Genomic DNA, 60,948 nt, shown 5'->3' with positions numbered 1-60,948 from the left:
CTTTTCCTTAAAACCCATGTTTACTGAATGAAATGGGCACAGTAAAGAAACCCAAGTAGCCAGTCTATGGATGAAAAGGGAAATGGTTTATTCCGAAGCAGAGAAGCTGGAGGTGGGGTATATATATATATCTCTGGGGTTGTAGGGGACCGGTTACCTGGGAGAAAGGGAGGCAGTGAGTTTGGTGGGTAGGGACTGTGGTTGGGCAACTGAGTCCTGTCTCCCAGGTGACCTCTCTGAGCTGCCTTGCTGGTGTCACTGTTCTGTGTCACTTTCCTTCCTTGAATTATTTCTTTTGACAAATATTTGCAGAGCAGCAACCCTGTGGAAGAAACAGTGGGTGCTGAGCCTGGGAGCCACAGAGACAACATGCTCCAGCCTTGCGATGCTCATAGACTGGAGTGGGAAATGGAGAAATAAACAGATGATCACATCCTCCCTTGGCTGAAGAAAGGACAGAACAAGGGCATTTCAGCCTTGCTTCCCAAAAATCAGCCTTCTGCATCTCCACTGGAGCTGAACCAGCATACTTGTTTAGAGACGGGGTGATTGCCAGGAGCTATCTACCGAGCAAGAGCAAGCCAAGCCTACAGCCTCCATTCTTGCTCTTTTCCTCCTTAACCATGTCTCCCTTTTGCCTCTCTCTGCTCTTTGGATTTCTTTTTTTTTTTTTTTTTCTCCTTGCTTTTCTCCTACTTCCCTACAGGCCTCCACAGGACCTTCCCCAAGCAGTTTCTCCAGACCACATGCCTCGGGAAACCCTGGCCCAGATTTGGGAAACTCAAGAGGTATTTTGACCTACGACGTTGGTATTTCCTGTTGTCCACCACTTCAATTGTGAAGTGGACATATCTCAGGATGTTTCCCTCTTCAAGTTCAGCTGTCTGAGGAGGATGCTGAGATCGGGGTAAATCCAGAGAGATCAGTGTAGGTGCAGTGCCAGAGGCTAGGGAAAGCAGGCCTGTGGGCAAGGGAGTGCTGTCTGGAGCAGGTCCATGTAGATGGCCATATTCTCTTCAGGTCAACGAATGTCCTGAAGACACTGTCTGGTTCCAGGAACAAGTCTAGGAAGCAAGAATCTCCAAGAGAAGATTTTGCTCAAAAGAGCTTTCTTGCTTCTTTCCCAGTAACTCCATTATCTTCTCCCACCCCTTCCTAAGATACTTAAAGTCTGTCAGTTTCAGATTTCAGTTACTTCTGGGACTGGGAGTAATGTTATTTCATGCTCTTAATGTGTTTGGAGGCAGCTAAGCCAGATGGCTGTCTCCCTTTCTGGCTCTGCTCTTGACCCAGAGCAAGGTCTTCATTCTGCCTTTGCTACCTTGCTGCCCCTTGCTTTCCCCATCTGCTCCCTCTTAAAGCTGCCCAGCAGCCACTTATTGGGTTCTCCCCTGGGCAAAGCTCTCTAAGGTCTACAGTCGAGATGGGACAAACAGAAGGAAGATATGCTCAGTGCTTTTTGGACACTTGTAATCCATGGAGGGAACACATGTAAATGGAGCTTTGTGCCACTTTGGAAGTGATGTTGTTTTTTTTTAAAAGTCATGAGAGAGATGGCTCGGTGGTTAACAGCTCTTGTAGGGAATTCTCAGCACCCACCTAGAGGCTCACAACTGTCTGTAACTCCAGTTCCAGGGGTCTAATGCCCTCTTCTGGCCTCCGTGTACACTGCATGTATGTAGTACATAAACACACCGGCAGGCAAAACACTCATATACACATAACCATTTCTTCAAAAAAGTTTGGGGTTTTTTGTTTGTTTGTTTGTTTGTTTGTTTGTTTTAAGTTCTGAAAAGCTATGCCTTCTACATGGGATGCCTTTATTTCTCTTCCTTGGACTCAGAGGAGTCCAAATTGATCCTTTAAGGAAAGAGGAGGCTTGGGAGATAAGGCAGATTTTTGTTGTGAAGAAAGACGCCTTCAGTCCAAAGATTTTCACAGTAGAAAGCTTATTATGGGGGCCAAGGTGGGCCTGGTGCTATGCCTGGCCTTAGGATCAACAGTTACATGGTGTGATGACATCAGCAGGGGTGATGTTGACTTCTAAAGGATTCCTCTGTATAACTTACTGCCTCTTCTTCAAGAAAGTAACCAAGAACTTGCCAAGAGTAGCAACAGCACATGCATCCCTCGACAGATCCCATTACCAATTGACTGTTCTTGGGTAGAAACTTCAGGGACTCTGGGGGGTGAGGAAAAGAGGTTGGGGTACATAGGGTGAATAGTTGGTGTGGAAGCAGTATTTCTGAATAGGCTGCCATAGTGCTTTGCATATAGTATTTGAATGAAATTCTAAATAGGGAACATTTAGCATTGACATTTCACCTTTTCAGTCAGGTCTAGTATAGTTTACAAAGTCATCCTAGGCAAAATGAAGTCTCTATTAATTGAAGTCTCTATAAGCAAGACCCATACACAGACTAGAAAACTCTCTTTCCATTTAAGTAGAGAACCAGTCAGTTCCATTTAGGCATACTCAGGAAAAGCCAAAGAAAGAATGCATTGCACTTAAGCCTAGAAAGGCAAACTATTCCCCCAGCACATATAGTGGATAGGTAGGGGGACTTCAGAAAAGGATGGGGCTGTGAAAGGGCTAGACTAGTGAGGTTCAGGCTCTAGAAGCAGAATGAGAAGGCTGGTGTGCTTGGTTATGAATCCTCAGGTCCAACAGAAGGAACAGAAGGCTGCTAGTGATCAAATATTGGGAGGAGAGGAGTTAAGGAGAAGCTCAGTCAGAGACCCCACTGTTTGGGAGGAGGCTCTGGGAGTCTTCACTGTTTCCTTCACCCACTCAAGGGGATGCTTTTGGGATAAGGGCCTGTACAGGGAGATCATCAGAGAGTCTATTACAAATAGAAGTTTGCAAGAAGTTGCGCATGAAACTATCAGAGCCCAACAGCACTCTGTGTATTTTACCATCTTCCCCAGTCTCGTCCACCCCAATGCAAGACGACAGCTTTAGAAGAGACTTATTTTAAGGGCCATTCCTCTTTTATTAAAGTGTGCTTGGCCATTATACAAACAACACACATGGAAACTACAATCTCCTACACAGAATAAATTATGAAATAGAAAATGCTGTCCTGCCAACGGGGCCTCCATGGCTAAGTGCCTGGAGGCTCACGAGGTGTCGGCAGATGCTGAGAGTCCGTGATACATCTGTGAGATGTTTAGTGTCAAATGTCTTCCCCGAAACCCAAACTCCCTCACAAAACTCACAAGCAACACAGATGCCATACGGCAGCACAGACAGGAGATGGCGGGTTAAGCAACACTCAAAGTCGACCCGCTTGCCTTCCCATAGCTTTAGTGGGAAGGGGGGGTTCTGGAGCTCACTCTTTACCAACTCCACGGCTCCCCTGGAATTGCAGGTGTGCCCCAGCAGTGGGAAGAGGTGGTGAGGACCTTGGTTTTGTCCTCCGGGACTGGCAGGGTGAGCACATTTTCAAAGCTCACTCTGCCCCCCTTTAGCTTTCTCCTAAATCTTGCCTGCCACTTCCAGAAGAATGAATAGGGATATGTCCCAGGGAAACCCATCAACAACAGCTGTGTATGCAAATTCTCCACCAGTCACTCTCCAGCATTATGTTGCTGGGCTAGTCATCTCTCTTCTCCAAGCCCCATGGCCCCTAGCTGCAGGAATAATTTAAAGGGTTATCGTTAGGAACTACTAAAATTTGCTATTTGCCAAGTACCAAGCCAGTCTTAGGTGAACCTGTTCACAGCCTGTTTTCTTCCTTCCTTTCCTTTCCTTTCCCTTTTTACTTTTAGCAGGGTCTCTCTACATAGCCCTGCTTGTCTTGGAACTCACTCTGTAAATCAAGCTGGCCTCAAACTCACAGAAATTCACCTGCCTCTGCCTCCCCGAGTGCTGGGATTAAACACCATGCCTGGCCCTCCCCATCTTTTCTATTTCCCCATTTTGTTTCTAGGTTTCCATATCTTTGGTGGTCACCTAATCTCAATAGCACTAAAACTACTTCTTGACCAGTAAATCTCCCAACACAGACTGCTGCTATGTGTTCAAGTGTGCCACTGGGGGAGAGCAAGGGACAGGTACAACTGAGCCCAGGAAAGCAACCTGAGAAGCCTCCTGTGGGCTAGGGAACTGTGTTGGAGATCACGGTGAGGGAGGTTCTGTGATGGTGGGTGGACAAGAAGTGGGGTAGGAAATACTGAACTGACTTGAACTGGAAGAAGCTGGCAGCCTGAAACAGTGCTACTTACAGCCTTCATCAGGAAGCAAGTCAGCCCTTCTATGAGCTGGAGGGATAACAGTGTAGGCTTATGTACCTGGCAGGTCTGTTCACTGAAAGGTTAGTTTGCTGGGTCACAGTGGTTCTGCAGAAATCTCCCAACCTTCTCCCCATCTTACTGTCCAGCTAGCCACATCACCACTTGGCATACCTCCAAAGTTTCATAGACTACAGGCTGAGCTGAATGGACAACTCCATCTGCTTACTTAGCACCTTCAATTTAAGGAGTTCTACAGTTCCTCACCAGAGCTCCTCACAGTAACGCTGAGGTAGTAACAGGATGTGCAATGCCCTTCTGTTCATAGGTCAAGACATCTTCAAAGTAAGAATGAACACAGTAGAAACAGAGTAGACGCTGGTCAAGACATGCTGCTGGGCTGGTCCTCAAAGACAGAGCTCTGGCTCTCCTCCCTGTTTCTGTGTGAGCCAGACTGACCTCTGTGGCCAGCCCCATCTCGCTGCCTTTCACACTAGTGTGGGCTTCAAGTCATCTTTGAAGTTCACAACAGGCTTAGAGCGGGCCCACAGCTTTTCCCAGGAGACTAGTTCTGATGCTTGCTCAAGGTCACTGTCTGATGTGTCACTCTCACTGGAGTCGGAAGAGGTCTGGAAGCAGATTTCACAGTAGGGCCGGTGGCAGCGGCAGTAAAATTCATCTGAGCTACTGGACTCACTATCAAGGTTGCAGCACCCAGAAGACAAGGAAGGACAGCCAGGGGACACTAGGGGTCGAGCCTGACGCTGCTTGGGCAGTCCTGGTGAAGAGGGTAGGCATGGGGCAGTGAGACTTTGTGCCCGGGCAGAAGCAGGAGGTTGGCAAGGAACGCTTACATCGCATCCTCTGGACCCCTGAGGCTCTGTGTGGCATGGTTTGTTACCCTCCAGGGTACTCCGTCTCCGGTGAGGATCTGCGAGTGGTGATGGTTTTACAGAAGAGGACCTTGGTACCTTGGACCTTGCATTTTGGTGGTCCAGCTTGGAGCTGTCCTGGCTCTGCACAGCCAGCCCACTTTGCACACCAGAAACAGTCCTGTTTGCCGGATGCCCCATATTGAGGGCCACAGAGGCAGTGAGGTGGGAGCGAGCCCGCTGGGCTGCCCGTCTTCTCCTCACCACATATGGGCTGAAACCCAGTTTAGACGGGGACAGCTTCTGGGGACTGCGGGAAGTGGTGCTCTTCCAAAGCTGCTGGGAACAAGGTAGTGGGGAAAGGGGAGCCTCGGGGCCCAGGTCCAGCTCTTGAAGGACTTCCTGAAGCTTCTCTCTGACCACTGAACTGACGCGGGGTGGCCTCTCTGGGAGTTCCTCTGAGTTCTGCTTGGGCCTTTGGGGTTCACCGCCCATTCCATCTGGCATGAAACTCTGGCTGGTGGCCACGGGTCCCTGGTCTCCTCTTTCTGAACCCTCACATTGTTCAGTATGTGGCTCTCGGCTGCAACCCATGTCCAAATGATCAAAAAACTGTTTCAAAGTCACATTGTCCTTTTGGTCAGGGGAGGGACTGGTGTCCCTTCGAGATGCCCCAGGGCTTTGCATGTGCTGGGAGGTCACTGAGGCGCATAGGGGGTCCTGGGCAGCTGCATCGATAACATTCTCAGAAGCAGCAGGGTGTTCTGAAGGTCCTTGAACTGCCAGCACATGCGCAGAGGCTGCAGCTGGGTCAGCCCACTCGGAAGACATCAGCTTCACTAGCTTCTCCTTGGCGTTATTGACTTGTTCTTGCAGGCTCTCGATTACCGCGTTTTTCTGGGGAATAAAAGCAAGACCATCAATGAAAGATGCTTCTAAAGAAAGGCCTTCCATGGTGGGATATGTGCTGGAGATCCTGCTCGGATCCAGGTTCTTCCAATATACTGGTCAGTGACCTTAAGCTTGGATGGAGGTGGGACTTAAAGTGGGTGAAATAATGCATGCAAATTTTTAGCACAGTGGTGCCCAGGAAAGGCTGTAAGAACTATTGTCCCTATGGGCTCCCTTTCCGGCCCTAGACTATGTGCTGCTGCTGTCTGTGAGGATGAAGAGGGCCTCACCTCAAGGCTTGCTGGTAGCTGCACCATTATCTCATTTTCTCCAGCCCCAAGAGAATCAGGTTACTCTGTAGGACACCAGACAGAATAGTGTTTGGGATTGTTCCACTCTGGTTTCTTACACCCGTGGAAACCACAAATGAATCTGAAGCATATCTCTAGAGATGATAAACGAGAAGACAAATGTTATGTCTCTTATGAAACAGCCTGGAGAATGGGAAGAATGAGGAAATAGGTGGGAATTCCTGGGACAACCATTCATACGGGAGCTAAGAGAGCCAATGAGAATCTCAAGTTGCTTTCAACACTTCCTTGGAAGTGGCAGGGTCTCCTGGTGTGATAGGCCTAAGTGTCTAACTGCCTGTTAATAGCTCTTAAAGTAGCCAGAAATGTTACAGTGAGTTCCATTAATTTCCATTAATTAATATGTGATAAAATAAGAAAAGAATGATTTGCTTGGAGGTGGGACTTACTTGACTAAGTAGCTCTAGAGTGCAGCCCAGAAGATGAAGGAGGGTAGGGCAGTTCCGCCATCAAGATACTGTCCTCCTGTGCAGATGTTAGTGCATAAACAGGCTGTGCCCAGAGGGCAGACAGGTGACAGCTGCAAAAGTGTGCCCATCCTAACTGCAAGCTGTGAGGCAGGAAGTAGATATGGGTGTGAGCTGGTGGTGGGTGTCTGGGCATGCCCGCACTCTTGCCTTAGTGGAGTGCAGCAGTAAGCCATCTAGCTCAGGCTGTTTTAGCTCAAGAGAGTTCTATGCTCAAGACAGAGGGGCATTGAAGAGTCTCAGGAACTTGATGGTCTGGGGTGGATGAAGTGTGGGGAAGACAGTATGGCAAGTACTGGGTGCCAGCAAGATCTGGCTGGATAACACAGTGTTGCCCTCGTGGCTGCCTTCCTTTTCAGGAGCCAAGGACCAGTGCTGGGACATCCCTTTATCATGCTCTAGAAACAAAAGAATGGACTCTGTCTTACAAAAATAGGCAACCCAGTCTGCCCATGGACAGAGCCTAGGCTTGCCTATCAAATTACATGGAAAAGTTGTTCAGAAATGATTCTTTTGGGTTTTGAGACAGGGTATCTCAGCTGGCCTAAAACTCGCTATGTATCCCAAGCTGGCCTCAGATTCATGGCAGTCCCTCTGCTTTGATATCCCAAACATAAAGATTAGGGGTATGTGCCACCACTCTCGGTCAGCAATGACCACTTAAGGGGCCAGTGCATTGAGTAAACCCTTCCAATAAGCTCCCAGTGGTCCTGTAAGCCGCCTGTCCCTGGGCAAAACCAGGAGGTGGCATTTACTGGTGCTGGCTCTCCTGGCTTCCTGATTGATGGTGTTGTCAGCTTTCTTGCCACCAGAAGAGGGGCCACGCCCAGTGAGAGGCTGGGGAAACAGGCAGAAGGGACTTTCAGGGGAGTTCCCACCTGCCAGGCCTCCCTCCTCCTTCTGAAGAGTGGTGAGTCTGGCTGTGGTTGGTGAGCAGAGACCACCTATAACAGAGCCCATGAGTGACAGAGCTCCTTGTGCTATATGGGAGGTGTCAGATGTCTCTAAGGACCTCACAATGTAACCATGGTGGCTGCTCAATAGGGACTTGGTCCCCTTCTCCCTCCCACAGCATCTCGTTCCTTAAACCCACCCCACATGTCCTCATACCAGCCTCAGCACGCAGGAAGAAGCCATAGCTGATGACCACACTCTAGGGGTAAGACAGGACTTCTGTTTCCTTGTGCCTTGTCTACAAATGGCTTTGAGTATGGGAAACTCCTAAGAACCTCCAGATGGGAAGAAGGCCCTCCTCCAAGCTAACCAAATGTCTGAAGCTGGCTCACTACAGATTTAGAAACATCAGTGTAAACAGTCAATTTCCCTTCTTCCACAAAAGGAAGCAAATCTCCGTTCTCACCATGGCTCTGTGTTAATTAGAGGCATGATGTGAGGTCCTGCCACAGTGAGTTCCAAAATCTGACCTCATTTTAAAAATCATTAGTTTGGTCCATGGCAGGGAGCAAAATGTCAAAGGTATACGGAAGAGGGCATGGGCCCTAGGAATGCACATATCACTTCTCTACTACCAGGAAGAAAAGGGAGGGTCGTCAGCATAAGCATAAAGGGGACGGTCTGTCCGCTGCTCTCAGGCACACTGGTACTAGACAAGTGGCTAGAGGTCATGGATGAGAAGGGCTGGTTGTGATGGTGCATGCCTGTAACCCTAGTACTTGAGGAACTGAGGCAATATTGAAAATTAATTGAAAACAATTAAAAGCACAAGATGCAAATGAGAAGCTGGGCTGTCAGATAATGGGAACGGCAAAGCAGGTGCAGTGAGCTCACCCTGGCTGGACAGGCGCTGTCTGATGTAAGGAAGGAGTAGGGCTGGCACCCAGGTTGCAGAGCAAACCATCCTGGCCTCCAGGTCTCCAGGACTGGCTGCTGGCTCTCAGGCTTGCACTACAGAAGATGCTTAAGCACAACCACCGAAACAGAGGCAGCTTTTGGCTACTTATGTACTTGAGCTTGCTAAGGGCTCTTGCCCTGTAGACTCAAGGTTTCTTTTGGAAAGAGCACATTCAGCCACTGCGTGGGAAACAGGATAGTATGGCAGAAGTACAATAAGCTACTCGAGAAATTACCATAAGGCTAAAGAGTCCGTTCCAGTCCATTTGGCTGTTCCAGTGTTGGTAGATTGTAAATGAAAACCATCCTGCTGAGTCTAGCCAAGTCTCAGGCACTCTGTTTATCAGGCAAAAACATTTCTCTAAAGACTTTACAGAGCACCAGGGCCAGGGTTCCTGCCCTACCAGGTGGAGAGAAATCTGGCTGTGAAATAATGCCCAGAATGTTTAATAAATAGTAAAGAAAGGGAGAGGTCTCTCTTATGGATAAAGAAGACCCGGGGGGGGTATATTGTGGGAGGCCAGAGAAGCAGGGCCCAGAGGTGCCGGCCAGGCTTGGCCCTTCATCTGGGTGTGTCTTAGGTTCTTCCCACATTGTCCTCTCATAGGGTTGTTCATGTTCAGGACACAGTCCCTTTATCAAAAACAAGTTTGGTTTCCCTAATAGCACAAACTCAGGGGTGTGTGTGTGTGTGTGTGTGTGTGTGTATACGCGCATGTGCAGGAGTGCATATGTATGTAATTTGATTTAATCTGTGTCAAAATACTTACTAATCCATTTACCAGGGCCCTGTGCTGTCTTCTCATGGAGCATAGTCCTCAGGTTTTTCAAGCCCACATTATGCTTGTCTGGGAGAAGGGCTGATTCTGGTTTAAATGCAGAATAAAGAAGGGCTGGGGCACCCAAGCTGCCTTGATGCTTTGGTGACATTCAGAGACCCTTGTTCACCGCCACCCACACCTGTAGACACATCTGAGAATGCTGGGCACTGAGAAGGCTGAGGTGTCGCAGAGAGGCCCCATCAGGCCCAGGACACAATGGTGTGGCTGTATGTAAAGAGTGTTCACGGGGTCCTAATGTCTCCCAGAGCTCAGGGTCTTTCCTACGTTGTTCCCTCAGCATGGATTTTTTGTTTTTAATTCTTCCCCTGGCCATTTGTTCTCTATCACTAGTCCTCATTCAGAGTCTTTCCTGACTAATCATCTGGGTTCCTTTTCCTCCTTTCCCAACCCATTATTCTCATTTATTATTCTGATTGTTTCTTTCATGATTATCATCACAATTTCAGATTTTTCCTTTTTGGTTCTGGAGCTAGAGTCTCATGGAGCCCAGACTGACCTTGAACTCCCTATGCAATCTGAGGATGACCTTGAACTTCTGATTTTCTTGCCTTCACTACCTGAATGCCACCACACCCCGTTTAGTAGACATGGGATGAAAGCCAGGCCTTTGTGTGTGCTAGACAAGCATTCATCTCCAGGCTCTCCTATCACGGTTTATGATTAAATGTTTACTTAACCAATATCCATGTGTTCCACTTGACTGTGAACTCCATAAGGTCAGGAACCAAGTTTGTCCTGTTCATCAACACCTGTCTGTTACATGAGAGAGATGGGTGAGGGTCACTGGGGTGATGCTGTTGAGGAAAGTAGAGGAATGATTGGGGCAGAGGATGTTGGCAGTGAGAACATGTGGGGCCATGAGAACATGAGGGGCCCTGAGGGCATGCTGGGCCATGAGGGCATGTGGGGTTGCTCCCACAAGGCTAGGGCTCCTCACAGGGAGGCTGCTGGGCAACGTGGAGCTTACTTCTGTGAGGAGCCTCTCCATGCAGCTCTTCTCATCCCTCAAGTGGCAGTTTGGGTCCTCATCGAGCTGGCTATGGAAGCTTTTGCTAGGGGTGCTGAAATATTTGGCCATGCGTCTGACTGTTTGGTTTTCTCCTTCAAATGCCTTCCATTGCTTCAGCTGTTAGTCAAAAGAACACATGTTATTTATTTAATTACACACCCAGAAATACTTCCCTTGCTCTTCCTCATAAATACCAAGGAACGACAGACATTGTTACCAATACACATATGCACAAGCTATTTACTCCTTACACTGTCATTTGCTCTGAAGTGTTCATAGGCAGTCATGACAGAAAACATGTAGAATGCTAAGGTTTCATCCTTTAAAAATGCCCAAGAATAAGACAGGACATGATACAGAACAGCCTCTCTGTGTCAAAGCATCACAGGAAATTGATGCAAAGACATGTCTCAAACAGGGTTCTAAAACTCTTTTTTGGGGAGCTTTTTAAACAGGAACGTGCCTATGAAGCTGTCTAATTGTATGTAGTTATTCCCTGTCATCTTTCAGTTGCTGAGGAGCAATGTGTTTCCAGTTATTGAGAGCCCAGTTCCTTGTTGGAGGCATTCTAACCCAAATTAATGACCAAAGAGCAAATTAAAACCAACAGCTCTCAATAACAACAGAATGTCAGGTCTGACACATGACCATATTTTCTAACAGGGAAAGTGAGGGTGACTTTTCCAAGGTTGCACATTACTTTCGACAGATATAATCAGAACTATCACACTTTGGATTCTCATGTAACTGATGAAGAGACAGAATGTTGGGGGTACCAAAACTGTCCATCCGGGAGCAATCGGTAGATGCATAGGCTGGCCAACTTTCATAGTAACAGAAGTACCTAGAACATTCTTAGACAGGAGTCTGCTGGAGCCATATCCACACAGCTGTCAAGGACTGGCTCAATATAGGCATAAGGCCACAGTCTTGGGTTCATCTCCCCTAAGCTGGTGGAGCCCAAGACACCCTTTGCCCAAAGCCCTCCAATCCTTTTAGTTCCTTCTTTCTAAAGGTCCTGGTCCTCAAGACTTGACTCTTTCTTTATGTTTTCTGAAATATCTATAATGAAGCCTCAAGGATCAAGGTACTTCCTCCAAAGAACCTTCATTTTTTTTTTCTAGCCTCTGGATGATGTGGATGCTATAGAATGTGTTATGGCTCCTCACATCTCTTGTCTCTGAGTCCTTGGAACTGGTTAACTGTTATCTAAGATGGCAAATGGATTTTTTTTTTTTTTTTGGCTTTTTCAAGACAGGGTTTTTCTCTGAAGCTTTGGAGGTTGTCCTGGAACTCACTCTGTAGACCAGGCTGGCCTCAGACTCACAGAGATCTGCCTGCCTCTGCCTCCTGAGTCCTGGGATTAAAGGTGTATGTATGCCGCCACCATCACCAGTCGGCAAATGGAATTTTGTGATGGTAATGTTAAGGTTTGGGGATGGAAGGGTTATTCTGAATTATTGTCATTACAAGAGTTTTTATCAGAGAGGAGGAGAGCCAGAGAAGACAATGAGGGTAAAGAGAGAGGAGGGATGGCCATGAATGTGCCCCTCTGCTGGGTCAGAAAGGGGAGGGAAACATGAGCTAAAGAAGGCAGGGGCCTTCTAGAAGCTGGAAAACCCAAGAAATTTTTTCTCCCCTTTTCTGAATAAGAATAAATGCAAATCTACAAATAGTTGATTCCAGTCAAAAGACTCATTTCAGATATCTGCCCCACAGAATGGCAAGACTGTGGTGGTTTGAAAGAAAATGGTCCCAAAGGGAGCGGCTTGATTAGAAAGTATGACCTTGTTTGAGGTGGGGGCAGGCTTTGAGGTCTTTTTTTCTCAAGCTTTACCCAATGTGACAGCCAGTCAACTTCCTATTGCCCGACTCATGATACAGAACTTTCAGCTCGAGCACCATGTCTACCTGCATGATGCCATGCTCCCCACCATGATGATAAAGGACTAAACCTCCTAAAGGGTAAAGGAACCATCCCAATTAAATGTTTTTTTTTTTTTTTTTTTTTTTTTTTTTTTTTTTATGAGAGTTGCTGTGGTCATGGTGTCTTTTCACAGCAATAGAAACCCTAAGATATTTGTTTGGTTTAAAGCCATTAGCAGTATTACAGCAGCCACAGGAAACTAGTACCAGTGGGAATCCTCATGGCATCAGGCCACCCCATGCTTCTAGAAGCCACAGAGCTGCCTCTCTAGCCTCTGACTTCTCATCTTATTTCCATTTCAAGAGTAGCAGAGAGGCTGGAGATATGCCTCAATGGTTAAAAGCACAGTCTGCTCTTCTAGAGGACCCTAGTTTGGTTCTTAGCTTCCACATGCTGGCTTACAATTGTCTGTAATTTCACTTCCAGAGGAATCTGGAACCCTCTTTTGGCCTCTGTGGGGACCAAGAATGCACATGCTGCAATGACATACATATAAAAAAAAACCTAATAAAATACAATTAATTTAAAAATAGCAAAAAGTGGGCTGGCAAGATGGCACAGTGGGTAAGGGTGCTTGCTGCTAAGCCTGGTGACTTGAATTCAATCCCAGGAACCCCTATAGTGAAAGGAGAGAATCAATTCCTCTTGCAGTTGTCATCTGACCTCCATCCATGCACCATGGTGTACACATGTACACATACGCACATGCATACACACAAATAAAAGTATTTCTAAATGTAATGAAGGGAGAAGAGTAAGATCTGGCTACTCCTCCTTTGGGGTTCTTCCTGCTCCTGGGAGCTCGTCCTCATTTTCTGTCTTCTCTCTGTCTCCTTGCTGCATTTGTCTCAGAACTGACATCCAATGCCCATTTGTTGTGAAGGAGCTGCAAGCTCTAGCAAAGTCTGGGGCAGCTTCCAAAGCCTTCGGCACACACATTTTAATTCCTCTTATGTCTGCTTCCCTCCGACTTAAAGAGGGGAAGGATCCTGTATGTCACTGCCTGTCCTACCAGCTAAGATGTAACCAGAGGACATCTGAATATATGAAGGATGCTTTTTCTTTACAGTTCTCTAGTCTTGTGGGCCTGAGATAAAGGGGACAAGTCCTAAGTGTGTCATGGACACGGGGCCGAAAGAGAAAATGTCCTCGGAATTTTGCCTTTCGGAATGGAATGGAAGGGTGGGGGGATGGGTCCTACTCAGGTCACAAAAGCAGGGGCTGGCTGGAGGCTGGCGATGACCTCAGCGCTTGGCATCAGATACACCCAGGCATTTCCTGACGGCTGTGTACAAGCTTCTTGGTTCCCTTGCCTACAGTCGCTTCATCCTGCTCTCCAGCGCCGCCTAGAGACCCTTCCGGGTCACTGCTGCTCTGAAGGCTCTGGCTAGCCCAGGACTCACCTCCCGGCAGCCACCATCCGATCCTCCCTTAGCTCCCCTCGGACACCTGCACACCTTCCGTATGTGCTCAGCTGTCTCACTGCCCTGGGCGAGCGCGAGCCTCACAGGGAAAGCCGTGCTTCTACCAAACATCTCTGAGCTCAGAGGCGAAATCAATTTTAGGAACAGACCTCGGTCATTTTTCTCTGATGAAAAACGACTTAGCCCCTGAAACGTTTTTAAAATACTATAAACTACAGTTTAGTCTCATATCTCGGTCAGTTCAAGAGGAAAAAAGCTCGAGAGAGAAACAGAAGATGAGAGGTAAAGAGAAAGGAAGGCCAAGAAAACCAGGAGGAAACGGGGCGAGGCAGGGGAGGGACAGGTCGCCCACCCACCACATTCCGGGACTCAATTTCAGTCTCCTCCCAACTCGCACTCCTGCACAGTTGGCAACTGAAGGTAAATTCTGGGAGACAGAAGTTAATCTGTTCATCACAGCTGTAGAGGATTCAAACGCCAGAAGAAGCAGAAATCCTGCGGCTGAGGCTGAGGACACAAGGGTAAGAATGCGGAGCAGAAACACAAACTAGGACCATCCAGGGAGCTTGTGGAGCTCTCCATTTCCAGAGGGGTGTGGCGCAAAACATAAAGCCTTTCCCTAGAGAGTTCCTTGGTGGTTAGTGTCCTCCCTCCCTCCCTCCCTTTCTCCCTCCCTTCCTGCCTCCATATCTCTCTCTCTTCCTCTCTCCCCTCCCCCTCTCCCTTTCTCCCTCTTTATTCACGATGAACTCTGCCCTATTTGTTATATTTTTTTATTTAGTCTCTTATATTTATCTGTCTTTTGCTTCCTTAGTTTGTTAGCCTAATATTTTGCAGTGTCTAAATTGCCTATTCAATGCTTTATTTCAACTTAGCATCATTTTTCATCCTTATTCAATATTTCATTATCTAAGACTAGATTCCTGACTTTGTGGTTTGCTTTTGCCGAAAACAGGCAATGTCCTTGGAATCTTGTTGACCAAGCTAAATAAATATCTTGGACCATTCTCTACCGTAGAAAAAGGCATTGTCACCAAACCTTCAGTTATGTGTTCTCCTTTGTACTTATGGGTTTTCCGTAAGAATCCTGTCACCAGGTGGTGGTGGCACAGACTTTTAGTCCCAGAACTCAGGAGGCAGAGGCAGGTGGATCTCTGTGGGATTGAGACCAGCCTGGTCTACAGAGAGAGTTCCAGGACAGCCAGGGCTACACAAAGAAACACTGTCTCTAAAACAGTTCTTGTTTAGAAACTACAAAGTCCCTCCAGCTTATGACACAAAAGCTGCACCGAGCCTTGGCCACGCATGCACACCTCCCACCCCAGCAGCCATTTGTTTATCTGGTTGAATGTTTTGTTGAGAGTTATTGATCAGGACGGAGACTAAAGTGCCTATGTGTCATGCCCTGGGTGCTCAGAGTGAACTGTAATCTTGACAGTTAACAGTAGGATGGGCCATTAGCTTCACCCCAGGAAGGGATTCAGAAGACTGGGGTGGGGGGAGGCAGGGGTGAGGGCTAGCCTCAGGGGGGAAGACAGGGAGAGCACGGAGAGGAAAAGAAAGCATCCAGTGCTAGACTATTAACGTGATGGATGAGGTCCTGCAGCTCGGATGGGCTACTAGCTCGGAAAATAATCACCTGAGCTTTTCCTCCTGGGCTTAAGAATTTCTCCACCTCTCCTCTCCTTGCCAGGATGGCTTTTCTGCTTCTACCATCCCCCTTTATTTGACTTTATTCTTAACCTCCATAAAAGGAAATACATTTTAATCTCTCTCTCTTTTGTCTGTGGTGTGTGTGTGTGTGTGTGTGTGTGTGTGTGTGTGTGTAGACAGTTTCTCTGTGTAGCACTGGTTGTTCAGGAACTCTCTCTGTAGACCAGGCTGGCCTCGAACTCACAGAGTTCCTCCTGCCTCTGCTTCCTGAGCGCTGGGATTAAAGGCATGCACCATCGACACCAGGCTCTCTCTCCACATTATGGAGAGGAGACTCCGAGTTTCCCCCAGGAAAGAAGGAAAAGGCCACCATGTAGTTGAGGGTGACCCAACTCTCCTGCTTCCGTCTCCCAGCTGCTGAGATTACAGGGGTGCACCACCACACCTGGCTAGGAAAACCATTCCACTTCTAGAAGTTCTAGGCAGAAATTTCTCTGTGAACCCCAAATTAGAAAGAGAAAGGCTTTTCTCTTTGAGGTTAGCCTGGGCTACACAGTGAGTTACAGAGCAGAGTGGGAGCGGCCAGAAGCAGGGGTGAAGCCACCTCAAGGAACAGGCCCTGCCACTGGTAGCCCTCTTTGGCCTGACTGGGGAGCAGAGCTGTCTTCTCCTAAGCACAGAGGCTTACAGAGGGGCCCGAGCCCTTCTTCTGACCACCGTAATTGCCGGGAAAGCAGAATAACCCATCATGCCTTGTGAAGAACCCCATAGAGCACTCCGAGCATACCTGGGGAAGGAACACACAGCAGTTCACGGTAGTGGTGCAAACGAAGATCCCTCCAGATGTGAATCCAAAGACTAGATTGGACCAGGAGTGCAAGTACCTGGTGAGCACGAAAATTAGCCCAGCGCTGAGTAGCAGGAGGCTGACTCCGACCATGATGGTAAAGGACTGGTTCACGGGAGGAGAGCTGACCTGGTTGGTCAGGCCAGCCAGATAAGCACCATACAGCAGCAGCAGCCCCTGCAGGGGGAGCAGGGACCAGAGGCAGAGAGAAGGGGACCACAGGTCAGAGCAGCAGGGTTGGGCACAGCGTCCTCATTGGTAATGCTGGGCTAATAATATCTGCCTAAAGATTTGCTGCGAGCTTCCACTAAGATACAACACAAGGAACCAGGAGATAAGTCATAGCTATGGGTTCTGAATGTCACTTCCTGTCTTTCACTGAGAATGAGTTTATCAGAGGCTGGCAAACAAGTCATCGAAGAACGCAACATTCTTCTGGGAGAAGGCACAGAGCCATGTGTAGGTGGATAGGAGTTCCACAGACGGGGCAGTGGGCACTAGGAAGGCAGGCGAGCCAGCTCCTGCTGGTGTATGTGTGTGTGTAGGGGGCATGCTACGTGTCAGTTATGGCTTGGCAGTGAATGAGGCTGAGTGGCACATGGGAACTGAAAGGACCTACGGTCCGCTTGTCCTGTTCTGTGCTGCAGTAGCACGCAGTACCAGAGGGAAGGGGTTATTATTTGTTTTCCCAGGGAGCTCAAAGGCACCATCTGCTTGCCAGGCTCTGCACCTGCAAGGCTGCATCTGCCTGGAAGAAGGCTGTTTTCTGTTCAACACAAAGGAACGCCGTAGGCTGCCAGTGGCTCTGTGCAGCGGGGGTTCTTGGAAGATGAAAGATGGAAAAAGGAGAGAACAAAGGCAGGCTGGGACCCCAGCAAGGATGAGGAGAGGCACAGGCATCAGGAGCTATATCTGAACTGCTTTGTCACGCTCCCCTCCTCTACCACAAGGAGCTGGGGCCCAGCTCTTTCCTTCTCTTCACAAACATAAACCTGTCCTCCCTCTACTAGGGAGAAAATAGCGCGGTCCCCAACAGTGCTGTTTTTCCCAGAGGCAGCCACACACATTCAGATTGCAAAGCTTTCATAGGCAACACTCAGTGTACACTTTATGCACACACTAGTCTTTTCTGGGCAGCTCAGAGTACTATGCTGCAAACCATTGCTGTCAAGGATATTCACCGACGGGCATCATAGGTGACCAGGCATCCCAGCACTGGTGAGGCTGAGGCAGAAGGATTGCTGTGAGGCTAGTTTGGGCCACACGGTGAGACTGACCCAAAACAACAGCAGCAATAACAACATGAGGGCAACAATAGCAAACAATAGCAGAGTGGAGGGCTTGGCTGGTAGGGAGAGGAGAGGAGAGGAGAGGAGGGGAGGGGGGAGAGCAGAGGAGAGGAGAGGAGGGGAGGAGAAGAGAGGAGGAGAGGGGAGGGGAGAGGAGGGGAGGGGAAGGGAGAAGGGGAGGGGAGAGGACAGGAGGGGAGGGGAGAGGACGGGAGGGGAGGGGAGAGGACAGGAGGGGAGGGGAGAGGACAGGAGGGGAGGGGAGAGGACGGGAGGGGAGGGGAGAGGACAGGAGGGGAGGGGAGAGGATGGGAGGGGAGGGGAGAGGACAGGAGGGGAGGGGAGAGGACAGGAGGGGAGGGGAGGGGAGAGGACGGGAGGGGAGGAAGCCATGCCCTGTTCATAACTAGAATGTGTAGCACGAAGTCAAGGACTTGGCTGGTAGGGAGAGCAGAGCCAGCCACGTGCTGTCTGTAATGGGAATGTGTAGATGCCATTGGGTGTGAGGTGAGGCCAAGAGCCAGAGGATTCGGGAGAATAAGAAAAGTTAGGCCAGGTGTCTCGTTGACTCCGAGACCACATGACCTGGCCAACTCCACCTGCAGTCATGGATCTAGAGGTGGCTTTGGAAGCTTTGGCTATACTAGAGGGGAAGGAATCCGCAAGGCAAAGGTGCTCTTAACACCTGATGTCCCAAATGGGGGTGCAGGGTCAAACCCAGTCACTGTCGGATCTTCACTGAGCAGATGGACACAAGAAGGGGCCAGTGGGGCCTGACTCCTGGGCATCCGCTACCATTGAGTAGCAGTCAACAGTTACATCATTGTTAGTTTTACCAAAGGTGAATAAAAGTAGCTCCATGATTCTGAAATGTTAAATATGATGTTAATAAAACAGTTTAATTCCACTAAAATTCTTGCTAAAAGGGATAATAGTTTGAGGGTGTCACACCGACCCTTGGTTGTCATCTACCTTTTGTCAGCAAGCATGGGGGTGGGGCTCAACCCTACTCAAGAGCTCCTTGCTGGCGGGGTCCCACATTGGGTGGGCTCAGGCAGTTTTCTGATGTCCTCCATATCCTATAGAACACTTCTGTAGTGAAGAGAAGTGTGATGGGAATGTCCAGAACGCAATGGGGGAAATGTACGAAGGCAGGGTGTGGGGAGGGGAGGGGAGGGGAAGCTCCAGGATCCCGGAACTGAGGTGACCTAAGTGCTTCAAAACTGTCCAGCGCCAGAGGAAGAACAAGAATAGTAAGACAGAAGAATCTGGAGCACTCGTTAAGGGCAGGGGTGGCTGGGAACTCTCGTGTGTGAATCCTGAGCAACTGTAAAAGGGCTGTCATCATTGTCCCTACTTGAGGGGGTTATGGCTCCCAGAGGCTAGGTGAGGTTGGGGTTCAGCAGAGTTCAGTGCCATTCTGTACCATTTAGAGGCTCGGTTCCTAACCATTTCTGGGATACAAGCAGATGATGGATGTTCTCTTCCTGGATTCTTCCTTTAAAAAAAATACTCCTAAGCCAGTTACAATGGCTCACATTATGAGTTCAAGGCCAGCCTGGCTTACACAGCCAATGAGGGCTACATAGGAAAAGCCTTAACAAACAAACAATAAACAAAATCCCTTCCCAGAACTCCCCCCACCCCCACAAGAGAAAAACAAACCCTAATACCAGAGAAACTGAATTCCCAGTCCAAATATAAAGAGTGGAGAAATGAAAGGTTCACAGCTTTGGGACTCCCATGCATGAGCCCTGAGCTCACCATTCTCTGTCACCACTACCCATGATTAATCTCATGAATCCCCTAATTCTCTTTCCAAATCTACTTTGCTGGAGACAGACAGTAACCTGTGGAGGTGTGGTACCGACCTTGCATCCCCAAACCAGAGCAATCCAGACGTCAGAGTACCTCGAAGCACAGAAGTGTGTGTTGGTCAAAGAGCAGGACACATCTCTCCCCGTCACCTGTGAGGGACACAAATGTCATAACCAAGGGCATTCAAATTCCTGGGACCACACAGCAGAGCTCTGTGAATTCTTTCGTAGCATAGAATGTTCCCTCTCAATATGGAAAAATGTAGAACAATTTAGGTTCTGTTAGAACCCGAACCAGAGTGCCTGAGCAGGAGGGAAGGGAGAAAGAGGTGGATGGCTAGAGATGCTGGGACACTTTGGCACTGACTCCAGGGCACTTGCTTTGCTGCTTCAGTGGCTCCAAACATCACCTCAGCAAAATTACAAGAGTGTTTCACATCATGGACCATTATTCGCAAACAGCTAACTCCTTATTCACTGACCTTCCAACATTGATTCCACCGTATTCTGCAGCCCCTTTACCTGAATTATTTCTCCTAATGCTACCTCCTCCTTACCCCTCTATCTGGAAAGGTGACTGACTTGTGTTTATGCAGCCTTACCCCAGAGGCACGGCTGATGCAGGTTGTGATTTGAACTGAAGTCTAATGATTACGACAACCTCAAAACTTCACCGCTATCTCCCAGTAGGGAAGGGAAGGCAACTCCCTAGACCTAGAAGTTCTCATCAGTGTCTCTGTGCAAGCAGAGAGAGAGCTGCCAGGCAGATTTCCCGTGCACCGACGTCTGGGAGGACCCCCATGAGAAGATCGGGGACACAAGGTGGCAGCGCAACCTGTGGACAAGGGACAAGGTACTCAGGGCAGCCACCGCTCCTGACTTCTTTGCAGGACAACTGCTGATGAGATAATGACCGTCACAGAAGCCAGCCCAATCAGGAATTAGATTGTCCGGAGAGAGGCCCTCACCTTCATGCTGACACCAAGGATCTGGAGACACTGGATGGGATCAGTCAGCACCCACGTCACAAGCAGGATTACATCAGCCACCACCAGGGCTGCCACCAACCCCAGCAACTGCAGGTCTTTGATAATCTGCAAGAGAGTCAAGGTCAAGATGTCACCTTGCTGGCTGGCTGTATTTAACACAGGCGCTAGAGTGTACCCTGTGCTCTGAGCTGTGGTCTACAGTGATACAGTGAGAGTGGAAGCCTCAAACGCAGCCATCGACGACATCACCGATGAGGACTGCAAGGCTGAATGCCTTCCCTGAAAGTCTGTTCAGTTATTATTATTATTGTTACCATTAAACCTTTCCATTTGTTTAACATTTTGTTTTTGTTTTCAAGACAGGGTTTCTCTGTCTAGCCTTGGCTGTCCTGGAACTCACTCTGTAGACCAGGCTGGTCTTGAACTCACAGAGATCCACCTGCCTTTACTTCCCAAGTGCTGGGATTAAAGGTGTGTGCCACTACCGCCCAGCTTGTTTAATGTTCTGATGTCCAGGGGTCTTGTAAAGGAAGTTCACTTTAATTTCTAGATGTATCTCTATGAGCACACAGAGAAATGAGGAGAGCTACTACCAGACTTTGCCATAACTCAGAGATGGGATTGAAAGATGGAGGAATTTTTCCCTCTATAATTTGACTAGTATGAAGAGAATGCTCTTCTTGTGACAATAAATCTTAAATTGATTATGACAATTTAATAGAAGATGTATAAGACTGTTTTGATATGCAGTTCTTTTTTAGTTCTTTATATACTCTAGCTTACTATCTAGTTAGCAAAGAGTTTTGCATTCTGTAGGTTTCTGCTTTGTCCAAATGATGGTGTTCTTTCTGTACAGAAGCTTTTAGCTTCATGAGTCCCATTTTCTAATTGGTGGTCCTAATGCCTGTGCTATCAATGTCCTGTTGGGAAAGCCTTTTCTGTGCCAATGAGTTCAAACCTAGTCCCACTTTCTTCCCTACCAGGTTCAGGGTATTGGGTCTTATATTGAAGCCTTTGATCCTTTTGGAGTTGAGTTTGAACAGGGTGACAGGTGCGGTGGATCCACATTCTCGACAACCACCCATGGAAAGAAGCAAGCCACTTATACTGTTCGCAAGAGCAAGACAAACTTTGCTTAATCAAATTGCTCACAGGAGAAACCACTGCTAGCAATCAGGAAAAAGATGCCCTCAGTACCAAGAAGCAAAGATCAAAATAATGTCAGACCTCATCATATAAGGCCAATGAGAAGACAGTGGGGACAGCCATCATCATATAAGTACAGAAACAAAAAGAAAATAAAGACCGGGATACAGCCAGTGGTAAGTCCACTGACAAGCATGAGCAAGGCTCTGTACTCTACCCCCAACACCACACAAGAAACAAACGGCAATGTGTCTTTTGGAAACACTGTCAAAAAAAAGATGTTTTCATCTCTATGAAGCTGAAAAGAGTTCAGCACTGAACCCTCACACTAGAACATTCTTAATCCATCAGATCAAAGGGAAATAATACCAAATGAAAATGGGGACACAAGGCCGAGTGTGGTCACACACTTCATTAATTCCTGCACTTGGGAGCCAGATCTCTGTGAGTAGATCTCTGTGAGTGGCAGGCCAGTCAGGGCTACATAGTGAGACCTCGTCTCAAACAACAAACAAACAAAAAATGTCAACTACATAGGAAAAGATGTAATTTATTTTAACTAAATACCTTTAAAATAAAATTGTTTAATAGAAGTTACGACAAGTGAGTGGGGCTGACAGCACATGAAAAAATGAAAGCAATAGCATTGGAATGGGAAGAAATGAAAGTAGACGGTGCATAGTGTCTATCCTAGGACAGCCAGAGGTCATAGTAATTTTCCTATCGTATACACAACACTCTAGAAACTGAAGGGGAAGGGATCGTTCCCAACTCATTCTTACAAGGTCAGGATTACCCCCATACCCAAACTAGATAAATAAATGTACTATTGAAAAAGAAACAAGGAGATAGCCACCAAAAGTGTAAGAGCACAAATCCAAACAAAATTGTTTATAAAGAGGAATTCTACCAGAAGTGAAAAGAGTATAATACAGCATGCCCTACTTAATTTATCCCAGGGATGCAAGTTTGTTTAGACATCCTTTCTTCATTTAACACAAAACACCCTATGAGCAGACCAAACAAGAAAACAATATTATAATTTCAATGGACATGGAAATTTGTCAGACAAAACCCAACGTCAATATTGATAAAAATTCTTAGAAACCTAAGAGGGGGAGGGGGAAGAGTTTTCCGATACTGAAAAAGAAAAACACATTCACCGGACAGTGGTGGTGCATGCCTTTAATCCCAGCACTGGGGGTGGGGTGTGGGGTTGGGGGGGGGGACAGAGGCAGATGGATCTCTTAGAGTTCAAGACCAGCCTGGTCTAGAGAGTGAGTTCCAGGACAGGCTCCAAAGCTACACAGAGAAACCCTGTCTGGAAAAACAACACAAAAAACAAACCAGATTCTATGAAACTGCAGCCAACATCCATGTTTTTGTTTGGTCTTTAAAATGTTTTCATTAGTATACATTAATTATGCTGGATGATGCAATTCATTAAGGCATTTTCATACATGTACAGAATTATTTTTGTTGTTTGTTTTGAGACAGAGTCGTTTTTTTTAAAAATTTCATTTACTTTCCAACTAAAGTCTCCCACCCCTCCTCCTGTCACCTTTGCCTCCCCTCACAGTCCACCCCCAATTCACTCCTCCCAACAGGTAAAGGCTCCTATGGGGAATAGACAAATCTGGCACATTAAGTTGGGACAGGACCAAGCCCCTCCTTCCTGAGTTAAGGCTGAGCATGCCATCCCACCATAAGGAATGGGCTCCAACAAGCCAGCTCTAGCACCAGGGAGAGGTCCTGGTCCCACTGCCAGCTCTCTGCCCACACGCAATAGATCAGGCCACCCCAATACCCAAACTAGGTAAATAAATGTAGTATAGAAACAAAAAACTACAAAACAACATCCGCTAAAATCATAAGTGCACAACCCCAAACAATTTTTATAAAGAAGAACTCTACCAAATACTAAGAGTATAACACAGCTTTACAACCGTCGAGACAGGGTCTTGCTCTGGCTGGTCTCAAACTCATCAAATTCCTGTCTCTGCTTCCCGAGTGCTAGGATTACTGGGATAGGCCACCACACTGAATTTGTGTTTAGCATGGAACGGCTGGATGCCTTCCCCATAAGTCAGGAATAATTGAAAGGGAGTGGAAAGGGCTCATTCATTAAGAGCACCTGAATTAGTATGGTGGTTCACAGGCATCTTTAACTCCAGTTCTAGGGGGATCTGATGCCCTCTTCTGGCCTCCTTGAGCACTGCATGCACACAGTGAACAAACATACATATGGTCAACACACACACACACACACACACACCACACAAAGTAACAATAATTGAAGGCTATTTTGCTCTCGACACCCCAATTTGAAGTTATACTATTGTTTTGACCAGTTCTATCAAAAAGGAGCTCTTTATTCACAGGTGACATGACATCAATACAGAGAATCTAATGGAGTTTATTAAAAAGTTGCTAGAAAATCTGCACACCCTAGAACAGCTGTAGTCCTGGCATTTTGGAAGCGGAGACAGGAGGATAACCATGAATCTGAGGCCAGCCTAGACTACATAGGTCAACCTGGGCTATATTGTGAGACCATCTTAAAAAAACAAAGCGGCTAGAACTATTAGGTAAGTTAGCAAGGTTGAAACATAAAGATCAGCTCCAACACCCACCTATGTGTCTGTATGTGAGCAAAAATCAAAGTAAAGGTATAGTTTACAAATAATAAAACATACAAAGTATAACAACGTAAAGAGTCATGAATCTGGTAAAAATACGTGAAAGATCTATACTAAGAAAAACACAATGTTGCTGAGATAAATTAATTAAAAGCCTGAATAAGTGGAGAGATGTACAGTAGTCATGAGCTAAAACCAACATTGTTAAGGAATCAATTCTCAGTAGTTTGATATTAGATTCAATACATTTTCAGTCATAATCTCGATGAGATTTTTATGCAGAGCTGGTGAGAGGCTCATCAGGTAAAACTTCTTGCCAATGAGCCTGATGACCTGAGCTGACCCCAAGGTCCCAAACGGTCAAAGCAGAGAACCATACACACGCTGTGGGAAGTGTACCCATTCTGACACACACACACACACACACACACACACACACACACATACACACACACAAATCCAGGAGAAAAAAATGTTGGCAATTTCTTATATTTAACATCCAAAGCATAATCCACAAAGAATAAACTATCATTGGATGTGGGGATACATCTGTAATTCTAGCACTTAGGAAGCAGAGGCTGGTGGATTTCTTGAATTCAAGGCCAACCTGATAACACATAGTGTGTTCCAGGCAAGATACAGCTGCCTAGTGAGACCTTGCCTCAAAAACAAAAATCAAAACAAAGTTAAAATGCACACTTAACCATATGAGCCAACCACTCTACTCTCAAGTTTTCAACAAAGAGAAATGGAAACATGTATCTATGCAGAGACATGTACACGAATGCTCAAACCATCTTTATCAGTGATAGTCCCAAACTGGAAACAATCCAAACTCCATCAATGGGTGAACAAACTACTGATGTACACAGCAGCATGGATGAGTAACTATATTCAAAATAATAAAACAAACCAGACTAAACAAGAGTACCCACTGCACAGTACATATCAGACATTCTTCCCTGAACTATGTCACCAGCAGCAAAATTTTATTTTCATTTATTTATTTATATGCTTATTTTTGAGATAGAGTTTCGTGTGTCCTCACTATGTGGCTAAGGATGACCTTTTTGTTTTTAGGAGAGATGGCTCAGTGGTTAAGAGTGCTGGCTGCTTTTTGCAGAAGGTCTGATTTGCTTCCCAGCACACACGTGGTGGCTCACAGCCATCTGTAACTCCAGTTCTGGGGGATCTGATGCCCTCTTCTTACTTTCTTGGTCACAGGCACACACACGATGCACACACATATGTGTAGGCAAAACACTCATACACATAAAATAAAATGAACATCTCTAAAATTTGTTTTTTAAGCTTTAATTTTAGTTTGAAATTATGTGCACGTGTGCACCCATGTACAGTACGCCCAACCTGGGCGCTGGGAACCCAATCCATTAACTGCTGAGCTCTGTCTCTGCCATGATCCATTTATGTGAAACTCTGGAAAGTGAAAGCTAATCTTTAATGCCTGGTGTCCTTGGGGTAGAGAGGGACAATGTGACAATGGGCAGTGGATGTTAAATATCTGGGGACCGTGGAGTCTGCTAGATCACATGTTCCATGGGTTCAGACACAGCATCACACTTTTTATTCAGGAGAAAGAACTAATACCGTCCCTCACTACCACAAATTATGCAGTTTCGTGTGTGTACAGAAATCTCAGGGGACAGCACACCTCAAGTGCAATGGGTGAGCCTCTCTCTGGGAAAACTACCTGCCTGCTCATGGTGTCTACCCTGCCAGGTAAGCATCATATCACACTTTTAGTACTGCATTTCTTGTGTGTCAATTATGCCTCAAAAAAAAAAAAAAAGCTATTTTTGAAAACGGTATCAAGAGGGATGAATTCTGTCCTTTTAGGCAACTTTCGGCATCTGTATGGTTACTCACAGCTGAACTTTTGCTAAGTATCCACTATGACTCAATAATGTTTAGTTTTTAAAATCCCATAATTTCAGAGATGTAATCTGACAAAATTATATATGAGGTCTGGGGATTCTCTTGCCGAAGAGGCCCCTGATCTGGCTCTGAGGTCTGGGCAGCTATATCAGGGAATCTGATAAAATGGAGGAGTATGGGTATAATAAATGCTGGGTGTCAGGGACACACAGGTGACCTGGCTGCTGTGTGGCTTGCACAGTCAATTCTATGTGCTGAGTCCCTTTTCTTGCTCATGGCTTTAGCTATGCCCTTCTCAGTGCAGAGAACTGCTTGCTCTAGGGAGAGGAATAATTCGACTTCTTGCTATAGCTTGTCCACAATTGTCTGTCGATGGCAGCTCCTGTCTGTGCCAAGAGCCAGTCTCTCTGGGCATCCTGTTTTCACTCCCACTGTGGGAGGTGTTGGCCAGCTCACAGGTTCTCATGGAGCCCAGGGTGCGTGTACTTAAAGCAGCCCCTGTTCAAAGATCTAGTTCTCACTCGCAGTCCTAGAAGTCTGGGGCTTTATGGAGCCATGTGACTCTAAGGATTGAAATGAGAAGCAAGAATTCCAGCCATCCTATAGTCATCCTAGAGATTTGTACTAACTCCCACAGCCCGAAGCCACCATGGAGCTCCTTCTGCAGCCAGCCCAGCATTGGGTACTGGCTGCCAACTCACCACTCTCTTGTCTGGGACCCTCTGGGTAAACACCTTGTAGAGTCGCCAGCTCTTCCCCAGGATAGGGCCAAACACAAGGGACGTCCCAATGCACAGCATGGACAGTCTCATCTGGGTGGGGGAGGGGAGGACAGAAGCAAGAGTTACAAGTGGAACCCTCATCCACCTTCAGTGTCTCAGGCCCACAGAGGACATGGGGTAGAACGTGGGCCTCGCTGAGTGCCCACAATTACATAACTACCACTCATAGGAGGAGCCAGAGCATGAAACATTATCAAAGTTCAACACAGTGTCCAAAACAAAATTTCCAAATGTCACCTACCTGAATGAGCCCCTCCATGGAATTTCCCACAAAGGCATCTTGAACCCCAAAAAGGTAAGCACTGCTGTAAGTCAGACAACTGCCCAGTAAGGTCACAATGTTCAGATTGGGGCTGGACATCTTCACAATCCTAGGCAGAAATAGGAAGAGTGACATAGCTATGACCCATTGCACCAGTGTCGAAGACATGCCAGGAGGCATGGGGTTCTTCACACACACCAGCTATTAGACATACACATTGCTTTTCTTTTCTTACTTGATGAAAAAGAGAGGAAGCAGAGGACAAAAGCAGAGGACTGAGGCAGTGTCTTTTTTAGGAGGGGGGCAAAATGAAGCCAGTGGGAAGCAGAAGACTACAGGGGAATGTGGGTTACTGAGGTTCCAGACAAACTCTAGGCACCAGCGGAGGTCCAGGGTGTGAATCAGTTGATGTAAGGCGGAATCTGGGGTGTGAATCAGTTGATGTAAGGGGAAATCTGGGGTGTGAATCAGTTGATGTAAGGGGAAATCTGGGGTGTGAATCGGTTGATTTAAGGGGAAATCTGGGGTGTGAATCGGTTGATGTAAGGAAAAATCCGGGGTGTGAATCGGTTGATCTGAGGGGAAATCCAGCTTATTCTGTGGATCACTGAGCTTCTGTAAAAATAGGATTTGAGGTCCTTTTCCATTTGCCTCTCACAATTCCTACACATAAGCCATGAGCATGATGGTGATCTCTTCATGGCATGCCTGCCAGCATCCCAGAGACGAACATCTGTTTTGTCTACTTCACCGATGGGCAACTTTGTGTCCCTGCTCTTCTGTGCATCTACTTTATTTGAACACCCTAATTTGGTCTCATTTGCACGATCCAGCATTGCATGAACCCTGATTTGAAATTCTCCCCCTTTCTGATTTAATGAAGAGGAATCCAGTCTAGTTGTTTTTGATGAAACAGGCATTCTCTAGGGTTCATGTCTCAAGCACTAGTGTAAACCCATTGTTCAAATAAATGTGCCATGGACCTAGACGGGTAGTTTTTGGTATTTTTCTTGAGAAGTTTCACTGGCGATATCTCATACAAGAAGAAAATGAATAGGAGATGATTAACCTGTTTTGTTTGGATGAGTGAACACCTGTGAATCCACTTACATGTCAATCAGCTCCAATTCAGTAGGTGAATGACTTGTCTGGGAGACCACATTTGCCACATTGGGAGTTATTCAACCACCGTGTCATTTTATTTTTTTCTATTGGACTAAATGATGAAGTCTACAAGGCTGAACATTTTCACTCATCTACAACACGCAGAATATTATATACTTCATTATAATGGCATGATTTGTGTTCCACATATGAAGAGTTAAAAGTCTAGACTAGGTGACTAGCAGTCTGCAACAAGGTGTGGGATGGGGGGGGTTAAGATTATATAACAACCTCTCTCTGCTTTTTTGTTTTTTCCTCCTCTTCTGCATTTATTGACTGGAAGTGTGAAGCACGGACTTTCTCAATTATTCTTTTCTCCAGTAGTCTCAGGTCATGTAAGTAAGCATCTGCAGAACTAATTTAATCTGCGTTGTCACTCTTGTAGGCTGATGGACTCAGATGCTTGTAACATTCACCAGCTCAACCATTGGCCTCTGAGCTAGGGGGCTTTGAGTTACCAAACTTGGAAACATGGTTCAGGATTGGGGAGGGTTGGAGCATATCCTGGCACGCTATGGCTAGGCTAGAAGGAAACTTTCCTTAAAGTTCCACAGAGCATATTTTATAAGACGCTCCATGAGCTGATGTAAAGGCTAGCACTGAGTAATTTTGTTCTGTTTACATTTATGTGTATGAGTGTTTTGCCTGTATGTGTGTCTGTGCACCAGTTGTATGTCTGTGCCTTCAGAGCACAGGAACGGGCATTAGATTCCCTGGAACTGGAGTTACAGATGATTGTGAACCATGTGGGTGCTGGGAGTTGAACCTGGGACCTCTGGAACTCCAGTGAGTAGTGCATGTCTTAATCACTGAGTCATCTCCTCAGCCCCTATTATTGAGCACCATCACACCTGAAAACACATATAGGAGTCATTCACAGCTCTGAAGTAAGATAAACAAGGTTTTCAATTCCGAGAATTTGTTGTGTTTCTCATTTAATCCACTGTTTGTGATCTGTGTTACAACAGGATTATAAACCTATGGCCCACAAGACTCCAGATTTATTATAAGATGGTGTGCTGCCACAGATATGACCTGTTTGCTATTTTGCCCATAGCCAGGTTTTGAGCTAATCATTTCTAATTGTGCACACCTCACACTAATACTAGTGTGACCTCTAAACACTTCACATCCGTGTCACCCACCACTGCATCCCACCTAGGCCTCTTTAGAGGACCATCCAGAGACATCAATGCAACCTTTCCACTTCCTAAGCTCCTCATCCTTTAACCATGATGACTTCATTTTATTTTGTCTCAGTTTCTCTGAATCCTTTGTCTCATCATTCGAATTAGTTCTTCTTTGAGGAATTTGAAGCATAAATATTCTCTTTCCCCCTCCTTGAGATAGGGTCTCACTGTGTATTCCTGACTGTTCTGGAACTTGCTATGTGTTCCAGGCTGGCATTGAACTCACAGAGATCTACCTGCCTTTGCCTCTGCCTGGGATCAAAGGTGTGTACCACCAAACCTGGCTCTCTCTCTTTTTTAGTTTTTAAATCACAGTCCATTCAGAATTTAACTCCTTGTCTTCTCCCATAAGTTGTTTCTCCACCATCCTTCTCCCTTTCAGAATGAGAACTCCATCTTCCTCTTTGCTTGGATCAAAAACCTCGGAGTCATTCCTGACTCTTGCTTACCTCCCACGTCCAATCTGTCTTGAAATCTCGTTGGTTCCATTCTTGAAATATAACCAGAACCTAGCCACTTCTCATTATTACCTCTGCTGCCACCAACTGATGGAAGTCTTCCTTGCAATAGCCTCCTAATTGTTCTCCCTGTTTCTATCCAGGAACTTCCTTCTGTTAGGGGACTACAAGCCTGTGCAGGTGAGAGCCAAAGTGTTAGCAATCACTGAAATCAGAGGGGATCATGAACTGGCTTAATGTCCATGTTTTAGACAAGGGGGACACATGCTGGGTACTAGAAGTGGCTTCCAGGTGTCTCTGTGGACTTGTACAGAGTGGCTGAGATTTCCCTGGTATCACTGCACACAAAAAGACCAGTGTTATTTTGGGGTTCTGAGTGCTGAGGTTTCTGCAGACTCTGGGTTTCGGCCACCCTAAATCCTCACTGATGAGTCTTGTTGTGTGGGTGAGCCTCTCCTGGGCTTCCCTCCCAGCATGGTGATGAGGGAACCCTGAAAATAAACTAGAGATCCTAACAGAGTATTTGTGAAGCTCTGTGCTCTCCCATCCTCGGTTTCCAGGATACCACAGCATCTGTGGGAGTATTCATTCAGATATGAATGTGCACACATATGTTCACTTGTCTCCAATGAGATCAGGCTCCTCCAAAGGTTCCTTTCCATTGGCCAAAATATTCTGGAGAATTCTCCTAGGAAATGCTTTTGTCTAACACATCTCTCAGGTCATGTGGCCAGGAGGGCCCTGAGGGCCCAGCAATGTGACCTCATTTTTATGAGCACACAGCTTCCCAATTCTCAGCTGATGTTAGTGACAGAAGTGAACAGCACACATTGCTCTCCCAGATTCAGAAAAGCTGCTGCTCTTGGACTGCCTTGCTCCTTACGCTGGGCGTGGAAGCTTGGCTTCTTTTATATCTTGAAACCCTGAATGCTGGGTGGGCCTGCCCTCTCTAAGCTTGCTTGCTTTTGAAAACAAGCTTAGGGCTAATATAGCTTCATTTTAACCTGGAGAGAGCAAACTTTCCACCCACCAACCTGTCATTTTGGACCTACAGCTACTGATGCTGTAAAGGACCTGGAAGCTCAAAGGCTATAGATTAGCCACATGGTTAGCAATGGCAAGACCTAATGAGACCCACAGTCCCTTCCAGCTCTTCTCTTTAGCCCCAGCATCTTCCTCCTGCTGCTGGTTTATCAGCAAGCTAGTCACGTGCATTTCTGCCTCACTTCCTTAGCCTGTAAGAGCAGACTGACCTGGTTTCCAGAGATGTGGATTTTACAGCCTGATCAACTGATCATCCAAATAAAAGCTTTGCTTATTAAATATAAAAGAAAACCTGCAGAATGTTCTGGCCCCAGATTCTCCTTTAGCTGATGAACTCAGTGTCCTTTGCTTTTCTTATCTTCTCATCAGTGGTCAATCTATGTCAATTAATTCTTGAATATGAACCTATCACAGCATTAAGAAAATGGAGACGGCAAAGCAAATTAGAATCTCTGCCCCCAGTTCACAAGGATACTTCCTTGAGTTTCTAACTTTTTCACTACAAAGATACATTTCTTATTCCTCTTTTTTAAATATGTGTTTTTGAGACTGGGTTTCTCTGTGTAGTTTTGAAGCCTGTCCTGGAACTCACTCCGTAGACCAGGCTGGTTCCAGACTCACAAAGATCCATCTGCCTCTGCTTTCCAAGTGCTAGTATTAAAGGTGTGCACCACCATGGCCCGGCATCTTATTTCTCTTTAAACATAGAATAAAAACTGTATTTAACACTAACAGTTTTTTTTTCTCAGTGCCTAGGGCTATTTAACTCACATATATGGAAACATATAGATTAAAAATTCAAATTACATTTACTTATGTGTGTGTTGGCACCTGTGTACCATGACATGCACATATAATTCAGAGGACAACTCACAGCAGTTGGTTTCCTCCTTCCACTGTGTGGGTCTTAGGGACCAAACTCAGAAAGTCTGGCTTGGTGGCGCAAGCCTTTACCTGCGGAGCTATCTGCACAGCCCATAGAATAGATATAGGCTGTATACACTTAATATATGAAAATGCATATAGATTTACAGTACACATATTTCATAATTCATAGCTCCACAGTACACATATTTCATAATCCATAGCTCTCCTGGGCTACAAACATAACTGAGTATCAATTCGAAACTGCATCCTTGCATTCATTTTTAAAAGCTGAAATATGGAAATTTAGATTCCCATTTCACAGCAAATGCCCATTACTTCACTCTACCGGCTCCGGTGCAGGGCAGTAGTGAACTGCATGCTGAGGATGCACAGCTAGCGAAGGGGAAGCAAAAGCCACAGGGGCGCCTTGTAAAGGAGCCCTGCTAACATTTGATACCTTTTTTAAAAAAACTAACTCCCAACTGTATATTTCCACATCTCACGTAAAACATCTTAAATGTGCTTTTAAACAGCAAGAGGGGACAATAGACGCACAGAAGAAAACCCCCTTTCCCCCAGACTCTCCGACTCAAGGGTTCCAATTCCACACTGGTTGTAATCCAGTTGCGATTTCAACTTCCGTTCTCCTTCCCACGGCAGCTGATGGAAAGGCCACCAGCGATTTCTAGCAAGACGCTTGTAGCGCTTCCAAAAACAGCTAGAGCAGACACCCTGGTTCTAAGTAGGACAAAAAACACAAGCACAATTGGCCATCTGAAGCATCCAATCGCAAAGCGCCAGCCCCAGGTGGCTGCAAATACATCTTTGCTCCCTTGTTCCTCTCTTTTCAGTCCCCGGGTTTATTATGTCAGGAGAATGTTGGGCCGTGGTGTATCTGGGAATCCGTGAGGAATGCTGAATACATGAATATAAGCAAGAATGGGTCTCTATCCGGCCAGAATCTGGGAATCCATACCCCGGGGCCGTGTTTGGCCTAGCTATGAGTACCTTCTATGAGGTTCTCTTAGTAGTACCTTATTAAATGTCTGTTAAATTAATTCTATTTTAAGAAGGGGTTTCTCTGTGTAGCCCTGGCTGTCCTGGAACTTGCTTTGTAGACCAGATCTCAGACTCAGAGATCCTCCTGCTTCTGCCTCCGTAGTGCTGGGACACCACCACCCAGTCAGTTAAATTAACTCTAGTCATTAGATTTAGATGAATGTTAGGGGTTCAGGCCTTAGGAAAATGGGAAATAAGAAAACCATGAAGGAAGATCTGTTTGCTCCCTGTTGCCATGTCCCCCACTAGTTGTCCAGGACAGGACTGGTGTCCCAGGACCCTGGGACTCTCATTTTAAAGGACTGGCATGTGGATTTCCACTGGGGACAGCATGGGCACAACTGACCAGCACTCTCTGACTCTGGTTTCCTCTGTCATTCTTTCCCTCCCCTGAATTGGTCACCACTACCCTGTTGACACCTCCTTGATTAATGGACCTTTTCCCAGAGGCCTTCCTGACCCTGGTTGCTAGCATCCTGTAATAGTGTCAGTAGGACGAACGTTTGCACCTGTCTCCCCAGAGGCACCGTTTAGCTGGCAGTGTTATTAAGAGCGGACACAGAAGACCACTCACGTCCCTATGGTAGGGTAGCACAGCCGTCAGTGATCTTTGCAGGGACTCGCCTGTGTCTCAGAGCCCATTGCTGGCTCAGACTTAGGACGTTGGCTGATTTCCCATCATGCCTCCTGATTTTAGCCACTGGCTGGAATCCAGTCTGAATTCCTGCTGCAGCTGGCTTTGGGTTCTTGGGTTTCTGCCATTGTCTAGTGTCTCTAAGCCTTTGGCCCCAGCCATGGCTTGGCAGTGTTGGCTGTGTACTATGACAGACAGGAATTATAGATTCTTTCCTATAATCTGATGAAAAAGGAACAATTAATTTGTGTGTGTGTGTGTGTGTGTAATGTATGTATATCTGTGTATGTGCATGTTCATGTCTATAGGTGTGGGTACACACATGAAGTTCAGAAGACAGATGCAGGCATCCATCCTTTCCCTCCACCTTGTCTAAGTCATGATCTCTTGGTTATTGGCTGCTTTGGACACCAGGCTGGCTGAGCCATGGGCCTCTGGGGCTCTCAGTACTCAGTACTCTACCTTTCATCTTGCCTCAAGAGCCCTAGAATTACAGCCTTGAGAACTACTGAGCCCAGCTTTATGTGGGTTCTGGAGAGTCAAACTTGGGTCCTCAAATGTGTGTAGCAAGTGCTTTAGCCTGCAAGTCTCCTCTTGGGATCCCAAGTTCTTATTTCATTGATTTTTTTTGGGGGGGGGCACTATTGTAAATGAGATTATTTTCTTGATTTCCTTTTCAGAATGTCTATTATCAGTGTCTCCAGTTTTTAAGTGTCACAAAAATAAAGCTGCTATAAATATATACACATATGTTTTTGTGTAAATACATGTTTCCATTTCTCTAGGTTAAATATCCAGTAATACAATGGTTGGATCACACAGTATGTGTTTAATTTTCCAAGAAATTACTAAACTATCATGTAGTGATGCCTGCAAGATTTAGTTTTTCCATATCCTTGCTAATATACACACATTGGTGTGTGTGTGGGGGGGTTATATTTCATCCTTTAAGAGTAGACACCTTTGGGGAAGGGTGGACAGACAGTCCAGTGGTTAAGAGCACTGACTGCTCTTCCAGAGGACCCAGGTTCCAGTCCCAGTATCCACATGGTGGCTCACAAGAGTTACTCCAGGTCTCTGGGAGTACTATACACAGATACACAGGCAAAACACCCATTGATTAAAACAAAACAAAACAAAACAGAACAAATTCTTTAAAAAATGAGTAAAAACCTTGGATTCCATTTGATTATCAGGAATAAATCTTGTAGGGAAGAAGGCATATTTCAGTAGGCTGAATTCTTATTATTAATTTTATCTGTGTATGTATGTATTCATATAAGTGTACATATAGAAGTTGAAAATCAGCATCTTCCTCAATTACTTGTCACCTTATAGTTTAATATTTATTTTGGTTTACACGCGCACGCGTACGCGCCCACGTGCTCACACACACACACACACACACACACACACACACACACACACACGTCTATGTTGAGAGGCACCCATGGGCACCCTTGGAGCCCAGAAAAGAGTGTCAGATTCCCTGGAACTGGATGTGCTCTAATCTCTGAGCCAGCTCTCCTGCCCCTCCTCACCACATCCTTTGAGAGTCTCTTATATACCTGGAGTTCATAGATTTGACTAGACTAACTGCCCAGTGAGCTCCAGGAATCCCCAGCACTGGACTCTAAGTGCTTGTCACTGCATCTAACATGTTGGTGTGGGTGCTGGGGACTGAACGGATGTCTTCAGGCTACCAAGCAAGCTCTTAACCGACCGGGCTAAATTCCCAGCTCCTCATGTACTCAGTCCTTATCAACCCTCTTCTTTTTCTTTTCTTTTTTTTTTCAGCTTGTTTTTATTGAACTGTAAAGTTTTCCCTGCTCCCCTTCCCTTCTCCTCTGTCCCTTCCCATCCTCCCTCATGCCCCTCACTCTCCCAATTTTCTCAGATCTTGTCTTTCGCCCCCCCCTTTCCTAGATGCAAACATGTGTGTCTCTCTTGGGGTCCTCTTTTTTACCTAGGTTCTCTGGAATCAACCTCCTTCTTAGTGCTGGACATTATGGTAGATGTTGAGTACAAAAATAAAGTATTTGACTCAAACTTTAGCAAAGAAAATGGGTAAGTGAATAAGTAGATCTAATTCTGAAATAAAATTAATATTGTTCAAAGGATATGGAGATTTATAAAAGAATTGTATCTCACAACAGTTGTTCTTAAATCCTAGAGTGACCAGAATCATGGGGAGAGCTTGTCAAACCACAGACTGCTGGTCCTCATCACCCTGAACGTTCTGGATTAAGCAGAATCTAGGGTTGGGTCCGAGGTTGTTTCTGGGTGATTCTGCTAATTCTGGCCCAGGACCCTCATTTTAAGAGAAAGGAGTTTGTCTTAAAGGACAGATGAGTGTTTTTCTGGTGGCAAACAAAGGGACATGAAATAAGGAAAGAACTGATACAGGTAGGTAATCAGTGTACATAGCTAAAGCATGACTTAAGGGGAAATGTACCTTAAAAACAAAATACAGAAATTGAAATGCAAGTCAGGCATTGTGGTACATGCCTTTAGACCCAGCACTCAGGAGACAGAAGAACTCTCTGTGAATTTCAGGCCAGCCTGGTCTACACAGTGAGACCCTATTCCCCAAACAAAAACAGAAATCCCATAAACCTTAAATGCTAACCTAAAGGGTGTTAGATGAGTCCAAGTCTGCTTTAGGAAACCATGTTGTGTTTCTTAAGTTATGTTGACAGAGGAGTGATGTTTATAAAAGGAGATTATACCTGGACAATGGATCTGGATAATAAGAAACAGATTTGAGAGACATTTCAGAAGTTAAATATCTGAGACTTGGCCACTATCTGTACATGTGGAAGATGATGGAAGTAGAAATAGATATGGATGAAGGGCACTATTAGTGAGCAACATGGAAATTACATAATCAAAGGAAAGGCAACACTAGTGAATAGAGTCTACTTTTAGTCAATGAACCTAAACTGACTATGGAAAAATCCTTATGGCAACTATAAAGTCAGATTGGAATTAGATGAAGTCATGGCTGAGGGTACTGAAGAGGAGACATAAAACCAGATAAAAGATGCAGTGTATGAAGCAAGTCAAGACTGGGATCCAGGGTGACATCAAAATTAAGTGGGTGGATGGAATTTTAGAACTGTTGGAAGCAACTGATAAGCTTAAAGGTGGCCGGGCGGTGGTGGTGCCCACCTTTAATTCCAGCACTCGGGAGGCAGAGGCAGGTGGATCTCTGTGAGTATGAGGCCATCCTGTTCTACAAAACTACACAGAGAAACCTTTTCTCCAGAAACAAACAAACAAATAAATAACATAAAGAAGCACAGAGGTCAAACTGGATTTTTAAAAAATTGCTTTATTTTTAATTGTGTGTGTGTGTGTGTATTGCCTGCAGAGGCCTGAAGAGGGCGTTGGATCTCCTGGAGTTGGAGTTACAAGTGGTTGTGAGCTGCCTGAGGTGGGTACTTGAGACTAACCTTGGTTCTTCTGGAAGAGCATGTTAACCACTGAACCATCTATCCAGCCCCCTAGAACTGGACTTTATAAATGGTAGAGATTAATAAAAGAGAATATTCTGGAAGGGGAATGGAGCCAGGCACAGTGGCACATACTTGGAATCTTGGCACTTAAGCAGGAGGACTATGAGTTTTGGAATAATCCTGGGCTACATAGTGAGGCCCTGTCTACAAACAGAAATCAAAAGAAAAAAAGAAGGGAAGGAAGAAAGGGGAGTTGGTTGATAGTGTTAGTACTTCCTTAAAAGCTAAAACGGATGAAGGTTAAGAAGCATCCGTTGATTTAGTGACCTTGGCAAAGAATCAGACTTAATGCCCTTTCAGTGGAGGCAGAGGAATGGGTTGACAAATGAACTACATACAGACGAATAGCGGGAGGTGGCCATTGAGGATGGTCTTTTAAGAGGCTTGGTGGGTGGGGCAAAAGCTTCAGGGAGAGGAACAACCAAGAGAAGGTGCTCTTCTGGAAGCCTTCTAATAGTTAACCTGTATTTATTTGATTGCCTACACAGGAATATGAAAAGCCCAGAAAAAAAACTTGATAACTGTAGCTGGGACCCTTTAGGAGGCAGTTTAGGTGTGATAATAAGCACAAAGATGTGGAATTAGCTCAGCCTATTGTCTTTTGTTAAGTGGAGCAGTCCCTGTGCCCCCACAGAGCAGCAGAAGGTGTCCCTGCCATTCTAGCTTCCTCCTTTCAATAGATTTTAAAGCAGTCCCTTTATGTGTTTCTAACTCTCTTCAAAGGTACTTCTAAATGTCTAACACGTAATTCCCAACACCCTGTTCCTAACCTGTCATACTCTGGGAGTCTCCTGCTCTCCTTTCCTTTTACAATCTTTGAGAGATCGCACTTTCTTCCAACAGTAACCACTGTGACCGTCACATTTTCATGAGCTTAGATTTCTGAAAACTTCTCACTTGCTCCAATAAAGTCTTTAAAAATAGCCTCCATTTGTCCTGTGACTTTCAGAACCACCTTTCAATTTTTCCAAGCAAACACTTTTCCCCACTTAGTGACAATCAAATGCCGGGATAAGTTTTCTGGGATCACGGATTTAATTGTGTCATGGCACTCGAATTTACTTTAATCCTCATACACTTTTGGTTACATCATGAGAGTATTTCCTAGATAAGAATCACAGCAAGGCCATTTTCTCTAGCTGTAGGTGGTTTGAAACTTCCTGTTACAGTGACATTCGTTTTATTACTCCCTCCCTTATTAAATAGCCTTTTGCCCCATCAGCCACTTTATGACTTATTTTTGAGTCGCCTCTCTGATTTAAAATGACTTGCATAATGCCAATGTTTCTATGTTGTTAATGTTTCTATGGTAGTATCATGAGTTTGGTCAGCTAGTCTTTAAGGATGGTTTTCAAAACTTGAATCAGCTGGATAGTTCTTCTAATGGCTGCTTGGTATTCTGATTTAACATAGGGAGCTATGCCTAAGCACCATTTCTTTAAAAGATGCACTTATTTTATGTATATAAGTGTTCTGCCTGGGTGTCTATATGTTCACCACATGCCCATAGAGTCCAGAAGAGGGTGCTCCATTCTCTGGAACTGGACCAATGGTTGGGAGCCACCATGTCCATGCTGGGAACTGAACCTGGTCCTCTACAAAAGCAATAAGTGTTCTTAACCTCGAATCATCTCTCTAGCCTCCAGTTGAGGCTTTTAAAGGCTTCCTGGGGAGTTTAATGCAAAACAAGTTTGACATCCACTAACTTAAGTATATTATTAAAGTAATAAGAATTTTTAGAATTATCAAAAGATTTGGATGAGCATTCCTCCAGTGAAGTTATAGAAATAACAATAAGTATATAAGAAAACTCTCAGCATCATTGGTCATCAAGGTAAAGGGAATGAAAATCACAGTGAGACACCACTTTATGTCCCTTGGGATGGCTGGGTTGAACAGGCAATGCATATAGGCATTGGTGAGAATGTGGAGAGGTAGGAGGCTGCATAGATTGCTGGTGTGACTGTAAAATGGTGCAGCCATTTTGATAAACAGTTTTAAACTTAGGTTAAACAGTTACAATATGACCAGAAAACTCTGTTTCTTGGCAAGCAAAATGTACACTTGCATGAGAATTTCCAGAGCAACATTTCACTTAATATCAGCCCCAAAGCAAGAAAAACCAAGTATCTGATGATGGATAACTGATGAATGGGTAAACAAGATGTGTGGTACCCACATAATGGGATGTTACTCAGCCACAAAAAGAAATGAAATGCTGATTGATACTACCACACCGATGTGGTAACATTATGCAGAACAAAAGAAGCCAGACATTAATGTATGAATCCATTTACATGAAGGATCTGGATTAGATAAACCTATAGTTATAGAAAAGTAATTGGTTTCCAGGTAGATAAACCCACAGATATACAAAGAATAATTAGTTTCCAGGGGCTTGGGGAAGGAGGAATGGAGAGAAACTGTAAGCCACTACAAAGTACCTTTGGGGGTAATGAGATGTTCTGGGATTAGTGATTCTTGAACATTAAACTTACTGTCTAATGATGGCTTCTCAGCTGTGTGATTATACCACAAACTTTTGAATCAAGGCAAGGTTGATGGATGGTGTGGGAGCCCCATCTCCAAAGACACCAAAAGAGTCTCTGAATTCCTTCTGTCATTTTGCAAGTCCAAGGGGTTTCTACTCGGGGTTCATTGAGGACGATGCCGTTTGCTAAACACTTTTCTATTTTACTGTTTTCCCACCTTAGCCTGGGCATTGGGACAGAAAGGAGGGGGAGTCACCTAGTTTTGTCTGATGCCTGGGCTAAGTTCTCAGAGTATGTTAAAGATGAATATCTGACAGTCAGACCATTCTGAAGCTAGGGAGGTATAAAGAGATCCTGAATGAGTAGGGCAGGATAAAATTCTAGAACACTTGAAACATGAACTACCATTTAAAAGTCAGATACTAGGCCAGTGAGACAGCTCCATGGGTAGAGGTGATTGCTACCAAGCCCTGACAACCTGAATCTGATCTCTGGGACATTTGTGGTGGAAGGAGAGAACCAATTCCTGAAAGTTGTCCTCTGACTGCCACATGCACACAGTGGCATGTACATGGCTCACCACACATGCATAGATAAATAAGTACATGCAATAAAAAGGAAAGACTCAGATATGCAAATTTAGGATAGTATAGATAAAATGCTTTATCTATATTTTCTATTTATAATTTTTATAGTATATTTTATTTCTAGCAGTAATTATTTTAACCTGTAAAATGTAGTAAATTTTAGAATGATTATTATCATCCAAGAGACACTACAGGCAAAAAAAAAAATAATTTTAAAGCAATGTTTCCATGATAGACTGTCCTAACAGAGCTACCACTAGTAGGTGTTTTGCATCTCTTGCTTTGGGAGATAGCTCTGACCATTAAGGCCAATGTTTACCTGCGTTCTCACACAAAGATGCCTGTTGTCACTTCCAAGGTAGAAATATTGTCAGCCCTGGCAAACGGTAGCCCAAGAATTTAAATGAGAAGAGTTTAAACTTGGGAGTCTGGACCAACCCACAGGCAGATGCCAAAAACTTGGAAATTACAGGCGTAGTGAGCAAGGAACTGAATACATGAGATGTGTATGGTCAGGCGACACCCTGGGGAAGGCAAGTGCAGAGTCCACAAAGGGGCAGACTGTGAATGTGACTCAGTCTATCAGGCAGAAACCCTCACAGGGCTCAGGGAAGGACGGGGCCTGCCCTGCCCAGGCTGGCTGGGACACCTTCCCCAGGTCTAAGACTTGGGCAGGCAATGGACCATCAGAAAAGAATGAACAGATTTTGACAGGTATAGTCTGCTCCCATTAGCCCTTACCCTGGACATGCTTACCTGATTTGGTGGCTGTTGGCACAGCAGAATGAAAGCAAAAAAAGCCCGGGCCCATCAAGCTACATTGAGTTTGGGGGCCAAGTTCTAAAATGCAAAGGGTCATAGCTGCTTAATGTCCATCCAGGCCCGTGTCAGGATCACCAGGGGCTGATCTGCAGGAGCTGTGGGGACACCTGCACAATAGGAGTGTCTAGGGCCCAGGAGGTAGTGGCTGTGGTCTGAAGGTTATAGACGGTCTTGTTATAAAATGAAATTTAGTGTTAAGTAAACTCAGACCATTAATTTTCATGGGCCTAGAGGCAAGGTATACTCAGGTCTCAGGGAGGGCTGAAGGGGGACTTGGTTCTTTGCAATCCTAAATTGGAGGCCATGCCACAGCCAAAGTGAAAGTTCAGAAGGGAAAGAATCATCCTGGTGCCCCAGAAACACCCTGGTCTGTCTGTATTGCCTTCTCTTTCCTTTTCTCCTATTTCTTTTAAAGGTTTGGGGTGTATATTTAAAGATGTGTATGGAAAACCATGCTTCTAGAAATCTATACTTACACATAAGTGACTCCAATTGGGCTCAGACATATTTTACAACAAAAACAAAACAAAACAAAAAAAACCACACACACACACAAACACACACACACACACACACACACACACACACACACACACTAATAAATCTTCCAGGGGTGAGAGGCAATGGGGGACAGCTGCAGCCGTGCTATCCAGGAATGACAATGATTAATTCCTACATCTGCTCAGTCAGATAGAAACAAAGGTCATTGTGGATAGATTAGCACAGAGATCACCACCCCTCCCATCACAGACAGACAGACATACACACACATACACAAAGTCAGACAGAGACAGAGAGAGTATTGTGCTATTTGCTATTGCCATTGAGAATTGCAAAATTCAAAATGCTTGAGAACACGTTTACTATCTGACTTACAAAGGTAAAAGCAATCTCCTGGCCTCATGGTAAGTGAAGACAGTAGAGGGAGGGATCAGCTATAGATTAGTGTTAGATTATTTTCAAATCTAGTTAGTACCCTAATTCCAGTAAAACTTGGACCTTCATTTACTGAAAACAGGCTAAAACAGGAAGTTTAGGAATAAATCTTGATACAGTATTTGCTCAGTGGAAACATGGGAAAATCTGCTGTACCATTCTGCACAGGCTGCCATGACAAAATGCCACAGACGTGCTGAATTCAACAATAGGATTCTATTTTCTCATATCCAGGAGGCTAGAAGTCCAAGATCATGAGCTGGCCAAGGCCGTTTTGGAGTGCAGCATCCTTTCTAGCCTGCAGACAGCTGCCTGGAGTGTTCACAGGCCTCTTCTGTACCAGCAGGTTTCCTGCAATGTGCACTCTCAGGACACCAGTCCTGAGGGATTAGTGCTGTTACCTAACTTAATGTCACTCAACTTCCAAGACTCTGTCTCCAAATACAGTCACATTTGGACTTGGGGCTTCCACACATGAATCTGGGGGAGCATGGGACTTATGACAGCTAGAATTATGTAAAGAGGGTGCTTGGAAGTTAATTCTTGGTTCCCATATTCCCCAGTCCCCTGGAGGTGTAGCCACTTCCTGTCCATGACTCCTCTAACTACACATTTCTGACAGTTTGCCTTTGAAACGTAATGACTGTGGACAAGGATTATAAATGCATAGTTCAGTGAACTATCACCAAGAGAACATCTATGTGGCCTTAACCCAAGTCCCAAACAAGAACATTACAGCCACATCATAATTGTTACCTTTCCCTCTCTCCAGAGGCAAAATGCCACATCAACTTTTAGCGTTGTAATTTAGTTAGTTCTGTCTTTGAACTATTTTATGAAGGAGACTCATACAGTGCATGACACTTCGTGACTGGCTTTTTAAAACTGACACCGGGTTAGTTATTTCCACTTTGGAGCTATTATAAATAATACACTGAACAGCCATTTATAAGATTTGATGTGGATATGCGTTTTTCTTTCCTTAGATATAGACCTAGGAATTTAACTGTTGCCTGTTTAACATCTGGGGGGATTTGCAAACAACATCCATAGGCATCTCAACTACTTTACATTCCCACCCATAGTATGTGAATGTCATAATTCCTCCATAGTCTCAAAAATACTTGCTAATGCTTCTTCTACTTCAGGAAAACACCAAATGGCGGATGACGCTGGTGCAGCGGGAGGGCCGGGAGGACCCGGGGGCTCAGGATTAGGAGGCCGCGGCTTCCGCGGAGGCTTCGGCAGCGGTCTCAGGGGCCGTGGTCGTGGTCGAGGCCGTGGGGCTCGTGGAGGTAAAGCTGAAGACAAGGAGTGGGTCCCTGTCACCAAGCTGGGCCGCCTGGTTAAGGACATGAAGATAAAGTCCCTGGAGGAGATCTACCTTTTCTCTCTGCCCATTAAGGAATCCGAGATTATTGACTTTTTCTTGGGGGCATCTCTTAAGGATGAGGTTCTAAAGATCATGCCAGTACAGAAACAGACAAGGGCTGGCCAGCGGACCAGGTTCAAGGCTTTTGTCGCTATTGGGGACTACAACGGTCATGTTGGTCTTGGTATTAAATGCTCCAAGGAGGTAGCCACAGCTAGCCGAGGGGCCATCATCTTCGCCAAGCTTTCTATTGTCCCTGTGAGGAGAGGCTACTGGGGGAACAAGATTGGCAAGCCCCACACTGTTCCATGCAAAGTGACAGCCACTGTGGCTCTGTGTTGGTGTGCCTCATCCCTGCCCCCAGAGGCACTGGCATCGTCTCTGCTCCTGTGCCCAAGAAGCTACTGATGATGGCCGGTATTGATGACTGCTACATATCAGCCAGGGGCTGCACTGCCACCCTGGGTAACTTTGCCAAGGCCACCTTTGATGCCATCTCTAAGACCTACAGCTACCTGACCCCTGACCTCTGGAAAGAGACTGTGTTCACCAAGTCTCCTTATCAGGAATTCACTGATCATCTTGTGAAAGCCCATATCAGAGTCTCTGTTCAGAGGACCCAGGCTCCAGCTGTTGCCACCACATAAGGGGTTTTATACAAGAATTATAAAGTGAATTAAGTCTGTTTAAAAAAAAATACTTGCTAACTTTTTAGCTACAACCATCCCAGTGTGTGAAAAGTGGTATGTGGCAGGGTTTGATCTGCCTTCCTCCTCTACTTAAGGACCCCTGCTGAGTTTTTATGTATCTTTTCAGAGGCACATCCATTCAGACTCCCAGCCCACCTTATACTGTTCTACCATTTTTTACTCTTCGTCATGGGAGTGAGATTATGTCCTACATGGGCCTGCTGACATGAAACACAATAGTTATGGTATTCATTTTATTTTGGTTTGTCTTTTATTATTGGGTTGTAAGCATTCTTTCAAATATCTAGATGTAATCCTTTAACAGTTTTAAAACACAATTCTTTTTTGTGTTTTATTTTTTATCTCATAGGCGTTGGTGTTTTGCCTGCATGTATGTGTGTGTGAGGGTGTCAGATCTCCTGAAGCTGGAGCTATAGGCATTGTGAACCATCTGATATGGGTGCCGAGAACTGAACCCTCGTTCCTTGCAAGAACCATATATGCTCTTTGTTTTTTTTAAAGATTTATTTATTATTATATATAGTGTTCTGTCTGCATGTATGTCTGCCGGCCAGTAGAGGGCACCAGATCTTATCACAGATGATTGTGAGCCACCATGTGGTTGCTTGGGTTTTGAACTCAGGACATCTAGAAAACAGCCAGTGCTCTTAATCACCGAGCCATCTCTCCAGCCCCTTGTTTTTATTTTATTGTGTGTATTTTTGTTGCCATTTAATTGAGTCTTGATAAACAAATTCATATTTTTTACACTTATTTGGTGTGTGTGTGTGTGTGTGTAAGCATGAACCATACCACATGTTGGTGGTCAAAGAACATCTGGTGGGAATTGGCTATCTCCTTCCACCTTTGGTACTGGGGATCAAATTCATGTTGTCAGCCTTGCCAGCGAGCACTTTTATCTGTTGAGCCTAGATAAAGTCTTGTTGGCCCAAGTTCTCCTCTTCCTCCTTCTTTTTTTTAAAATCAGTGGTATATAAATAAGTCTTACATAGTCCACTTCACATTTACAGTATAACTAACCATTATGTCCTTCAATATACACAATATAGACATAAGTAAGAGTATCTTCTCAGAAAAATGATATTTATGAATTTTTGTTTCTTATAGCAAACAGACATGTGGTTTTTTTGGGGGGGAGGTTCATCTTGTGAAAAAAATGATACTTTTAAAAACACATGGAAGAAAAATACATATCCAGGAGCCTGTAATCCCAGCTCTCTAGAGGCTGAAGCAGGAAGGTTGCCATGAATTGGAGGACAGCTTGGGCTACACAATAAGTACCAGGCTAGCCAGGTCTACATAGCAAGACTCTCTCAAAAACCAAATAAAAACCAAATCCAAATCCAAAACAAAACAAAAACAGTAAAGTTAAATTCTTATATGTGTGCCTCAGCATACAGCACTCAGCTCAAGAAAGGAAGTCTGCTTGTACTTGAGAAGCCTGACGCTTGCTCTGTCTGTCACCATGTTGCCTCCCCTCTCTCCCTCTCCTGACCTAGGGTAAGTACTCCCCTGACTTCCGACAGACTAGCTCGTCTCTCTTCGTGCTTCTTGTGCAAGAGGAATCATGCCAGGCATAATCTTTGTGATTGGCTTCTTCTGATCAACAGTATTTTTCAGAGAGCCATCAGTATTGTTGTGTCATTGTTGTGTAGCATCGATTTGTGGGGCTGTATCTGAAGGTAGTGCGACATAAAATAGTTGGTGGACATTCCAGGTGCTCCCAGCCTCTTCACAGTCCTGCAATGGTGGGAATATCGTCTGTTCCCACCCAAACTGATGTTGCAATGTGGTTCCCAGTGCATTACTGTGGTGAGGTGATGGGACATCAAAGGGTGATTTGGGTCACATAAGTACTAGAAGGGATTAATGCCCTAATTAATTAATTAATTAATGAGGATAGGTTTGTTCTTGTGAGACTTAGGGTGGCCAGCGTGAAAGCCAGCTATTATAAATCAAGACGACCCAAATTTACTTGGCCTTTTTTCTATATTTTTAGTTCTCTGTTCTGTCGTGTTGTGATACAGCTAGGGTCTCTTATCCAATATTAGCACCATTCTGTTTGGACTTTCCAGCTACCAGAATGCTGAACCAAATAAAGCTTTTTTCTTTATACATAATTCAGCCTTAGATATCCTGTTAAAACAACACAAAATGGTCTGAAATAGGTTTGTTATAAATAGTATGGCTAAGAATATTCTAGTAAATGTATTTTGGTAGCTCTATGTGCAGTTCTTCTGGGATTTCAGACACACAGGGTATAGATATGTTCAAGGTCTGTAGATCTTGCTAGACAGTTTTGCAAAGTGAATTCATCTACATATACACTCAGACACCTCATGCTTACAGTCTGCATATACAGCAGTGGTTTCTATAGCCTAGGTCTGTAGTAGACTATGCCATCTAGGTGTGAGTAATGTGTCTATGACATTCACACAATGCCTCACATCATGAGGCATTTCTTAGATGGACATCTCTCTAGCTAATTTCCATAACAATGCATCACAATTCCTATTACTCTTCTCCAAATTCAGCTTTGTCCATCTTGTGCCCACTAGACATCAAATAAGCATGTAGGCTCTCTGCTGTAACTTCAACTTCATGTCTCTGATTGACCATCATTCATTTCTTGGCTAGCTGGATTGTTTGTGAAGTGTCACTTCCTATCTTTTTTCCATTAAAAAAAATCCTTCATCATATTATGTTTTTATTTTCTTATGTTTGGTCATTATCTCTTAGAAGCCCATTCTTCTGTAGATACAGAAAGGGAGGGGTTTGGGAAGGGAGGTAGAGAGCAACAGGGAGGAATAAAAGGGGGGAAACTATAATTAGGATATGTTGTTTGAGAAAATAATCTATCTTTAATAAAATAAAAAAGGATTTTACTTTTCTTATTGATTTATAGTTCTTAATTCTGGATAGAAATCCTTTATTGATACATACATTGTGGATATATTCTCTCACTCTGTAGCTTGGTTGCCTTTTCTTTTAGTATGATCTTTTAATAGAGAAATTTAGTATCTGTTTGTCTATCCTGTCTATCTATCATCTATCTATCTATCATCTATCAATCATCTATCTATCTGTCATCCCTGTCTATCTGCCTATCTATCTATCTATCTACCGTATCTATCTATCTATCTACCGACAAGATCTTCCTATGCACTCCTGGATGTCTATGTGAGCAGACTGGCCTCAAACTCACAGAAATTCTCCTGCCTCTGCTTCCCAAGTGCTGGGATGAAAACTGTGCACCACCATACACAGCTTTTTAGTTTTACTGTAGAGAAATTTAACAATCTTTTCCTTCTTTTCTTTTATGTTGTTTGACTATAAACAGTCCTTTCTTTTTCTATCTTTTATTTTTAGAATACTAAAATCTGCTTTCTTTTGCTCCTTCAGTTTTTATCCTGTGGCCCATCCAGAACAGTTTCATTTGAGGGGCTAAAGAGATGGTTTGGTGGCTAGGAGTACATACTGCTTTTACAGAGGACATGAGTTCAATTCCTAGTGCTCACATCAGGGGTCTCACAACCGCCTGTAACTCCACACATGCCTGAATGCTAACAGTGGTGTGTGTGTGTGTTCATTTTTAAAGACACGGTTTGTGTCTAGTCCCAACTGACCCAGAACTCTGCATGTAGCCCAGTCTGGCCTTGAACTCACAGATCTGTAGATAACAAGGCCAGCCGTGTAAGAACCCGACTGCAGGAAGTACAGCCCACCATGACCAATAGTGTACCAAGGACAGATCCAATCCGTGGGATGATGGGACTGAGAGGACAGTTTGGAAGAACCACAGTCAGAAGGGTTGGGGATCTGGGGCTTTTCCTGTCATGCCTGGGGACTGGGGAGGGAATGAACACTAGGAGAAAGGCTATGGTGGCTAGCAGCTGCTTTGCTATGCAGTCTGTGTAGACTGGAAACTGTGGTAAATAGGTGAAAGAATTTGTCTGCCTTCCAAGAGCTTATCCTTATCCTTGTACTTGGTTGGATTCCAGGCCAGCTAAAGTGCTCCCTTGCATAATCTGGGTACAATGGTGAGCAAAGGGGAGAGCTGGGGTATAGCCAATGGTAGACTGATTGCCTAGCATGAACAAGGCCCTGGGTTCCACCCTCAGTATCATTAATAAATAAATATTAAAATTCTAAGAGAAGGGGCTGGAGAGATGGCTCAGTGGTCAAGAGTACTGGGTCAGGGTTCTAGACCCAGCATTGACATGCCAGCTCACATCTGCCTATAACTCCAGTTTTAGGGGATCTGCTGTCTTTCTGGCCTCTGAGGGCAAAACACTGATGAACATAAAAGCAAGTCTTTACATTTTTTTTTTTAAGTTGAAGGATCTCATTATTTGATAAGGGAATTTAAACTCCCTTCTCCCAGTTCAGTAAATGTCATCCACCATCAGCTGCAATAGGATAATGACAGCTCTGTCTGTCTGTCTGTCTGTCATGCTTGTGTGCATGTGCATGCATGGCATGGCATGCAGGGGGAGGTCATAGGGTGACTTGTGGGAGACAGTTCTCTCCTTCCACTGCATAGGCCCCTGGGGTTGAATTTAGGTGTTCAGGCTTGATTGCGAGTGCCTTTACCACATAAGCATCTTGATAGTCCATGTGTCTCTCTACTTTTACTTCAGCTACTCGCTTGTTCTTGGTTTTGCCAGGCAGGAATTTTACTATGTAGCCCAGGCTAGTCTTGAACTGGTGAATCTTCAGGTTCTGACTCCTAAGGCTTGTGCCATTATGCTTGGCTAGTTATGTAAGTCCACATACACACATATATGAAGGAAGGTATGAGCAGTTCATCTAGGCTTAATGTCTAGGCCTGTCAGCCAGATGGCTAAAGACATCAAAGCTCTGTGCTGAGACTACTCTTAGGTATTAATCCTATTGCCTCATTAACCTTCACACACTCCATACTCCAGTCCACAAGCAGGATCCAAGAAAGACCTTTCCCACCCACCACCTCACGTTTGAATTTGCATCTCTTTTCCTGCCCTGTTCCCACACGCCAGTGGCATCTGACTCCATGATACTACACCTACTCTTAGTTTCATGCCCAATCCCTTGGAAACAATGACCTGAATAATATTTTCCTTTTATGAGTATTAGTTTCTCGTGATGTTAGAGCCTTGCCCCTCTGCTTCATTCAGCCCCTGACCCTGCAACATCACCCTCACTTGAGCTACATGGTCAGTGTCTGTTCTAGGATGGACCACCTCCTCTTCTGTCCTGGTTAGCAATCACAACGTCAGAGATTACAATGATCCAGTGTGCATGCTTTCTCTCAGCCCAAAGCGATTGGCATTGCTTGCCTGTCCTTCCCATCACCTTGCTTTCAGCTCCAATGAATCAAGCCACAAAGATGACATGCCTGGGACAATCAATACGAAAACAACACCGATCTTACCAAGCAGCGAGGCATCGGGGTTCAAAACAAGATTTTAAAACTAATTTCTTCAACATCAGTATACGAGGCACTGGGTTTCACTGTGGCGTTTTCATGCATGCTTTGCTTTGTTGTCCCTTCCCCAGTTCCCAGCCCTTCCTGCTGGTCCTCTCCCTCCCCCACTCGCCCCACTTCTGCCTGAAAGCTACTGTTCTCTTTTTCTTTTTCTTTTTTTTTTTTCAAAAACAGAAATGTACCTTGACTTGCTCATGTTTTTCTACCCAGGGGACAGATACATTTCAAGGTCTCAGAAACCCATAAATCATATTTTACACAGTATCCTGGGTACATAAGTAGTCAGCCCACTAAATATTTCCTATTGACTGTAATAAAATCAACCTCACTCAGATGATACTGTAATGCTCTCAGAAATGGAAAGGATGAAGAAAAGGTGAGCGGAGGTCTTCTCAGGAAAGCCTGGGGATCTTAAGGGCTTTTGTAATGAGGATAAATGACATGAGACCAGGGAGGCAGAGTCCGGGACGGGTCCAGGTTAGTGCTGGAGAGCCGTGACACAGATCTCCTGAAGGCAGAGAAGGCAAACACAGCAACACACACTAGAGTATGAAGCAGTCAGAAGACCGAGTGAGGACCCTGCCTGAGGAGGAAGATGTAGAGGAGTGAGGAGGGCACAGGAAGGGCACTTTCACACTGGGTATGACTGCCACCCCTATAGATATGAAAGGTGTCTTTATGCAGAGCTCTGGGTTGGACGCAAACTTCCGTAGGTCCAGGAACTACTTACTCTCTGTATGTTCTTGCTGGGCACTCCAAGACACAAGAGCCTGTTCTTTATCCAGGCCCTTCTCACGATTGCTTGTCTAAGACATGAGCATTCTTGAAAGATGATGTAGACCTCAATTCTCAATTCCCTCCCTTCCCCCTCCTCCCCCCAACTCACACCAAGCTCATCCACTGTACAGGCAGTGAATCCTCTAGACCCAGTGTCCCTCTCCTTGAAGGTAACTCACAGGCTATTCAAGCATCCACTGTGGGCCCTTCATTGCCCCCTTGCGATTTGGACTGTGTCCACTGGCCCGTCACTGACCCGGGAACCCATGAGTCTAACTTGGTGCTGCTTACTGTGTCTGTCACGAGTGTTGACTACTTTGGCTCTGAACCAGGAAACTTAAGTTTTTTGCTTACATTCGTGAAATAGTAAGCGGTTAAGTGGTTAGTTTGCACATAGAGTAAAAATCCACATTCTACACAATAATTATGACTCATGTTTCTCAGACAGCAATGTTATACTGAAGATTATGATGGGAATTCCAGTGCCAATTTTGCGATATAACAAGATTTCAATCTATCACCTAGAACTATCATCTCAAGTACTGGCAAATAAGGCCACAGAATAAAAAGGCTTAATGAACAAGGTTAGCTTAGTGTAGAATGTACAACAGGAGCCCTATTTTGTGCATGTCAAAGTAGAGATACCAGGAGAGCTTCCTGTTGGGCCTGAAGTATTCAACAATTTCAACAGTTAAGTTGTACAGTTTAATAAGAATATTATTAAAGGAATATTTCTAATTGTAAGTTCATTAATAACCTAAGGGAAGTATTTTTCTATATCAATTATTAACATCTAGTAGTTATCAGATGGATTTAAGATACTTACAAGCCCTTGAGAAAAACATACCTGTGGGCGGTGGTGACTCACACCTTTAATGTCAGCACTCGGGAGGCAGAGGCAGGTGGATCTCTGAGTTCAAGGACAACCTGGTCTACAGAGCAAGACCCAGGACAGCCAGGGCTACACAGAGAAACCTTGTCTTGAAAAACCAAAAATCAAACAATCAAAAACCACACCTGCTATCATATACATTATTCCCCATGAGAGCTTTCTCAGAAACATAAGAATGTTGGTGTAACATTTATTTCTCCTTCATGTGTGTGAGTGTTTGCCCGAGCACATATCTGTGCACCATGTGTGTGTTGCCTATGGAAGCAGAAGAAGGCATCAGATCCCCTGGCTCTACCTACCGCAGGTGGGGCCTGTGACACTATTAAAGGCCATAGGGACGCCTGTTGTCTGGGCTGCCTCCTCAGGCCATATTGATGTCCAAGGGTCATGCCGCTGCCTGGGCAATGCTGAACTGAGTGACCTTGCATGGCCACTAGAGGTGGCCTGTGGTCTGAGCTGCCACCAGGGGGCCAGGTCTGGGTCTGTGGCCCACCTGCAGCCAGAGTTTGTGATGACGAACGTGGCCCATGTTACACCTGGCCTTGGTGGCCTGGGCACCGGAGAGCTAGTCCTGCTCCTCGCTGGCTGCCTCAGTGGGAGAGTGGCACTGCTCTCTCGGGAGAACTGGCCCGATTGGTGTGCACATGGGAGAGCTGGCTCCAACCCTCAAGGGTTCTGGGAGAACTGCCCTCTCCACACTAGCCTCATGGGTGCAGGAGTGCTGGCCCTGGCCCTTGCCTGAGGGGGCAGTCCCTGGAGAAGCCCATACTGACCAAGTCAACTACCACCCAGGCCCATATCCATAGTTGCTATAAACACTGGTTATAAGCCTTTTTATACACACAGATTAATTTCTCTTAACAAGTGTAAGATTGCTAGGTAAGACTGGATTTTGAAAGAAACTGGTGGTCTAGTTTTAAAATTAAAATTTAAAAATGCAATGTATACAACTAAAATGCTTTTTCTTCTTCTGATATTCATGTGTAATTACTTGCGCGCGCGCACACACACACACACATTCTCATATATACTCTCATACTCTCATACACACACACACACACACACACACACACACACACACACACACACACGAGACCTCAATTGAAATAAATCAGATCATCTGATTGTGATGTTGATCAAATTTTACTGCTCAGTGAGGCACTCTCTTTTCCTTTCTTTCTTTTTTTTCTGTTTTTTTTTTTTCTTTTTTTGAGACAGAATTTCTCTGTATAGGCCTAGTGTCTAGAACTCACTCTGTAGACCAGATTGGCCTTGAACTCACGGATATCTACCTGCCTCTGCCTCCCAAGTGCTGGGATTAAAGGCCTGTGCCACCACATCCAGCAGGAGTTTCTGTTTTGATAGTATGTATAAATGTTTGATAAGGCTTTTAATTTAAGACTGGGTGGTGGTGGCACCCACCTATGATCCCAGCACTTGGGAGGCAGAGGCAGGCAGATCTCAGTTCCAGGCAAGTTCCAGGACAGCCAGGGCTGTTACACAGGGAAACATGGAAACCCCGTCTTAAAAAAAATAAATCAAGTTTTATGTATATGGGTATTTTGTCTGCATGCATGTCTGTGTACCACATATGTGCTTGCTGCCCTCAGAGGCCAGAAGAGAGTGTTGGATGCTCTGGAACTGGTGTTACAGCAGGATGTGAGCTGTCATGTAGGTGCTGGGAATCAAACTGGGGTCATCTAGAAAAGCATCCAGAGCTCTTGAAAAAAATTTTTGAGCTATCTTTACCCCAATGTTTGATCAATCCTGCCTGGTGAAAAATTCCACATAAAAATGATGATTTGGTCAGAAGGAAAACACTAGGTTGTCCTTGAAAGCATAACACCCAAACTACATTTAACATTGCAGTGAATCCTAACAAAATACTAATTCTCCCAAATAAGGCACTAACCCTCAGTAAATATTCATGATGCTCTCTATCCAGAATCACAGCTTACTTTTGTAGCCTTAAGTCTCAAGATGTAGGTCTTATGGCATTTATCCTCAATAGACAATGTTGTCACTGAAATTTAAATGGATCTAGACCTGGTGCTTTGTAGATAGGGAAGTCATGGCTCCTGAAGCCATTGAACTGGCCACTGTTTGTGCTAAGGGAGCATACTGCATTGATGGGAGATGTCATTCTATAAATATGTTTCTCTTATTGGTTAATGAACAAAGCACTGTTGGCCAACAGGAAAGCAAGATAGGCGGGACTAGGAAACTAAAAGGTGAGAGGAAGTAGTAGGGAGGAGTCAAGATGGTGAACTGAGAGAGAAGAATGGCCAGTCCCTCTCTCTGGTAAGATGAGACCACGTGGAAGTACTTAGATTAATAGAAATGGGTTAATATTTAAGACAGAGCTAGCTGATAAGAAACTAGTAACTGGCCAACAGAATTATATCTAATACAGTGTCTCTGTGTGTTATTTGGGGCTGCTGCAGTGGTGGGACCAGACCGGCAGGCAGGAAAACCTACTTATAACACTGCATGGTACTTATTCTCAAGTTAAGGCTCTCCTTTCCTTTTGGGGGTTGGGAGGTTTAAATTTTGTTCTACCTTTTAGTGTGTGTGTGTGTGTGTGTGTGTGTGTGTGTGTGTGTGTCTAAGGCAAAAGAAAACTTGTAACAGCTAGTTCTCTCCCTCTACCATGTAGGGTCTCAGGGATCAAACTTAGGTCATTACACTTGGCAGTAGGCGCCTTTATCCACTGAGCCATTTCACTGGCTGGGAAGGAAGAGCCTTTCTCAAACTTGCTATAGTCAAGGATGACTGTGGTGGCTTGAATAGGAATAGCCCCATTTGTTTGATTCCTTGGCTCATAGGGAATGGCACTATTAGGAGGTGTGACCTTGTTGGAGTAGGTATGGCCTTGTTGGAAGAAGTGTGTCACTGTTGGGGCAGGCTTGGAGGTTTTATATGCTCAAGCTTACGCCCAGTCTGGTACCCAGTCTCCTTCTGCTGACTGTAGATCAGGATTTAGAACTCTCAGCTCCTTCTCCAGCACCATGTCGGTCTGCATGCCACCATGTCACCCTCCATATAATAGGCTAAATCTCTGAAACTGTAGGCCAGGCTTAATGAAATGTTTTCCTTTGTAAGAGTTGCTGTAGTCATGGTGTCTCTTCACAGCAATAGACGCCTAACTAAGACAATGACTTTGAATTCCTAATCTTCTTGCCTCCCCCACTGAGTTTGGGATTACAGGCATGTGTCACCACACCTACTTACTTGTGTTGCTAGAGACTGAACCCAGGACTTTGCAGATACTAAGCAGCCACTCTACCAGCCCAAAGTTTCTTTTGTTTCAGCTGTCAAGCTTGCTCCTGGTTTACTGGGAGCAAATCACATGTGAGACAATGCTATCCTTGTATAACTTGCTGACTGGGCACTATCTTACATTATAGAAACCTTGTAGGTCTCTAACCCAATACACATGCTTCCCCCGGCCATTTTCTTGGCAGCATTCACCATTTGGATTGGTCTTCCCTCCAAGACCACCAAACACATCTACCGAGTGCCCATTATGTGCCAATCTATTCTAAATGGTGGAGGCACCATGGGGAGCATGAAAGACAAGGTCTGGCCCACGATCACAGGCTTTGCCCTGATGGATGCTGGCTAAGCTGCTCATGGAGCCAAGATGATGTTAGCACTCTGGGTTTCCCAGCTCTGGCTACAGGAGGCTGCTTACCTGTTCTTCCTGCAGCGAATTGTGAAAACAAGAAAGAAAAGCACCAGAAGTAGTCCACAGCTGAGGAAAGTCCAAACAATACCCAAGAGGGCGGGAGACAGTGGAGAGACGTCTGTACCGCTGTGTTGTGAATCAGTCTGGAGGTAGCATTAAAAAAAAAAAAAAAGAAGAGGAATATGTTAAGAATGAAGGATCTGATGGATGTTGGTGGTGCACGCCTTTAATCCCAGCACTCGGGAGGTAGAGGCAGGAGGATCTCTCTAAGTCACAAGCCAGCCTGGTCTACCGAGCAAGTTTCAGGACAGCCAGGGCAACACAAAGAAACCCTGTTTCGAAAAACAAAACAAGAATGAAGGCTCTATAGACAGCACCAAAGATGGGCGGTGCTAATCCTACACTGGCAATCCCTCTCACTACCACACCCACCGCCATCCCCACGGAGCACTGATGCCCATGGCTGATCACTTACAATTGTCGTCTTGCAAAGATCATGAAGGGGTCTCCGATCCAGCTCCTGGCCAGGAAAACTATCACAAAATTCAGAGCAGTTGATTTCCGGCTCCATGTCACCGTATGCTCCCTCTACGGGCACCTACTCAGCCTTGGCTACTCCCAGGCAAGGATGCAGGAACAACTCAAGCGGTCCCTTCAGAGGCCCCATCTCAGAGCTGCCTCCAAACTCCAAATCCAGGGTGAAAGGGTATTCAAGTACAAGTGAAGGGTTGTTTCACTAGACTCCTGCGTCAGTCATGTTTGAACACCAGGCACTTTTCTGCTGGCCCCGAGTGGCCAGTGGGTACCACGTGATCAAGAATGGGCATCTCTGGTCTACAGCGTGTTGACAGCAGTTCACCACCAGAGGGCAGTCAGCGCTCCAAATGCTCCCAGGCCGGGCCCTGGAGGGAAAGCAGTAAGACTAGCTAACAAATGTGCACACAAAGGCTTCAAATATTTTTACTATCTTTATATACAGTTACATTCTTGTTGGGGTGCTGAGCTAGGTGAGCAGGAGCTGGAAGCCACCTACAAAGATAGATGAGGAAGAGGGTTTGGGGTGGGAGAGAGAGAAGGGGAGTGATATGGGATTGGACATGCCTGAGTTTTATTCCTACTTTTAAAAATCAACCCATCCTTTAAGAGAGAGAATAGATCTGGGAATGGAGGGAACTTAAGAGGGTGCCGTTTCTGCTTCGTGCTTTTGAAAGTGCCCAGCACAAGGGTCCTAGCAATAGTGGAGAGGGTGCCTGAACTGGCCATCCCCTATAATCAGATTGATGACCACCCTAGTTGTCATCACAGAGCCTTCATCCAGTAACAGATAGAAACAGTTGCAGAGATCCACAGCCAAGCACTGGACCTAACTCCCCAAGTCCTGTGGAAGAAAGGGAGGAGGGATAATATGATCAAAGGGGTCAAGACCAGGATGGGGAAACCCAGAGACAGTTGACCCAAGCTTGTGGGAGCTCACTGACTGGACTGACAGCTCAGGAACCTGCATAGGACCAAACTAGGTCCTCTGAATGTGTATCTTGGGCTGTCTGTGGGGCCACTGGCAGTGGGGCCAGGATTTATCCCTAGAGCAGGAACTGGCTTTTTGGAGCCCATTCCCTATGGAGGGATACCTTGATGCATCGGGGAGTTTGTTGACTTCCCATGGGAGGCATCACTCTCACTGAGGAGGGGATGGGGGCTTGGATTGGGGAAGGTGAGGGAAGTAGGAGGAGGGGAGGGGGAACTATAGTTGGTATGTAAAATGAAACAAACAAACAAACAAAAAACCCTTTTAAATAAATAAAAAATTAAAAAAGAAAAAGAAAGTGCCCAGCGCGGGGTTTTTGTGGAGGAAGTTTAGGACAAATATTGTTACTAATTCATAGACACTGAACACTAGGCCCATGATTAAGACAGAACAATGGTGACAGGTGCAGAATGTCATCTTTGGAGTCTGTGTACTTAGACATGGACAATATAGCACCAGGTGTCACCCGGTCACTGGCCTCTACTATGTTCCTGAATTATTTACCAGCTTCACGCAGAGCAATCATGGGAAAACTAAAATCCACTGTCTCCCACCAGCATTTGAATTCTTGTGTGGTCCAGGCAGATGACTGAATATAAAGTTAAGAAGAAAAAAAAAAAAAAGCATGGCTACTCATATCCTAATTTTGTTGGAATTCCAAATGAAAAGGCTTTTTTTTGTTTGTTTGTTTTTGTTTTTGTATTTTAGACAACCTCTATTGAGCAATGTCCCAAATCACAGGGCAGATTACACTATGATAGTCTGGAAGGAGATACGTTTTTATATTATCTTTTCCATCATATTGGTAAGCCAAAGACATATTTCTGGCTTGATTATTCTCTTGTCTGGACCGTTCTATGACTATAGGATGTTTAGCAGCATGCCTGGTACTCTCCTCCCAGATTCAACAACCACAAATGTTTCCAGTCATTCCCACTGTCCCCACATTGTGCCCAAATTGAGACTCCCTTGTAAAGACATGTGATGCATCACATCCTCGAGGGGACCCAGGGAAGTAAAGCTTCTAAGGGGAACTAGGTTTTGAGAAACCCTTCCTTGGGTCCATGAATATCCAGTTCAGGAACCTGATGTAGGACAATATTAGATTGCCATATGGGGCATGCTACAACCCCAAAGATGGTACTCGGTCATAGAAATTCACAAATGAACCAGTCACAAGTGCATCTCTCAGGGCTGACAAACCCCTAGGTCTAAGTTCTGAAGCAGTGGAGGGATCCATTGAACAGAGAACAGTAGTGTTGACTGACTGGGGAGAGGCATCAGACCACCAGAGCAGAGCCAGAACCCAAGGCTCAAGGGGTAAAGTCTGCCACACCCTTCCTAAAACAAGTTCTCCCCCACATCTCTGTACATAAAGTCCCTGTGAGGAAACCTTGTTAATGTTACAGCCAGCAGCAGACCAAAGGCTGTGTGCTAGCAGTTGATTTATTGCACAGAATTCTTTTCCAAAATAGTGTTACATGGGGCTTTCAACAGTCTTATATCCTATTTATTAACCTATTAATTTGATTTTTATTATAAATAATCCTATTATATCTGGTCATCGAAAAATTAGTCACATGAGCACCATCTTTTTGCAAGTTAATTTCACAGAACTTCTGCTAGTGCCCAGGAAGAATTAACCACTATGAGAGTTGCTTTGCTCCTGTAAACAACTTAAAAACCAGACAGAACTTTTTTTTTTTTTTCAGACATTGGGCAACAAATCATAGGGCTTTGGTCCCTTAGAGACACTCTGCTTGAAGGTGAATTCCTGGTTGGTGAACCAAGAGGGAGAGCCAGTCCAAACAGAAACTAGTTGTCCTGCTGAAATAAGGAAAAAAGGAAGGAAGGGAGGGAGGGAGGAAGGAAAAAGGCGGGAGCTAAGGGGTGTTGGGGCGGCTGGAATTTGAAGAAAGAGTAAAGGAGAAGAGAAAGCACAGAGAGGAAGACAGAGAGAGAGAAAGTGCTCAGGGAATCTGCAGGGAGGCTGAGGCTTTCAGGGGTCTCTGCACAAGTGAGAGAACACTACTTAAAGCTGAAGAAGTAACTATTTGGCAGGCAGTCCCTGGAGCTGCCATCACACAGTGTTCCCAGCAGCCGGAGAAGACACAAGAACATGCAGAACGTTGACTAGAATCTTCGGAAAGTCCCTGTGGCAGCTGAACTTAATTAACCCACGTCCAAAGGGTGCTCTGGGCCTGCCCCAGCAGTGCTTCAGAGGAGGGGGGGAGGAAGGAAGGAAGAGCGAGCCTTCAAAGGAACACAGCAACTCATAGAGTACTCAGCCATTTAAGGAATACAACCCAGTTCTTTTCCAGCAACACAACAGAATCTAACAGTTAACAAAATGAATTAGAAACGTTTATCATCCAGTAGCTGGAGACATGGCTCAGCTGTAAAATGATTCCCGACAAGCATAAGGGCATGGCAATCCCCAGCATTCATGTTTAAAAAAAAAAAAAAAAAAGGCATTGACAGCAATGTACACTTGTAATCACAGCCCTGGGGAGGCGGAGACAGGAAGATCCAGTCAGTGTAGCTGGATTAGTGAGCATAAAGTCAAGGAGAGGCCCTGTCTCAGAAAGTAAAGTGGATGACAATTGAAGGAGACAAGAGGCCAGAGCTACTGCGACCTCTGGCCTCTCCATGAGCATGTGCACATATATCTACATATATGTGTGCACCCCGCATACCCATATACACGACCGTATGGATACATATGCAACATCCAATAAGCATGCCAAGCATTTAAAGATTCAAAATAAACACAACTCACAAATATAAAAAATGTGAAATAGAGTTCGATGGAAACAACAGAAATGATGCAATGAGCGCGCACAGACCTTAAAATGACTGTCCTACAGAGCTACTAGAACAGAAAGCAAAACACAAGAAGGCCCAGGAGACAAAGATACGAACAAGAGCTGCATAGAACACCCTCAGATAAAAATAGAGTGTCTGGAACAAGATACCCTAGATTAAATGCTTTAGAAGGAAATAATGGTCAACTTAACAAGAGAAATTACCAAAGGTGAAATATAGAAGAAAAAAATGGTTAAATTTAAAAACAGCACATTGATATATGGAATGACAATTACTACTCCAACACACACGTAACTGGTATTCCAAGTGGAGAGGGCAGGAAACAGTTTGAAAGAAATAACGATCCTCATTAAAAATTTCAAATCAAGAAAATAGGATAACTAGGTAGAATATGCAATTGATGGCTTCGGGAGGATGAAGAGTTGTTTTTTTTTTTTTTTTTTTTTTTTAAGGTGTGGTCCCTGGTAGATGGACTTTGCTGTAGTAGATTGCCCCATGTCCATGTATAGCAGCACAAACTGGATTCAGTGGGTTATATCTGTATCTATATCTGTCTGTCTGTCTGTCATTTATCTCTCATCTACCTATCTGTTTCTCATCTATCTATATGTATGTACATAAAGTGTCCTATAAAGTTGGGAGTTGGGATCTGGTAGGAGCTGGGAGAAGGAACGAAGGTGAATGTTATCAGTATACTTTATATGCATATATGAAATTCTAAGAATTAATAAAAATATATTTAAAAAAAAGAAATGCCAGATGAAGGTCTTTTGTACCAAATTAAAATGATACCAGATGTAAATGTGGACCTAAGCAAAGAAATCCAAAAAGGTAACAAGGTAAATTTAATTGTGTGGCTGTTTCCTCCACATTAAAACATGAATGAAGAGGGAGACTTCCAGGCTCATAAAACTCACAGGAAACCTAGAAGAATGAGGGAGACTTCCAGGCTCATAAAACTCACAGGAAACCTAGAAGAATCAGGAGGCTCAAGAAACTTACAAGACTTACTGGAGGGAAAATGATTTAGAAGACCTGTCCCTCAGGTTGTATAAGCAGCAAACATTTGGTCGCCTGCTTGGACAGGAAGCTCCAGGATGTGGGTTTCATGGCTTGCCGTCCATACTGGGTTGGGCTTTGCTTTAGCTGCCCAAGTTGCTATGCTCAAAGTAACCCTTCACTCATGTTCTGTAAGACCTGATAGGCTCATTGGTTCATCACCCTGGGCTTAGATGGAAGGATTAACTTAATCAGTCATTGCCCTCCCTTTCTTGGGTGAACAGAAGCAGTCTCCCCAGGAAAAATATCACAACAATGGCAGGGGACAGTTTTTATCATTTTCAAAGTTATGGCTATAAACATATATGTATTGGGAAATACCTAAGTGTTGAGCCATCCTCTACATTCAAATCACATATATTATTATTTCTCAAACACAATCACCTTGGATCATATTCTCACTTCCAATTGAGTAGGACCCTGCCTTACTAACAATAAAACGGAACCATGACAGGCCAGGGAACTCAGTTCAGATAAGGGGCTTGTCTAGTATGTTTTGGGCTGTGGGTTTGATTCCCAGCACCACACAATAAATAAAGCATAACAGACAAACTTGACTCAAGATGGAGTTCCAGAGCTAGGAAATGAGGATGTGGATGTTCACAGATTACTCTAAGATGTTTTTCTAAAATGCTGTTACTGTCAGTATCTGGA

General features: G+C 45.0%; 1 protein-coding gene, 1 non-coding gene and 1 pseudogene across 2 annotated transcripts; 1 reads left to right on the top strand and 2 right to left on the bottom strand.

The window, feature by feature from the left end:
- Positions 1–4,692: 4,692 nt before the first annotated feature.
- Positions 4,693–55,578, bottom strand: Gpr156 (G protein-coupled receptor 156). Its single transcript, XM_051191459.1, has 9 exons — positions 55,360–55,578; positions 54,891–55,027; positions 27,187–27,316; positions 26,865–26,975; positions 20,462–20,587; positions 19,548–19,643; positions 16,328–16,564; positions 10,495–10,653; positions 4,693–6,002 (listed from the first exon to the last, which is right to left on the bottom strand). The coding sequence occupies exons 1-9, from the start codon at positions 55,453–55,455 to the stop codon at positions 4,722–4,724; spliced, it is 2,373 nt and encodes a 790-aa protein (XP_051047416.1). The 5' UTR covers positions 55,456–55,578; the 3' UTR covers positions 4,693–4,721.
- LOC127227276 (U1 spliceosomal RNA) lies at positions 25,857–26,015 on the bottom strand. The gene has a single exon (XR_007834963.1). It is a non-coding gene; the product is annotated as a U1 spliceosomal RNA (small nuclear RNA).
- On the top strand, positions 43,138–44,025 carry LOC127227155 (40S ribosomal protein S2-like; annotated as a pseudogene).
- Positions 55,579–60,948: the final 5,370 nt, after the last annotated feature.

The sequence above is a fragment of the Phodopus roborovskii genome, unplaced genomic scaffold (genome assembly GCF_943737965.1).
Source record: "Phodopus roborovskii unplaced genomic scaffold, PHOROB, whole genome shotgun sequence".
NCBI classification, from domain to species: Eukaryota; Metazoa; Chordata; class Mammalia; order Rodentia; family Cricetidae; genus Phodopus; species Phodopus roborovskii.
This window is presented reverse-complemented; position numbering and strand designations above follow the sequence as displayed.

Bases quoted from the DNA above. Each gene is read 5' to 3' on its own strand.
- Gpr156 (XM_051191459.1), bottom strand. From the start codon at position 55,455: ATGGAGCCGGAAATCAACTGCTCTGAATTTTGTGATAGTTTTCCTGGC. The intron at 27,317-54,890 runs GTAAGCAGCCTC...ATTTCTGCCTAG, and splicing joins ATTCGCTGCAGGAAGAACAG to GATTGTGAAGATGTCCAGCC. The intron at 16,565-19,547 runs GTCGGTACCACA...CTCCCCCTGCAG, and splicing joins CTCTGGTTTGGGGATGCAAG to GGGCTGCTGCTGCTGTATGG.